We start from the raw sequence: 72089 nt of genomic DNA, 5'->3' as shown, positions 1-72089 counted from the left end.
TATAAATAATTTAAAATAATTTATGCTTTACTTTAAATATGCTATAATTTAAATTTAAAATAACATTACCTATCATTATTGCCCTTCCTTTTGGATCAATAGCTAAATATTGTCCAGGAACAATTCGCCTACATCCACTCTTGCCAAAAGTCTCTTGGTGCACTTTATCCAAGATATTTTTAGAGGGTAAATATTCCAAAATCACAATTCTCCCAGAATCAGAACCAACCACAATATAATCTAAACAATATTAAAGATTAAATAATATAATTAAATTATTATTCTATGGTAATAAATTAAATACTATAAGTGAAGGAATTAAAAATATATTGAATTATTATAACAGAGAATAAATAGAAAAAAATATATTTTACATAATACTATACCTTTAGTGCCTCCGGATTGTCTAAAACTCATTAATGCTCGAACTATTCCAAAAACTTCAACAGTCAATAATGTGTGAACTTTACCAGTATTTGTATCTGGCCTCATCAGTTCTAGAGATTTACCACGTGATACTAATATCTCTTGTACTTTTCCACCACTGAAATTTCCATGTATAGCGTGCGTTATGCCACTACCACGTTGCAATGTCATATTATACAAATACATGATGTATTAAAGTTTAATAACCTAAATTAAAATAAACATATTAGGTATACACAAAACATATTTAGGTACATAATATTAGTTCAAACATTTTGTTGTTATACAATTTTGCAAAAATTATATTATAGAAAATATTATCTAAGAAGTAATATGCCAATAATTTTATAATAGTGATGTAGTGACCACTACATCTTTAATAAGAGGTGAATAGGAAGGTATATTTTCGTAAATAGATAGTACAGAATTTAATAGATAATATTCAAGGTGAGTGGTCATTTTTTATTTTGCCCATTATACATAGTATTAACTATATTTTCTTAGAAATTAGAGATACAAAGTGCTATTACAATTGAAAACAAAAAAATAATCAGTTTCTTTGCATGGATAACCTAAGACGAGATAAATTAACTATAAAGAATAAAAATTGGACAAGTATTTGAATTGGGAAAATAAAATATAAACAATAGACTTATCCGGAATATTAAAAATACATGGTTATAAAACCATTGCCGGTGTAAAGTCAACAAATTAATCGACAACCTAACCTATAAAAAAAAAAATAAACGGTCGAAAATACAACTTTTATCGGCCAACAAAAGAAAAACTAGAAACGTGAAACATTGAATTATTAGTTATAAGTCATTAGGTATTGAGTATAGTTTTAAACGGATTTCTCATACGATAGACAAAATTATTGCAATCCATATATAATAATTCATTCATTACCTGTAACCGATAATCCCGTAGTACACTTCACACGATATTCGCGGGCCAAGACAATTCAGTCAAACCAGACAATGGTATTTTTAGAACATTTCAAAACCGTTCAATCAGACGGAAAAAATAAACCGAACGAAAATAACGTGGAATTTAATTATTGAATCCAAAGATGGTCATCATAAACAAACAGTTCGCCATTTTCTTCGAGCTCTGGACGAATGATAGCAAGCAACGGCTTACGGAAAACGCAGTAGTACGTTAACACATATGTGCATTGGTCGTATGACGCGTGTGTGTGTGTTAATATGGGTATAGGAGTACAGTGGTGTCAGTGTGTAAGAATAATATTTTGCATGCGTGTGTCTGGAATATGGTACACATGGCTTGCTAGGTGGGACCATTACTATGATGTGCCGAGTTAGGAACGTGACAGTAGTGCCCGATTTGAAACATGAAAAATTTAATTCACATTCAATGGCCACCGTCTCGTTTTTCAATTTAAATATATGGGTTATTCACACAGACATTATGTAAAATAACATTTATAAATATTAAATTTTAATAAATAAATCATGTTTTTATTTTTATGTGTCAGTGATTATTCGCAGGAACGGATTGAAATTTCGGACCAGCCCATAAAGTAAGAATGTATGACCAGCCCGGGAAAATACCATTTTACCGGCTCACTATTTGTTGGGTGATTGGGGGGGGGGAGCAACTGGCAAGTGTACAATATCTACTAAAATAGTATTTTTTTTTAGTTCTTTATAGGAATGGTAAATATTTATTAGCAAGACTCATTACTTATATCTCTAAAAAAGGTTATAATCGCTTAAATATGCTATAAAAAGTATTCATATAAGCGCTTAAATATGCACTAAAAATACTAAAATATGAAAAAAAAAAGTTTGTAAATAAAAATTATTATTTTATTATTATTATTTATTACATTATTTTATTATTTTAGATTCTATTATTAAAAAAAAAAAAATTTAGATACTGAATTCACAAAACAAACTTGTAAGTACATGGGTTTGATATGCACTACCACAGATACGAGATGTATTAGAAAAATTAGGAAAATCTAAATATTATACGGTTCTGGATTTAGCATCAGGTTTTCATCAAATACCTTTAAGTAAAGAATCTAGAGGTAAAAGTAGCTACACGCGATCTCGATGATGTCCCATGAAAGTGGGATGTATTTCGAAAATCAAGGATCATTGCGGCTGACAAATTCGGATTGGAAATTTTTAATATATATTAAATTAAATAACTTTAATTTAAAAACTATAAATACTATGGAATTTTATAATAAAACATAAGGGCTTTGTAATAAACTAACAAAAGCCTATAGCACGAAATTCGAAAACGATTGCAATAACTTCCGTTTAGTTTCTAACTCGCTGGAAAAAGAAATTTTTAGAAAACGATTTTTTATGTTGCAGTCAATTGACGATTCCGAAGTAAATCCAAGGATAAAAAGAGGTTTAATTAATATAGTAGGGAATATTCAGAAAACCCTAAGGTTAGGAACAACTGAGGTTCTTTGTGAGATAGAGTTATTCATAAAACCAACTAGTATGCTCAATTAGGTATTTAGACATAACGCGAAGTGTGTATTACAAGCTTAAATACGAGGTGTGTTCAATAAATACCCAGACTAAAATTATTGCAGAAAAATATTTAATGTTATCGATAATATTGTTACACCAAAATAAACTAGAGATAATGACCATTATTTCAATATATAATAATAATCATTATCTCAAATCAGTCATCGACAGTGCGCGTTCAAAGTTGGTCATTTCGTATAAAATCGCGATTTCACGATGGATAATATTTCGGAGCAACGCGCGTGTATTAAATTTTGTTTCAAAATTGGAAAAAATGCGACGGAAACTTTTGAATTGATAAAATTGGCTTTTGGAGATGTTGCACTAAGCCGTTGTGTTACTTTTGAGTGGTTCAAACGATTTAAAGAAGGTTGTATATCCATTGAAGATGACCATCGTCCTGGGCGTCCATCAACATCAAAAACAATTGATACCATTACTTTAGTTCGAGACAAAATTAGATACGACTGAAGATTAACTGTCAGAGAATTAGCCAATGGAATTGGCATATCAATTGATACTTGTCATTCGATTTTATCAGATGAATTGGGTATTAAAAGAGTGTCCGCAAAATTAGTGCTAGAGTCGTGGTTTTTGCACCATGACAATGCACCGGCGCATTCTGCACTTTCCGTACGTGAATTTTTGACATCTAAAAATATTTCAGTGGTACCTCACCCACCATATTCACCTGACTTAACTCCCTGTGGTTTTTTTTTGTTTCCGAGACTAAAAAGTACCCTCAAAGGCCACAGATTTGAAGACGTTAACGAAACTATTCGTAACGCGACACAAGAACTAAAGGCTATAACTATAGAAGAAATTCAAAGGTGTTTCAAAAAGTGGCAAGACCGTTGGGAGCACTGTATTGAAGCTAAAGGACACTATTTTGAAGGTGATCCATTTAAATAATTTGTAAGTTTGAAATATAATTTTTAATAATTTTAGTCTGGGTATTTATTGAATAAACCTCGTATAATAATACTTGGATATTTATTATAAAATCTATGGATAATTTGGTAATATCATGTGATGACAGAGACTAAACCATAAATACACAGGGATTAACAGGGATAGGAGCAATAACTTTAGCCGAAACATGCAGGGCACATACATCCCAGATGGTACTAATACCTAATAGGCATTTAAATTCATCTAATTATGTGGACTTTATTCCAGAGACGGAATTAGTAACAAATTTAACAATCCCCAATTTTATAAAGAAAAAATTAAAAAAGGTAATAACGCATAGTAAACCCATAATAAAATTAAATGATATGGGGGATTATTCAAAATCCATAAGTGAATTAGATTTAATGATAGAAGAGGAGACAAATCGAAATAAATTAGAAAACAAGAGTGATTTGCATACATATTAGTTCATAATTATAGTGGTAATAGCGATAACATACACAGGTGTAAAGATAATAAAAAAACAGAAAAATAAACGGACATTACATATTTTTAAGCACAGTATGGTACCTCGAAACTCACCAGACGTAGAAATTATTAATATGTAACCGTATATTCTAGCTATTAGATCGTGTCATGACGTGTGTAGTAGAATTAAAACTTGCGCCCCAGAAAATAAGGAACATTTTTGTAATAATTAAGTACTACATATTATATAATTGTATATCAGTATATTTTGTAAATATAGCAAACAGTGGTAGCAGGTATGGAGGTTTTTCCTGTCGTTAAATCCTCATTTTGTTGGGGAGGTGTTGTAAGTACATGGATTTGATATGCACGGCACGGATGGGCATTGTCTGATTTCACTGAGTCATCTGTAATTAGAAATTGAGGGCACACATCCTGCAAAGGTGTGTGCAATATTACTAATGTGTGATAATAAGTTGACGCATGATGCCACGTAGGGCAATTAAGACCATGGTCACACGTACTACCACCAGAACGAGGACAACTTTCTGTACATCCTATTACTGTTTGGTATATAAGTCAGAAGACGTAAGGACTTCTTCACTTGTATTCTGACACACACACTGTGCAAGTCGCCGGCAAGTCCTTAGTCTTCATTTACTCTCTATGTTAAAATATATGTATGTACTGTAATTGTGTAAATTAAATAACTTTACTTATACATCTAGACTCTTATTTAATCAACCTTTAAACGACCACCTCCACATATGTGTTGACAAGTTACCCGGTTCACAACAAACTGGCATGAAAACAGTACGAAAAATCGGAAACGATTGCATAAATGTATCGACATATTAAACATTGATATTATTGATATATCGGATTTTCGAGGAATGGCGGTGGGGGCAATCCCCCTCCCCTAGAATTTTTAGACCAAGACAATTTTTATATAAGTAATGGGTATTTTATTAAGAAACAAAAATTATGATTTATTTTATAGTATTACTACATTTGAAAACGTTTCAAATTTTACACTAATTTAATTAACGCAAAACGCTAAATATTTCATAACGTTTTAATTGTCAATAACCAGTGGTTGAATTGGAAAAAAAAATAAAAGTGGACTCTAAATGTAGCTGAACAATTAGCGTTCCAAAGCAAATTAATCTAAAAAAAACCGTGAGGGACTTTGTCCCCCCCACCACCTAAATGCATCTACAATATAAATAATTAAATATATCTAATGATTAACACAGATATCTATAACAAATAATAAACAATACTAATAGGTATTTATTTGTATTAATTCTATCAACACAGCAACACGTCTAGCAAATTTAAAATCTAAAATGTAAATATATAGCCACATGATAAAATTAATTAATCAATTAACTTTCAATTTAAAATAATTCATGTATTTTACTGTTGCCTACAAAAAGTAAATATTAAATTTATAGATTATAAATGTTACTCTTTTATTAGTATATTAATTTTTTTTTGTCATTATTAATTTTAATATTTGAAGTTTAATATTAGTAAAATAATTTATTTCATCCCGTCACATTATTTTTAGGAATAAGATTTGCTGAAAGTTAAATAATAATTATTTTTATCATAGTTATGTATATGTATTGCTTTAAAATGTATGACCAAAAAAAATTTAAGGCACTTTTAACTGTATTTATTAACTTTTTTTTTTAGGTAGGTACTAGGTACTTAAGTAAAAAGGGCTAATAACTTTTTTTGGAAAATCAAGTTTTTTTTATAAATTTTATCAAATTACAAAAAAATAAAAATTGCCGGGACTGACGTTCATTGATAATCAGATTGTACATCAGTTTTTCTAATAAATTTTATTTCTACTTACTTATGTTTTGTATATCTATTTTTTTTTTTTTTAAGGTGGGATTTATGAGGGTGGATTATCAAAAAAAAAATAAAAGTACACCGGTAACAGGAATCTGCGCATGCCTATGATTTATTATTAAATTAAAGTGTTTTAATTACCTTGGTTATTGTTTTTCTTTTTATTGAAAAAGTCCGATATGGACAATTTTTGACGTTTATTCATGTTTATTTGTTTATTGCTGACGTGACATGTAGGACTGTAGGAGTGCGGTTGAGGTGTTTACTATTTTCAACAAAATTACAATTTATAAATTACATACGCTAACATAATACTGATTACTCATTCGTGGCGCACCTCGCTTCCAAATAAAATATAAATAATATTTAATTTTCCTTGAAAACGATCACCATTTGTTAATCGTCGATAACTAAAACAACGGACGGATTCTCAAAATACGGAGTCAATATATTATTATTGTCAATGGTTTACTATAGATCGTTATCGTCGGTACACCCAGGGAAGTTTTCGTAATAGTTATATTTTTAGCAATTTAGCAGTTTATACCACGAATTAATACGCAGTGAAAACACTTGAAACGTGTTACATAAATTATATAACATTATTATATATTTTATTATTGCGTTCCTAATATACATATGTGCTAATAATAATGAACAGATTACGAACTAATACCAAAAATTAAATAAAATATTAATCGTTTCCAATTTTTTTTCATATTTATTTAATTTTTCTTAGAAACAAATTCATATTCATATAATTGTTGAAGGACGCTGCGTCCCCTGCGTTCCTTGATGAATTAAATTAAGGGGTACGCTATAATATGAAGAAAAATGAAGAGTAGCTCAGACCCTCTGCGTCACCCCCCCCCAATTCAACCACTGTCAATAACGGTAAATAATATATATTATTTTGATTGAAAACCCAGTCCAAAAAGTGAAAAATTAGATAAAACATAAGCGAAACTTTCAAAACACAGATAGGTGTTAAAATAGAACTAAACAAAAGACCATTCTAAGTGGATTCGGTATTAGATTAAAAAAAAAAAAAAAAACCCACAAATATTAAAGATTCACCTGATATAAATATTACCAAAAATTTTACTTGTAAATTTAGAGCCTGAATTAAAGAAAAAATTTGAGTCACTCCCTCTAGAAGTAAGTCTAAATACGCCTCTAGCTGGAATCGCCATGAAATTCATGCATATGCTCTTGATCAAATTAATACTGATTTTGATTGCTTTCTAAACAATATTTCGGTGGTGTTGGACAGTTATTTGATCAAAATCTAACCGTAGGCGATGTTGGTGTGATTGTCAACGACCGTAATGAGACCGCATTTTACATGATAACGAAGAAATTTAGTGGCGGTAAATCAACAATGCAAACGTTATTAGTAGCCCTAAAGTCTCCATTGATGAAAATGAAAGCGATGAATTTAACCAAATTGGGGATCCTAAAAATCGGGTGCAGGTTGGACGGTCTAGATTGGACGCAGGTTAAAAAGCTTATTGCAAGTATCTTCGCTGAATCCCGGATAAGTATAACCATTTGCAACCCATCTGAAGTGAATGTTGGCATAGGCACAATTAGAGTAAAAAAATTGGAGGGCTTCAGCCCCTCACAAAAATTTTTCAATCACTACCTCTCAGAAGCTTTTTTTCCACCCTTTACCATCTATAAAAAATGTACTTATTGGAAGGCAAGTAAAATTTAAAAATAAATAATAAAACAATAATTCGCTTTTAAGTATAGATAACAGATTTAATATAGTTTTTATATTCTTATTTTTCTATTTTTTTTAGCAAATGTATTTAAAATAATTTCGGTGTCAACAATAATATCTCTCTCATTATTAAGTATTGCAAGTTTCAAAAACCGTTCCTGTGACATAGTTGACCTGAGATAATAATTAATTCTTCTTATTGCAGAAAAAGACCGTTCGCAAGTAGCCGAACTGACCGGAAGCCAATTAAATTATTTTAAAAAGATTTGAAAACGTATCTTTAGATATATTTTCTTTGATAGTTAAATAATTAGGAACTCCAATTTTCGATTTGTTTAGCTTTTGCGATGACCATAAATAAATCTCAAGGCCAAACAATGTCTATTCGCGGTTTGGATTTGGAAAACACATGTTTCTCACATGGACAGCTATTTGTTGCCTGCTCACGTGTAGGAAAACCATCAAATCTCTTCGTGTTAGCCAAAGACAGGTTAACCAGGAATGTTGTACACAAAGTAGTACTTAGATAATTTTTAGTTTTAATAATTTAATTTATTTTTGTATGTTTTTAATGTATATAGTATATTTTGTAAGTAGGTCACTAATTATAAACAATAATTTAATATAAGATGAATAAAATGTAAATTCAGAAAATATATATGTTGGTTTGTGCTTAATTTCAACATTTAGATACTTTACCTATTACTTTTAAATTTTCTCATACATAATAACACTAATACATGGCCTACGAAAATGCCAAAAAACCAACTAATACGTGGGCAACGCCGTGTCGGGACAGTTAGTAATAGACATATTATTTAAGACCATGATTATAATATTGTAACTAAAAAAAGAATAACAAAAATTTATTTTATTCGTTTTTTCAGTAGTAATCACATATTTTTTTTTATCTATCAATATAATAATATAAAGTTCTGTATGGTTTTTGGGGGGGCTTTGATGTTTTTGAGGGGGCTTAGCCCCTCCAGCCCCCCCTAATTGCGCCTATGAGTGTTGGAAATTACAAAATATTTCGAAAACTATTATTTTATTCTTTAACTTTTTTAAAATATTCAATCACATACCGCCGCCAAAGATGAAATAATTTATTATACCGAAAGATTTATTAAAAATAGAAGCGAAGAGCGATATATTGGTGTTCGTCGACTTGGAACAGTCAAAAAATAATAATTGGACGAATGATCTGGTGGATATAATGAATGCTCAATGTCCATCGTTCAAAGAAAAGTAATTACATTAAAATTTTACTTACACTGTTGTACTGAAACGTATGAAGGCCTATTTTAATAACACTAATAATACCATTTGTAAAATGTATAATTGTATAATTTATAGTTCGTTTGATGTATTAATAAGATGCTAAATGATTCAAAATTGTAAAAGCATTTAAAAATTTGGAAGGTTATTTACAGAAATGTCTGTAAAGAATCATATTTGTTTTTTCTGTCCATAGATTATTGAGAGTTATCGGATATAACTTATTGTGTCCCGGAGATGTAACCACTTATTTGATAAAGAAAGAAAGAATTAATTGCCTGTTTACTAGTCAAACGGCATATTATATTTCACTGTAAAAAGGCTTTATCAACATTAAAAAAAGTATCAGAAGTTATATGAGTTTTGCTTTCCAGAGTGGACCTAAAAAACCTGCCGACAACTTTAAGTTCATATAGGTGTCAATATTACGTTCCATTATTTACAGTTCAGAGTTATGGTTATGCGGTGATACGGATCAAACTAAAGATAAAGAAATATACGAAAATTATTGTAGAAATGTATTCAATGAAGCTAAACTTGCAAATCGACCAACAACGAACAGCAACAGACCAAAAATTGGTGGTCTAAAACAGTTTAATGCTTCGTTAAATAATCGAAGGTGGAATAATACTCCAACCAAAAAGAATAAGCATAGAAAATAGGTAATTTTTATAAATAAACAATACGTAAAATTACATCCAAAGATAGAATACTATTTTATAAGATGTGAAAGCAAAATGTTAATCATGATAAACATAATTTTAACCGTCTGAACCAAAGTGCACAATTTGATAAAATTGATGCGTTTCATATTAAATTATAATGCCTACTTAGAATCCGACAGCAATATCATGATTTATTTACACTGATCTTTTTCCAATCAATACAAGATACAATTTTTCTATTTAATAAAATAGTTCAACTCTAAATAATAATTATGTCATTATCAATTATAAATTCGACAATACTCAAGTACTAATTATTGAATAATAAATTTGATTTTAATAACCATGTATCATACTAATAATAAATATTTATATTATAGGGTACAGTTGGATGTCTGCGTCTAATAATTAGTAATCTAAAATTTATACAAAACAATTGCAACTCAATACCTTCAAGGTTGACTTACACCGGACGAAAATGTTCTAAACTTCGTTACGCCCAAAGGCCAACACAGCAAGTGTATACGGCCATGTAATAAAATCATAAATAATTCCCATCTTCCATTCATAATAATTAATAATGTATACAAATAAATCGTAATTATTCATAAATAATAAATACTATTTAAAATGATTTTAAAACCATCAATTTGCAAGTATAGTAATATAAATGAGATTTCTTATTAAGTTATTTATTTAATTATTTTATATTGAATGATAATATTGAAAAATACGAGTAAATATTAATTATTAGTTACACACTTTGTGAATTATCTAGATCAGTGGTGGCCAAACTACGGCCCGCCATCATTTAATATCTGGCCCGCGAAAGTCTTCTATGTTATAGAACTTATTTGTATAGCTGTAATATTTTGCATTTACGTAAAAAAAATTTAGAATCCATTTTTTTATGGCCCACGATAAAAAAAAAGTTGTTTTTTATAGCCGAGGAAAACAAAGTTTGGCCACCACTGATCTAGATGGCTATAATTTTTATCTAGATAATTTAAGCTATTCCGCAACACTGCACACGAATACGTACAATATAGAAGTATAAGTGTTTAAACTCTAAAATGCATACTGTGACAAATTTGAAGATTAGTTACCTACCATTTTTTAATTGTGTGGGTAGAACATTTTTTAATTAGATGAGTCTCAGCAATGTATTTCATAACAGAAAGTTCAACTATATCTGTCTCTGAAGGTATTAGTAATAGCTTATCACCAAGGCTGTGAATTTAATGCACTAAAAAACTATTAAATATATATGTATATATGCACTAAAATCTGACAAAATATACTCCCAAAAACTATTAAAATATGATTTTTTTTATAAGAACAAAATATATTATTATTACATATACATTTTGTAGTATTGTTTATTTTAAATGTTTATATATATTAAGGGTACATAAATTTTTATAGATGTATTTATGATTTAATTTAATACATAAAAAAAATGTTTTATCACTTGAATAATACTTAAATAAACAAACAGAAATAAGTTATTGGAAATATAAGATTTTTACTATTTACCTTGTGTTTAGAAATATAAAAAAAACCAATATGTATTTTTATCAAATTACAATAATTACATCAAAATATACTAAGACTTTTAATTTAATAATTATGTAATTGTTACATTCTATTACATACTTGCCGGCAGGATTATTCAAAATAAAAAACTGTAAAAACGGTTTACAGGTATAACATAATTATTTACCCAAAATAAGATAGTTAAAATTTAAATTGAAGAATTTATTCTTAAAAACTAAGTTTAGTTCCCCTTCCTCTGCCCTTAGCGCTAGTATAATTTTTAGGAACTCTACCAGCACGACCTCTTCCTCCCCTACTTCTAGTACTAGATGTTTTTGTAGATGATAGAAGAATTTTTTGTTCATCATCTGATTCAGACTTTTTGGATTCATTATCAGAATTATGTTGAGTTTCATTTGATTGAGTAGTGGTAACAGTTTTTATTTGGGAACTCAATACTTTACGGATCTATAATAAACATAAAAATAGCATAAAATACTGTTAAATACACTATTTCTTTTGAGAATATTAGTATAATACATCACAAGCTTCATCTGTAGATTTTTTAATTTGAACATTATGATAACTAGTAATATACTCCGATATATTTTCTTCACAGACATCATCATGTTTAGTCACATAATCATATACTTTTTTCATTTGATGTCTGAAATTATTATAATAGCATATTAGAATATAAAAAAAATATATATTTTATTTATATCGCTTAAATTCCACCCTATGCAGCTGGTAATAGAATAATGACAACTTGTATAAGATTTTTGAATTCTTTTATTCGAAAAATAGAATTATATAAAAAGTACTGGTCACCTTAGTTAATGATTGAAAATTATAAATTAATTCAAAATCCAGTACGATATACATCAAATATAAAAAAAAAAACAATCATGACCTTTTTGATATTTTCAATAATTAAACTAAAATCCAAAAAATAAAAAACAGCATAACTCTAGGACTGAGTTATAATTAAAATATTATACAGATTCAAGTTTAAATTCAAATTTTCATACATCATTTTGAAAATTTTATCTATTTAATTGGTAAAGTAGTGATCTAGAAATTCAAATAAATATTAAAAAATATTTTTATAAGTTTTCTATAGTTGAGATTCTGAGTAGAGCAAGGCATATATTAATTTTACAATGATAGAGAGGGGTATCATTAATTTGAAAATTTATATGAATGGTATAATTATGAGTATTTTTAGTATTGATAAAATAATTTTCACTTTTATAAAAATTTAAAATTATATAATAGTAAATTTTTTTTACAAATTTCAACTTCATAAATGTATTAATTCTTTAAAATTTAAACATATCCAATTTAAATGTAACCCATATTAGTACTCCATTTTTATGTTTTATGTGCTTAACATTTTAAGTTTTAATTGAATAATCCAATAGAATTCAAATTTTACCTAAATTAAACAATATATTTAATTATAATCAAATTGGTATATAAATGTAAAGTTAAAATTTAAAGTAGATGTTTTCAAATATTTTTCTACTCTTATATAATTCAATTTAGTGGATAAATACTTACTTTACAACAGTATCTATGGCCTCTGGAAATGATTTATTTACAACCCAATCAATTGCTTCAGCCATACCATTAACAGATAATAGTTCTAATTGTTTGTCCACGTCAGAAGTAGTTCTAAAATATTGATCTACAATATGTTCAATTTTTTCCGTCTAAATTTTAATAGTAATTAATTTAATTGGTATACAATAACAAAAATGTATATGATTAATACTTCTTCATCATTCACAATATTTTCAAGAACATCATCATCAATACACCTAGGTTTTTTTTCAATATTTTTCTTCTCCATTCTTAATAATATCATATTATTTGAATTAGCAACACGGTCTTGATATTCTTGACCAAACTGAATACCATTAAAATGTTGAGTTTCACTAGTATATTCAATTCTCAATCTTATTAACGGCAATATTGGTTGTTTGGGATGACCTAAATATAATTGATAAATATTTTTAAAATTAATCTGTTTTATTATTTGAAATATTAGGTCATAAATGACAATACACTTAATATGTAAAATATTAGATTAGAGTAATATATTTTATTATAATTTTAAGAAAAATTAAATCAAAAATAAATTATTAAGTATAAAGTTATAATACATAAAGTTTTCTTTTCAATTAATTTAAATCTTATAATTAGAAAATCTATAAAACATATTTAGCATTGAAATATTTAATAATAATGAAAAATTATAAAGGATATACCACTACGTTTGAGACTTAAATCCAGTAAGATATTTTCAATTTTTTGTCTTATAAATTCCTGAGTTTTTTTTGAAGTACTAACATCTTCATCACACTCTGACAGTTTTATTGTTTCAAAATGCATCTGTCTAACAGTTTTCAGTTCTAATGGTTCCATATTAAATGTAAGATCTTTGATAGTTAGTAGCCCAACATATTTACTACCAGATTCTCCTTCACACATAGATGTTGCTACTGTACTGCCTGATAATGAAATAATTAAAATTAATTTATAATACTAATACTTAAAAGATTCATAAAATATAAACAACTTTTAGTTTATTAGTTTTACCTGGTTGGCTAATATAACCAGATCGACTTTGAACTGGATCAATCAAACACTTGTGTTCATGTCCCCAGATAGTCAATTTAATGAAGTCCGGAATAACATTTTCAGATAAATGTTTGGTACCTGGTCGCTTTTCGCGATTTTGATGACATACAAATATGTTGAACCACTTATCTGCATTTTCTTGTGGACAATACATCCGTACTTTTCTATCTCTAAAAAGCCTCTCCAATCTTTCATCACGGATATGACTCAAACCATAAAGAGCAATTTTATTTGATCCTTTTTGTAAAAGTATAGGAGCTATTTTAAGTTCTTGAAGATTAGTTTGTTTTCCAAAATAATTAATTAAACCTACTGAACTTAAAAGGTCCATACAAGATATTTCTCTATAACCTAAAAAAAAATTGTTAGTTATCATCTCGGTTATCATACATTTTGAAATAATTGAAAATATGAAAATAAAATACTTTACCACATGGATCATCATGATTTCCATGAATTGAGAAAACAGGAATAGAAACATTTAAGTTTTGATCTTCAAAATTGACTATAGGATGATTACAATGTTTAAATATTTCAGCTTGATCACTTACAAATTCCATATTTATAGGTCTATATTATGTAAATATAAAAATAAATAAAATTAATAACCAAGTTCACTAATGGGCAAAAAACTGAATTGGTTAGTAATTTTTCCAATTACAATTCATCTGATAGCAAATAATCATTTATTTGAAGTTTGTAGGTTTATTCATTAAATAAGTTGGTTTTTATATAATTACTAGGGCCTAGAATTATATGCACTAAAACATACAAAATATGCAAACAAAAATGCATGTTTATTATTTATTAAATTTATTTAATTTTAAAATGTATATAATTCATTAAACAATTGATATTCAACAAAAAATATACTTTAAAATATATCAACTGTGTTTTATATATTTTATTGAACTGTAAGTTGTATTGAAATTAAATTTTATTTAATTTTATTTAACACTCACTCATCTAAATAAAAGTCACAAACGAAAATCAATTTAAACAAATCAAGCGGATTTTTATAATATTTTTAAAGTTATCTGGAGAGTTACTATCGTATTGGTACTTTTAGCAAATTTTATCTTAGCTTATTATAACACAAAAATCAAATTATATAACTGCACGATTCATGGAATTTATGATGGACATGCATCAAGTAATAAATAATAATATTAATAACTTCGTAATATTTTTTTTCTATATATAGATTATATTTCAGAAAATCCTAAAATATGAATAATAATTTGAAATGTTCCAAATATGCAAAAAATAAGCCAAATTTAATTTAGCATACCAACACGTAAGACTAAGATTTAAATTTCTGTCTTGTTACCTTTTTCTATAATCTTCTCTTTTAATTTAATGTATAAAAATATGCAAATGCATACAATTCCTAGCCCTAATAATTACTATAATAAGTGAGTTATTTGAAATCAAGTATCTCATATTAGAAACATTGAATAGACTTGAATATAATTTTTATAACCATAATTTCTCATTATCACTCGTGCATGGTAAATTATTTTATACTTAATAGTTAATAGTTGTATTCTATAACTTATTGTTTTTAAATTCATTTAGCATACAGTTTGATACTAAATAATTATTTTAAAAATATAATTGTTTAATATTGTATAAATCATCTAAAGGAGGTAACTTTTATAGTTTGAGTATTTTTATAATACTTACTTGTCACCCAAACAATAAGTACGTAGCAGTGAAATACATCGTTCTATACATGTTACTGAAGGTTGGTTAACATGAAATAAATCACCAGCTAACAAGATAAAATCAACATTATGTTTAACTGCTAACTGTAATACCTCTTCAAATGTATTGAATGTATCATCAGCTAAGGCAAAAACATAAAATATTTTATATTATTGCTATTTTTAATATTGGACTATATAATAATAATATAATAATGTATAATATAATACTAAATACTATAACTTATTTGTATGACAAATATAAAATATTGAAAAAAAAATTAATTCCATATAAGTAATAACAGTGAAATTTTAATATGCAGTTGTACAGCTATGATTTTACAAAACATCAAAGCCAAGTATAATTAATGACTCTTAATTTAATAATTTTAATATAAATCAGAGGTTCTTAATCTGTGGTCCGCAGCCCTCTAGGGGTCTGCGACACTCATGTTGGAGGTCCACAGCAGCCCTAACACATAACATTCATCAATGCACGACATGAGTACATTATTATAATATTGTTGGATTAATATTATTAATTTTTTTCATATATTTTTTATTATATAATAGATAAATTTTATCATTATAGGATGTTATAAAACTTATGTCTCAACCATCGCATTAAGGTAATAAAAATTAAATTTTAAGAATACTAAAAAAAATAAATTAAAACTAAAATAATTAAATTTAAGTCAACTAAAAAATTAAGTGAAATAAAAATAATTATAAATTTGTATGTTTTGTAAAAAAAAATGTATGCGAAAAATAAATTAGAAAGGGAGTCCGTAATTTCTAAAAATCTTTTATCAGGGGTACGTGATCTATAAAAGGTTAAGAACTGCTGATATAAATTGCAACTTTCTAAATAAGGTTGATTTTACTACCTATATACACCTAAATATTATTAATATATAAGCATAAATATAGTGTTATCAAATATTGTGAATTCTTTTCAATAGCCATTGTTATTATTATTATTATTATTCTAATAAAGGAATAACTCCATAATTTTTTACCTCTAATTAAATTTTTTTCTTCAAAACCTAAATGTATATCTGTTGCAACAAGAATTTTGAAATTCTCAGAATCGTCCATTGCCAATGCCTTACTACACATTTAGTGATTCCAATAGAACTATCAATAATACTTAGAAATGAGAACACAATAAAAAATCGCCGAATCAAAATATGTGTTTAAACTGAAATAAAATCAAAATAATTTTTTTTTTAAATAAAATAAAAATTAAAATTAACACAAATGTTTATAAAAACATATTAGGGGATAAATACTTATCATTAATAATTCTTACCCTTTCACTTGATTATAAAAATAAAGTGATTCTATTAAATAAATATGAAATTATAAAATGGTTAGTTCCGCAGTTTCCTTTAAATATATATTTTAATATTACGGACCTAACCTTAATAAGATAGAAGATTTTTCTTTAACAATAGTGGCGGGAATAATGATATTGTGATACAGAAACCATCAAAATAATATCATAACAAAAAATATGATACAACGATAAGACTCAAATAAATTAAACAAATGTGTTTCTCAAATTATATGTTCTGTAATTTGTACCACAAACTATGAGCATTAATTAAATATATATTTGTATATTTTTTAATCAATATTGTACTGTAAAAATGGGCAACATTTTTTAAACTCCGAATTATCGATACATCGACATATTAAACATTGATATTATCGATATATCGGATTTTCGTGGAATGGCGGTGGAGGCAATCCCCCTCCCCTAGAATTCTTAGACCAAGACAATTTTTATATAAGTAATGGGTATTTTATTAAGAAACAAAAATTATGATTTATTTTATAGTATTACTACAATTGAAAACGTTTCAAATTTTACACTAATTTAATTAACGCAAAACGCTTAATTTTTCATAATGTTTTAACTGTCAATAACGGTATATAATATATATTATTTTGATTGAAAACCCAGTCCATACTTAGTGAAAAATTAGATAAAACATAAGCGAAACTTTCAAAACACAGATAGGTGTTAAAATAGAACTAAACAAAAGACCATTCTAAGTGGATTCGATATTAGATTAAAAAAAAAAAAAAAAAACCCACAAATATTAAGGATTCACCTGATATAAATATTACCAAAAATTTTACTTATAAATTTTGAACCTGAATTAAAGAAAAAATTTGAGTCGTCCCCCACTAGAAGTAAGTTTAAATACGCCCCTGATTCTTTATGGATACTTATGCACAAAGTAAAAATCATTATATTTTTAGACTACTCTCTTCCAGCCCATATTTTTCATAAAAATTCGTACTACACATTTCTTAATGTACAGTTATATGATATAGAGCTCTCCCAGTGGCGTATTTTCAATTTTTTCTGGGGGGTCTACAGTTTATAATATAAATAATATAAATTAATTTTATTAATACAAACTATATATTATATTGTAATAGTTACGTCCTTATGTAGTTTTTGGAGGAAGTTGAACTAAATATATAATGTAATAATCGTATAGTCTTATGTAATATTATACATATGTACCTATATATTGTATTTAGCATTATATATTATAAAGTAGGTGTTATTGTAAAATAAATTCCAGTTGTCTCGATTTTTTGGCCAACTCCTCTATCACTTCATTAACAGTAATTTCAACTTCCCTGTGAATGTTTAACATAGCCAATTCTGCAAATGTGTAAGAATTTTAGTTTATTTTTTATTTTTTGGATAAGTTCTGGGGGGGTCCAGTACCCTTGGACCCCTCCCCCCGTAAATACGCCACTGAGCTCTCCTCTACTCCCTTCCATGTGATTATAATTAGGATGAAAAGGGGCATTCTGGGTATACTTCCCTTTAAAAGATATATTATAGTGTCTTATCGAGGATCATGTTTTCAACATAAATATCTATGGTTTAAAAATATTTTTGGTTCAGTCACTCATGACTTTAGATAGAACTGCGACCGTCCATTATTACTTTTACGGGTTCTATCTACAAACCGTGCTGTAAACATAATTATACATAATTCATATTATGTATGATAATATTTAACAAGACTAAAAAATTTAATCTAACTACACACTTCTTTTTGTATCTGAGTAAACTAAAACTACTGAAGAACTACAAATACATGCATAAAAAAAAAGTTCATGGGGGGATATGACACCTTCATCCCACCCCTGGATGTGATCAGGGGCGTATTTTAGGGGGGTGAAAGGGGCGATAGCCCCTTTAATAAATATTTAAGAAATCAATTATATGAATATGTGAGATACACATTACAATTTTTTTTAATGTGGATCATTTTATAATGAATCAAATTACGCGTGACTGTGAATACTGAATTGGGTTTTTTGTCGGGTCTATACTTAGTGGAAAATCAAATAAAACACAAGTGTATCTTTCAAAACACTGACAGGTGTTAAAAAAAAAACTATACAAAAATCGATTCTAAGTGGATCCGACATTAGATTAAAAAAAAAAAAACATAAATATTAAGGATTCGCCCAATTTAAATATTACCAAAATTTGACTTGAACATTTTGAGCCTGAATTAAAGAAAAAATTTGAGTCGCCCCCCTTAGAAGTAAGGATAAATACGCCCCTGAACATGATAGAGTATTTATTATTTATAGGGTGTTTAAGGAATGAAGTGTCTCACGGGTTACTGATAAGTTCATCTTTAAGGTAATGGAAGATCCACGTAGGGAGCCAAGAGGCCTGGGCCCCTCCTGACTGAAATATATTTGATCTATTATATTACTATACAGATTCGTCATTTCGGGAGGTGAGGATGTGCAATTTTACTCCTTACTTTTAAAATACTTCTAATCAGCCGTCCTCCCTTCTGAAATAATTTTGTAAATAACCAATCGCTTAACAATGTGATTTAAGAGAAATATCCTTGAGGTAGCGTAATGTCACACAAAGGAAACTTTTTTCGTTCATCGTATCAGTCGATACATCAAATGTTAGACTCTCGTGTAATGTAAGGAGGTTACACTATTTATCTATATATAATCATATTGTGTAATTTGTGAAATTCCCCACCACACACAAACTATTTGACTCGAAAGAAATATTGTTCGATGCCATTCGAGTACTTTTGAACCGATATGGCGATAAATGATTCAATGGCAATACTTTTTTTTATCGATATGAGTAAAGTATCAAAACCATGGTATCTGTAGTATCGCAACGTCCCTAATCATACCAGTGGCGGCTCGTGGATCGAACGAGCGGTGAGGCAGATATTTTTAAAATGTATAAAATATCTCACTTGTGAAAGTAATACCAAGATTCCTTAAAAATCGAGAACATAACTTTGCATTTGAATATATAATATTTAAATTATTTAATGTTATGCAATCATATCCCAGATTCCACAAATCGCGAGAACTGCACAAATAAATCACCTGCCTATTTCAGGCTCAAACAGAATAAATATAGGCTATTTAAATAAAATTTTAATTGCAGTAACTACAAAACTAATGATCTGCACCAGTTTTCATTAGCATAGAATTTATTTTTCCCATATCTTACTTTTATATCAAAAGATTTTTTACTGATTTACTTAAAACATGATTCTTCATTCATTATACATGAATGCAAAATTTTTCATATAATTTTTAATAGTCTACGTATTGTAAAAAGTATTTAATTAAAAATAACTTTAATATATAATATATTAATACCAAATTTAAATATTATTTCCTTAATAAGAATTATTAATATTACATATAGTTCTTATAAAGCTGATAAATTGCATACATGAAATGTTTTAGTACCAATGTTGTACTCTTTTATACTGGTTACTATATTATATGCATTGTTAAAAAATATACGTTTGTAGTTGGAATTAGGATCACATGTTAAGTAATAATGTGAAGAAATAATAATTTAATATTTTATGGTTGATAAGTTAGATCATAAATATGATATCTTCTAATACTGAAAAGAACATAAATTATATTATTTCAAATATGTAACTATGTGCAATACATTTATACTAACTATAACATTTTAAAATAAATATAATAAAAAATTATATAGATAAATTGTAATAAACAAATTATTTTATAATCCCATATTAAATAATAAAAAAAATTACAAGCAGCTTAATCAAAACACAATTTTTAGAAAAATAAAAAAAAAATATTCCAAAAATTGTATAGTAATTTACTTACATAGATAATTAAATTAATAAATAAATTTGTAATTGAAATAATTGTTAAAATATTATTCTATAATTAGAAGATTTTAAGACAGTAAAATTTGTATAATTTCCATTTTAAATAATAAACAATCAATTGAACACTAATTATCATAGATTAACGATAAAATTAAATTTCTAAATACTCAATCAAAAATAAATATATCAGAATTTTATTTGTTTCATCCCTTCATCCCAATCCAATTGTCAAGAAACTGATTTATTAATCACCAATCTTCGTCCAGTGTCGTGTCCAGATGTTTTTTCCACCCAATTGGAAAATTCTGTATTAAGCCAATCTAATGATAAATTATCCAAATGATTGTCAAAATCTATCAAATTATTGTATAACTGTTGTTGTAATACAGCAGATGCCGCAGCTAAAGTAACATTTTCTATTTGGATACTAAATAGTTAATATAAAAAAATAATTAGTTTAAACATTTTATTTTAAAATTTTCATATCACTTATCATACTTGGAGTTGTTTAAACTTTTCCATTTTCCATCATCTTGTGTGTGTACTATTAAAGCACTTTCTTTTTGATTTAATTCCATAAGTCGATTGTTGATCTAAAAAATGTAATTTAAATATCTATCATGAAAAAAATATTTTATTTTTTTTTTTAATAAACTAACCACAACCATACAGACATCTGTCTCATGTTCAGCTATCTTGTCCATAATTTTATGAGCGGGTTTATCATAACTATAATCATAATTATATATAATATTACATATTTATAAGCTAAAATTGGATAGTGATGAAACTGAATAACTAAAATAAGTATAATAAGTATACTGCTTGTTTATGAATATAGGGAAAATATATATTTTTTTAATTTAATCAAATTTGTATGATTTGGGTACCAAAATACAAACTTTAGGAATAAAAAATTAAAATAAATGTTTTATTATTATTTTTTGTTGATTTAAAAATTGTAAAGAAATCAATGTTAATATTTCAAGCTTATTTATATTCATACCACTTTTTAGTACATACATTCATTGAAGAAATTCTTAACTAATTACCTAAGTTATTGTAGATTTTATAAATTATTATGTGGCCAAATGGTTGGGAGAAAAAGAAAAGGAAGTTAATTATTTTACCACTAACATAATCAATGAGAATATTAAAACTTATACGTTTACCTTAAATCGTCTAATGTCTCATTGGCTAAATAGTAACCAGCAATGTACATGTTGCATGTACTAGCTGATTGATCAATTTGCATCAAAGCAATCTCAGACATCGGTGAAACATGGAGACATTGATGGAATAATGGAACAGTATCAACAATTACCAACTTATCACCTTTATTAAGTGTATCAGCGATTAACAGGCCATTTACCTCACAGTGAGGATATTTGGCAGCATGTGCGACCATCTTACAATACGCCAATGTTGAAAAAGAAACTTTCGTCATTATGTTTCACTAGAATAATATTACCTATTTAAAGAAATGTATATACAAATATTTAATGGTTTTAATTAGTCAAGAGCAAGTTTTCTTTGAGAAAATGTTTTTAAACATTATTATGGCAATTAAAATTACAACTTACAATAATATAGAAGCAGTCAGTTAGTACTCAGCATTCAATATTCACTACTCAATACCCAGTAATCACTAGTCAATAGTTCACTCCTTTCAGAACAATACGATCATAGACACATAAAACTGTGAATATGATAAGTAAATTATTCAATGATGATTATTGATTGGGTATGATATCAATTGTACGTTTATCTTTATCATAATATGAGAGTTATCTTGGATGTTGGTGACGTTACCATTTACCATGGTCTTAGAAGAGAGACAGATAGACTTAATATACTCTGTGGATAGATAGTCTTCTAAGTGTTGCCTGACAACAATAATGACCGCTGAAGCGCTAGTTGTGCGTTCGCCTAACGAGCTCTCAAATATCAATGGAAATACGACTCACAAACCACGGGAATAGAATGCATATATATAATTGTCTATGATCGGACCGATCATAGACAATTATATATGCGACTAATTCATTGTTCAATAATTTAATGTTTTAAATTTTTATTATTTTAGATTTTCAGGTTCATTGTTTACTTCTCACGTGTTTTTTTCTTTTTATTGCTATACCACTTTACGTCTTTACCCAACAATCAACATGCCTGAGCATCGGTGTATTGTTCCTGCATGCACATCGGGATATGATTCTTACGTTGACAAATATCATTTTTTTACGGTCCCTAAAGATGATACTAGACTTGCCCAATGGACAAAAGCTATACCCAGAAAGGATTTTATAATAAAACCCAAACAAGTAGTTTGTGAGTTGCATTTTCGAGAAGCTGACATAATAAGGAAAAAAATTATGACTGATACTAGTGGCAAAGTCCTTACTGAGATGAATAATTAATAAGTATCTTAATATATTTTATTTTTATGAATAAATTTAGAAATGGGATTCAGTTATTGATTGAATTATTTTTTCATAACAGTTAGTTATAATAGTTATGTATTACAAGATTATGGTAATGGTGGTACAGCTTGTAACAAAGACCAACTACTAAAAACTTTTTTAATATATAATATTTATTGTTACGTGCCAACCGTTTGATCCGTTAATTCAGTTCAACGTTTCAGTCAACGCTTGATTGGAAGTGTAGTCAGGAATAATTAAGACTTTTTTAAAATAATTAAATTTATTTAACTCGTAAAATTATCTTAACTACAATTTTGTAAATATTCTTGGTAGAAATTATCTAAGTCCTAACAATTGTAACTTATAAAAATGATAGAAATATTTCTAAGTTCAGACCATAACATACACTGACGTGAAGGTGTTCAGTGCAGCATAGCCAAAACTCGTCTGATTTGCCCTTGTTTCCGGGTCCGTTTTATATCTGGTATCTGTATGTGTGTGTGTAAATCTCAAGTGTGTGTGCGTAAATGAGAACGATAATAAAATAAGATAATTTCCTATTAATTATGAGTGTGTGTGTGTGCGTTATCTCCGGACCGTGACATAATTATTGACAAATGCCCAGGATGTGGTTTTTGATTAGCTATTTATTTTAATTTCCCATAAGAACGTTTATGTGAACCCTTTCATTTGTCCACGCTTGTGATTTCGATATTCTAATTTCTTATTATAATCTCTAGTGTAATAACCACATGAGTACAATAATCTCATCCCCGGTTATTGTCTTATTGTGTGAATACACAGGACGCGACTCTCCCCGTGTTGTATTTTATTGTGTGACTATGCAGGACGTGACATTATGGAAAGTTTTTACTACACACCAGTAGCGCAATCAGGAAATTTTCATGAGGGTGTCTGACAAAATAAATCATCTTAATTTATAATATATATATATATATCTAAAATATGATATTAATTTACTATTATACATGCCAAGAGGAGGGGGGGTCCAGACCTGGAGTCCACCCCTGGTTGCGCCACTGCTACACACACGCACATATATATATAGACATTTTTTAGTAGCTGAAGACCCTATTCATTATCTTACATTTTTGTTTGTTGTAGGGATTGTATAAAATACCTAGACTACACAAAGAAGCAGTCCCTTGTATTTTTCCAAACTGTCCAAAATATCTGACTAAACAACTGAAACTAAGAAAAGCACCTACACTACGAAACAGTCCAATAAAAAGGAAATTAATAACTGTTGATACTTTAAATCCATCAAATGAAATTATAGATCTGCCTGAATACATTGAATGTTTTGATAACAACAAACCTAACACACAAAATGAAGTCCCAAAACTCTTATATTGATCCAGTTGGAAATCTTCGACACGTTATGTGCAAATTTATTTTAGAAGAAAAAGATATATGCCAGTACTGTACATGTTCTATGCGAAGTTTAAATCCAAAAATACCAAAACAACTTCTGAAAGAATTAATACTACCCTTAGTCGAAGAAAACAATCACAAATAAAACGATTACAAATGAAGTATAAATTAGTCAGGCAGAAGAAAATTTGAGCTGAAACACTGAACAAAAAACTAAAAAATTATATTTCTTATCTACACGACAAAATGTCAGCACTCTCTTCAATAAACCTTGAATATAGATTAGACAAAAATGTACCATTTAATCAGCGTATTTCCTAAACCAAAATTATTTCTGCTTCAAATGTTAAAAATAAAAAAGGTCTAAGATACTCTGGAAATTGGAGTTTATTATGTATGTTGTTCCACATACAGTCTCCTTGTGGATATACATTTTTATTAAATAATGACATTTTACCACTTCCTTGTGTAAGAACAATACGAAGGTAATTAATTCAAATCCGAAACTTTCTTATCGGGTCTATGGTTTCAATTTTTTATTTTTATATTCTATAATACTTGTATTATTTTCGGACACCTTTCATGTGTTGACACTAAATGTGGTTTTGATCCTAAGTTTTTGGAACTATTTGCTCTTCACCTTGCTCAGAAGGATACTTTGAAGCGTCACAGAATTTTAATTTTTGATGAAATGTCTACCCGCGAAAGCGTATCTGTAAATTCTAAAAACCTTACCTATACTGGTACATGAAAATAAATTTAGTTTTTATATTAAGTGTTTATGTTTTTATTTTTTGCATTCATATTTTAAAATTTTATAGGACTCATTGATTTTGGTGAAGATGGTGATAGTGGAAAATCATTTAATGACAAGGCTAAGCATGGACTTGTGTTTATGTTTGTGCCCCTAGCTGATAATTATGAACAACCAGTTGCGGTATTTGTATCAAAAGGTCCAACAAAAGGTTTGGTCATCGCTCAATTGATACTAAAAGCAATAACTCTGCTTAAGAATGCTGGAGCTTTCATACATGGAATAGTATGCGATGGAGCTGCACCAAACCAGAAATTTTGGACTGAAATGGGCAAAAGTGGAAAATATAATGAAGTGAAAAATTGGTTTGAACACCCAATTGATTCCAATCGAAAAATTTTTATCTTCTCAGATACACCTCATTTATTTAAGAACATCAGGAATAGACTTTATAATAAGAAAGAACTTAAGGTTATTGAAATACTTTAACAATATATAGTTATGTTTATATATATATATTATAATAAATCATATATTATGTACTATATATTAGATTTCTCAAAATGAACCATTAATTAAATGGAACCATTTTCAAATTGTTTATGATCAAGATAAGCTGAATAATGGAGAATTAAGAGTTTGTCCAAAAATTTCAGCTTCCCATTTGACTCTGAATAGTTCAGCCAAAATGAGAGTTAGGTTGGCTGTACAGGTAACCTCGTTGTTTATACTCTTGACTAGGGAGCTCAAGACTATACTATTATTTATACTTATTATTATTAATATTATTTATGATATAGGTTCTTAGTAATTCAATGGCAAAGGCCTTGAAGTTCTATCGTCCATATTGCTCTCAACTGAAAGATTCTTCTACAACAGAAGAATTTTGTTAAAAATTAATGAAACATTTGATGCTTTATCGTGACTAGTCAATAAAGCAAATGTGTTACTGAAATACCATCTATTCTTTAGAGAACCCCACCTATGTGCCTATATTATCCACTAAAATATTTGTTATAAATTCTGTATTATATAAATTATAAATATAATAATTTCTGTATTGTTGAAATTGTATTCTGAAAATAGTGACTAATTGATTAAATAGAAATCTTGCACTTTTAATTTAACTTTAAAGCAATAATACAATATATAACAATATACCTAGGTACTTGAAATACTTAATTATTTTGACCAGTGGCAGTCTTTTAGTTTTTCTCGTTGACTATAAATTATTTTAACCAATACTACCATAGAAAATCACACAAAAATAATGTTACATTACAGAGATCTTTCTATAACTTCCATAAACATTTAAAAAAATAAAATATAGTGAAGAAACATGCTCATGTTAAGTAAATCATTTGGAACATAAATGAATGAAATAAAATTATATAAGTATACGGTTGAAAAAAGGAAAAACAGAGATCTTTCCATAAACAACTAATAGTTATAACATAACTGACATATTATACTCCTTTAAGTATTCAAATAATCAGTAATCACAATTCACTCAATTCTGTCAAACATTTGTTTGCAAGTTAGCTGCAGCTGGTTGTTAATAATAATAATTATATTAAATAGGTAATAATAATTTTAAAAATTGACTTTAAGTGCTTTAATATATAAATAATTACTTTTGGTAACAACACTAAAAATAAGTGACTTTAAGTTGAAAAAGTGACTGGTTCTTAACTTTGAATATTTTATATTTTTTAGTCAATTCGCATTGGCTTTATAATCAAAACGAAAGGGCGAACCTACTACTAGCGCTCAGTGGCGATTTTATTTAATGATGTGACAGGAAGAATTCACATTGCTTATCAAGTGACCAGTCCTTATTAGTTATATGTTCGTGGTCATAATAAATAATACTATTCATAATGATAACAACGTTCTGTTCTTGACGCATGGTTTGAATAAGTTCCAATGAACCGGTAGATCGTGATTAGAGTTAAATTATAATTTATACATAGTGTACACTTATGTTTATTGTATTATTCGATTAAAAATGAATAATCCAATAATTATGAATAAGTATTCCATTGAAAGGGTGAGTCTTAATATTTTGTTATTTAGTTATGAAATACTGCAATTTATATTGTATTTATATTGACCTATGAAATTTAATTTTTGATTATATTTTTTGTAGACTTTAGGCAACGAGGTTAAACCTTATAACTATGATGAATTTGTAAAAGTGAGTAATCTAATTCTGTATATACATAGTATTATATGAATTTAGGACATTTGACACCGAATATAAATGCATATAATAAAATACAGTATAATAATTAATAATCATATTACATATATAAATACATTTTATATTTACATTATAAATTATATTCAAATTTAATGTTTAATTTCATATGATCATATGATATGTTTTTTAAAAAACTAATAATTTCAGTATTTGTGTTGAAGCAAGAAGTTTTACACATATTTTTAAGCTTTTCATTATTTATAAAGTCTATCAACCATTTATTTTTGAAAAATATAAATGTGATTTTTAATAATTAATTTATTATTAATTATTTCAATTTCATCTCTTAAATCTGAGTTCATATTGAATGAATAACTTTTAAATTAAACCTACAGACTACAAAGTACAGGCAACTAATAGCTATAGACTAGGTAGTAGCATTGATTAAATATATAAATGTTTATTTAATCAATAGTAGTAGGTACCTACTCGCAGTTATTGCAATCGCTCGGTGTCAATTGTTCGTGTTCTTAAAATATTGGGTGCAGAAAGTCCGATATCGACAAAACCTCTGGATGTCAATTGTCTGAATACCGTATTATATACATAAATAATCTAAACTTTAAATATTATTTTATAGAATTTCAAGGTAAACATAATCAATCTTTCAGAAACTGATATGGAGTTTGATCTCATAGGTGTTGATGTAGCTTTAGCTAATAGTTTAAGAAGAGTTATCATATCTGAGGTTGGTAATTTTATATAAAATATGTCTTTTTTTTGTAATTAATTATATATAGTTAATAGACAAAATTAATTAAAAAAATAAATCTAGTTGATTGGAAAAGGAAATTATTAAAATAATAAGAATAGTGGAAAATAAAGAGAGAATGGAATAGACATTAAAAGTAAAGTTGCAAAAGATTATTAAAGCCAAGAAAATTTTATATTGCTAGATTCAAAAAGTACAAAAAAGAAAAAGTGAAGTATATTGTAAATGGTCTTAGTTGTATGTAGTGTTAAGAGAAGAATTGTTAAGAGATAATTTGTTTGAGGAGGAAGAAATTATTTTTACTAAATTTAGGTTATAAAACGAGAGATTGAATGAAAAAAGAAAATAGTTCTATACTTGATGAAAAAATTAAGATGTGTTGAATTTCAGTTGTATGTCCAGTTCATGTGTCCTATGCCTTAGATAGATTGAATAATATTGCTGTCTTGCTTGGTATTTTCATTAACATTTTATTTTTTTACTATTTTCCAATAAAAAAACAAATTTCAGCATCTCAGAAAATCTTATGATTTCTTAAAGATTCCTAATTATGAGACTTTTGATTTAAAATAAATAACTGCATGAAACTGTTTTATGTTATTTTTAGGTGCCCAGTATGGCAATTGAAAAAGTTCATATATATCAGAATACTTCTTATGTGCTTGATGAAATACTTGCTCATAGATTGGGCTTAATTCCATTAAAAGCCGATCCTAGACAGTTTAAAATGAAAGAAGATGGTAAGTTTAAATTAAATTCTAGAATTATATTTAATTAATATAGTTGTATAGTATAAAAGTTTTAATATTTTTTCAGAAAATTCTGAACCTAATGAACATGACAGTCTAGTTTATGACATGAAAATTAAATGTACAAAAAAAGATTTAGACGCATTAGCACATAAACAATATATAAGTTTTCCAGGTATGATTTTGTTTTTAAGTAATATTTTAATTTATATTAATGATGAACAACTTACATTCATAGTTTACTCAAAACATATAAAATGGTCTCCTTTGGGTAATCAAAAAGATATTTTTACGGAAAAAAGTGTTGGCATGATCAATGATGATATTCTAATTGCCAAATTAAGACCAGGACAAGAAATTGAGCTTAAAATGTATGCAGTCAAAGGAATACCAAAAGACCATGCCAAATTTCAAAGTGTTTGTAAGTGTTAATTATGTGAAATATTTTTTAATAAAAATGTAACTCAACAATTAAAAAATAAATAATTGAAATCTTATCAAAGAAAATCTTCCAAATGTTTAATTAAGATATTATAACAAAATGTTTATCATTCATACCTAAATTATCTAAAAAAATAAACCATAACATTAGTGAGATGTATTTATCAATTTTTTCAATAAAATAAATTTCATATTAGCAAATAACCTTTAATTTAATTAATTTAATAATCACAGTCAACACTATTATTATAACTTTATAGTATCTAGTATCTTTAAGTATCTAGTTTATGTTTCACTGTAGTATTTTTAGAGAAAAAACTGATATTACCTAATCAAAAATTTGGATAGTTACACACTTTTTTTTTTTTTGTGTTTTGCAAATTTTAGGCACAGCTTGGTACAGAATGATGCCAAATATTAAATTACTTGATGACATAAAAGGAAATGATGCATTATTACTACAATCATGCTTTCCTAAAGGTGTTATTGGATTGAAATCTTATAAAGGTATGTTATTGTTGAATATGTTGAATACTTATTTTCAATTTAAATTTTCTTTTAAAATTATTTAATGATTATTTTCAGGAGTTCTTGTTGCACATGTTGAAGATTGTCGAAAAGAGAACAGTTCTAGAAACGTTTTTCGATATAAACAATTTGACAATAAAATTTTACTATCCAAAATTCCTGATCATTTTATATGTAAGTAAACTAGTAAAATAACAATAATTTTTAAATTGTTCTAAACAGCAAAAAGACGATTTAACTAAATCCTAGGTCATTGAATAAAACCCATATGAGATCCGATTTTGTACTTAATTCAATATATTCTATTATGAAGTTCATTATATTTTAACTCCTTTATTATTTTTATTGGTCAATAATTGTACATAATTATTTTCTTGAATATCTAAATGTAATTAAACAGTATAGGAGGGGGGGGGGGAGATAAAATGTTTATATTTTTTCATTGGTTTTAATATTTGAAGTAAATTAACTATGTAGTAGTTAAATGTATATATAAAATGTAGGTACAGAAATTGAAAAATATGCGATAACTGTGAAATCTATATTAAAGTACATACAGAATATCAATTACAGTTATTGATAATTACAACTTTTTATCCTGTAATAAATATTTAATTTGCAATAAAAAATTATTGAGGTCATTAAGAGGGTGTAACACCAAAAGTGAAACGTATACAACTACCAGACCAAATGAATGCAATGTTAGATACTAACATAGCATGCAAAACACCTATTATTTGTAGTCTCAGTGACCGTGGCCCTGTCCGACAAGTGCTATAAGTTATAGTTGGGGAGCTCAAATAATATTTCATGATTGTCATTTACTGTATACACAACAAATAAATATGAAATAAATAAATAATCCAATAATATAGTTTAGACAATATAACTCATTCACTCATGGAATACAATCAAAATCTGTTGAGTATTTTGGGAGTCTATTGAGGACAAACAGTCAAATATGGGATTTTTATATATATAAAATATATATTTGAAGATTATAGTAAATGTATAAAATTTATTTAAATAAAAATGAATTTTAAAGTTGTCTTAACACCGTTGAAAAACTTAAAAATAAAAATGAATTCATAATTATTAAATAAATAAATTTATATTTTGTAGAATTAAATGTATTATATATAAAATAGTATAAGAATTATATCAGTTTGTTGATATGAACTACTATCATTTATATTTATTTGTAATCATTAATTATATACTGTTTTTATTTATTTTTAGTTACAATTGAATCAATTGGAGCAATGGAACCAAGTTCAATTTTTTTCGAAGCTATTAACATAATAATTAAAAAAGTGAATAATGCTTTAGAAATTGCTCTAAATCAAACTGAAGTTTAACATTATAATTGTAATTTTTATGTTAATTTTATACAATATGTATCTAGTTAATAATTAATAAATAATAATTATAATTATTTATTTTAAGTTAATTTAACATGAGCAATATTGATGATACCAAATTTATACATGAAATACCATTTTTTGAAGATGTGTAATAAATGAATAGATAATTGCTTGTTATTTTTTCAATTATAGTTGAATTTGAATAATACTGGTATGAAGACTTTATGAAATAATCTTTTTTGTTTAGAGTTAATATTTTGAATTTATAAATTAATTTGGTATCATACATTCAATTAATTAGAAATAAAGTCATTAGTTCTATGATAAAACATCATAAGTTTATGCAGAAAAAATAAAACTACATAAAAAATTTTATGATGCAGTTGAAGGCATAAATTTACTTTAACTATACCAAGAATTTTTGATCTTTTTTTTTTTGGTAAAATTTATTTCATGTTTTAATAACAATGGTGCAAAACATTAGTTTTTGAGTTATAACATTTTTGAATTTGTGGTTTTTTTTTTTTTAAGTTTTCTATGATTATTAATTACAATAATTTTTAAGCACATAACCGAGTGGATATTTTCCCGGGCTATGGGTTCAATTCTATCTATATTCTCAAGAATTTTTTTTTAATTTTTACATATCATTGAATTTAACATATTGCATTATTGTTTTTACTTGTTCAAATTTGAAATAAATGTTATTCTTTACATTTTGGATTTCGGACCTATTGATAATTCAAAATACATGCACTAAAAGCTAAAATTTGAAAATTTTACTTTGTGTACTTCAAAATCTTCCAATATTTCACAATTCAAATTTCAGTACAATTTGGTAGAAGAATTATTAATGAAATAATGATCATACAGTACAATAAAGCTAGTGAATACACAAAAATCTCAACAAATGAATTGGGTTAATGAAACTTAAATTAAATTGTTTAAACTAGTAATATAATTGAACAGCTAAGGTTGCACAATACAAAAATGTATAGAATACTAGCCAATTGGATTTAAAACTTTTTTTGGAATAATAATAAGAAATTAAATACCAATCGATTATTTAGATATATAAATACATAATGTATACAGGTACCTCTATATATATATATATATATATACTGTATGGTAAATTAAAGCATCAATCATGATTTAAGGTTAATGTAATTAAATAATCAAAATACATTGTATACATGTTTACAAGTACAGAATGATAATTGAAAAAGAAATTTTTTTTTTAAATTTATGGAGTATAAGAAGTGCTTCGTCTAGTAGCTGGTGGTGATGCAGATTCAGGCGATCTACTTCTAGCTGATCCTGGTGTATGGCTTCTACTTTTACTTTCGGATCGTGATTTATGATCAATTGACATACTTCTTCTACTTCTGTCTACTGACAAACTCCTTTTTCTGCTCGCTGACTCACTTCTTTTTCTACTGTCAGAAGTACTTCTCTTACTTCTAACTGGTGATCTGGATACAGATCTAGCAGGAGATTGTGGACTTCTAGATGGCGGTGTTCTAGTGACTCTTCTAGCGGGAGGTGATCTTGGGGATGGAGATCTTCGTATGGGTGAACGTGTCCGCCTGTGTCTTTTTTCAGTGGGTGTTCGTGATTTATGACGACTAGCACTATGTTTTCTTGTACGTCTTGGTGATGAATTTGATTTCCTACTACGTTTTTTAGGTGTTCGACTTCTACGAGGTGACCTGCTAACACGTTTATGAGCCGGAGTTCTTGTTCTAGATCTTTTTGGAGACAACGTTCGTCTAATATGACTAGACGAACGGCTCTTTATTGGTTCAGAAGTTTTTCCTCTACCAGACGAACTACTTCTTCTAGGTGATTTACTAGATGATCTTGGACTTCTAGAATTACTTCTTGGTGGAGTAGCTGACCTAGATTTTTCTTTATCAGGTGTAGCAGATTTATTTTTTTTTTCAACTTCAGGTATTATAGATGGAGTATTATCTTTTTTTTTATCTTTATCTTTACGTTTATCAGATTTTTCTTCTTTTCTTTTAGAAGAATATTTTTTATCTTTTTTATGACTTCTGGATCTTGAGCGACGTCTAGATTTAGACCTTGATCTTCGTTTATCTCTAGACGTTTTACGTTTTCTGTCCCTAGATCTTGATTTTTTCCTGGATCGTGATCTTTTTCTATCTCTAGAACGTCTATCCCTACTCCTATATCTTTTCCTTGACCTAGAACGACGTCTAGAACGTGATCTTGATCGTCTTCTTCGAGAACGTGAATGTCCTCTACGTGACCTAGATGATGATCTACGACGACTTCGGCCATGTGATCTAGATCGTGAACGACGATGAGAATGACTATGCTTTTTGTCTTTAGATAAAATACCAATGACTGGATCAATGGCTGCAGAAATTAAACTTTGGGCTTCTTTAACTCGTGTCATGGCTTCTTCAATTTCTCTTTGAGCTGCTTCATTACTTTTAGCCATTGGTTTAGCAATTGCTTGAGTAGCATGTGTTACTTGGACTGCACGAGAACCTAATTGTACTCCATTAAGTTTTAATCCAGATATAATACTAGCTTGATCAGAATATTCAACAAGAGCATAACGAGTGATGTCATTTTCTCTACTGCACCACCTGATATATTTGACATCACCAGCTTTTTGAAAAAAATTTATTAATTCATCATCAGTCACATTTTCATCCACATTAATAGCTACTAAGGTACGCCTAATTTCCTCAATTCTTCTAGCATCATAGGTGATTGGCAGCTGTGGGTATGGTGGCAAGCCATTGGATGCCAAAACTGGATCATTAGTTGCAATAACTTGATTGGGAGGGATACCTTCAATTTGGTTAACAACATGAGCTGGCAACTTGGGATCAGAGGGGTATAATCCAGGTACAATATTAGCTTGATTGGCAATGTCCAGTGCTCTATATTCGTCGGGTATGTCACCAACTGAAGACTGATATGGGGTGACAATCAAAGCACGATCAATGAATACTGTGTTTGTTAGATGTTGTGCAACAGCCACGCATAGGGAGTCAAAATATTTGACGTAACATATACGAGACTGAACGGGAACAGACACATCGCGTATTTGTGGATACAATCTGATGTCTTCGATCTTGCCAATACATCCAAATAACGTTTGCATTTGATCCTTAGTTGCCTGTGGAGCGATGTTTGTTACCTGAATCACTTTAGTAGAAGGCACAGCAGATGTGTCCGTGCTTGCCGTCATAGTGCGGTCTCGTGCAACTGTCAACTGGTATCGGAAGAAATATATTCAACGGCTACATCGGTTTACAACGACAAAATGTCATTTACTTAATTTATTTATTCGTACGGTAATCGGCTAATTTAGCAATGATCGTAATTCATAGTATTCGTACTTAATGGTGTTTAAACGTAAAAGACAAACAGCCGAACCGTGGTGTGTTAATGGAACGCCTATGTTGTCACAAAAACAGTGCTGACAACATCGACAACCACATAAAAATTATAAAATAAACAAATCATAACCATTTTTTTTTTAAATTATTATTTTTATTGTTTGCTTCTCTAATTAATTAATAATTAAATATCAAACGTTAAATTATTTCAGAGATCAATTGGGAACAAGTATATACCGTAAAACCGGTAAAATGTCAGTCATGAAAAAATGTCGATCAAAAATATAAATTATTATAATCGCAAATCCGGTGGTTACTAACACTGTTAATACGCCGGTCCACTGAATTAATATTATTTCTGTCTTGTCATTTTCTGCTGCCGAAACCTCTGCAGATTATTAAATACTGGATCGTGGTATTACGTAGATTTTCTCATTATCATTTAAGTTTATTATAGAATACTAGTGGAATATTGGCCATACAGTTGTAATTCTGGTGCATGTTTTCAACCCTAGGTAAGTACAACTGAAGAAATTGCAGTCTTGTTACTTTTATGATATATATCTATATATTATATATCTTATATCTCAGAGCAGATATCAATGGCAAAAATTAAACTACTGGTGTACACGGCAGTGTTACTGTTACATTTAGCATTTGGTGAAGACCAAGGAGCGGTGAGCTACAATTTCTCTTAGAAATTATATAATTTTTCTTTATTTATATACCTGTGCTTTATTTGCCTATCAATAGAGTGACGTGACTGTTGAAACAGTGCCTTATATCAGCCCATCACCAAGTAAAGTAGGCGTGTACTTGGCTGAACATTTTGACGATTCTTCGTTGTTGGGTAAAAAATGGATCATATCTAATTCAAAAAAACCGGATGTCGATGAAGAATTGTCTCAGTATGATGGTAAATGATTCATAGTAACTCATTTGTTACAATGAATAATTTAATACATTTTTTTCTATGCCCACACCTAAAAGATTAATATAAATATATATTTATATTAGCATTTTTACATAAGAGTAAATATGTTATTGGTAGTAAATTAGTGACATTTTAAAAACTATTTATATAGATTTATACTCAATATATTTTATAATTTGAATTATTTGATAATAAGATTTTTTTTTTTAATTACTTATTTTAAAATAAAATAATCGTTATTTCATAATTATGATTCTTAAATGGATAAAAAAAAATAATTTCATATTAAATATTTTATTAAAATTTTCTATGGATTTTATACTTACGTCAATTTAGAGCAATTATACAATAAATATATGAAAATGCTTATTTTTAATAATCATTCTAAATTCTGAATAATTCATCAAAAAATACTATGTATATTTTCTTTGTGTACTTTTATTATATATTATTTAAATTTTAATACCTATATGTTTCCGATTTTCTATAAAGATTTTATTTATTTTTGTCATGTTAAATTTTAGTTTGAAGTGTTATGCTTTTATAGAAACGTCATAGACTTGAATATTTTCCTGATCATTGTATGTATTTAAACTAAATATTAAAACAATTAATTATTAATAACTCATACTTTGATTTTAATAGAATGTAAAAATAATGTTTATTTGATAAAGGATTTCTGTATTTTACCATATTTCTTTTACTTTTCAAATTCTCATAGTTAGAATTTGTTGCATTTAAAATCAATTAAGTTTTAGTGTTATCATCTAAATCGTTTAAATAGTAAAACTATTGAGCATCATCATTTATTGAATATCATTTATAATGTAAATTAATCTTAATTAAAATATTGTTATTTGTTAAATTGTTATCATTAATTAGTAATAGAGTGTAGTAAAAGCTTAGTTTCTATATCGATAACCTGATAATTATTTAGTCTTTAACTTATTTTGTTAGGTTTTTCAAATATCTACATTTCTTTAAAATATTTATACGAACATTTCATCTTAAATAATTCTAGAGTAGAGCATACATTTAATTATAAATATTAAAAAATAAAAGAATAATTCAGAATATTAAAATGCATTTTAACAATTATGATTTTAAACATTTTAAATACAAAATTCTATTACTACTTATAAATAATAATAAAATATTGTTTCAATTCAGAGGTTCCCAACCTTTTTTGACTCATAGCACCCTTTATTATTTTTTAAAAATTTGGAGGCACCCTATAGCCTATGCCCTATATTCTATAGTTTATACTGAATATGCAATACTAATATATTGTATATTTATATTTATATTTTGTAACTTTGGTTTTATTTAGCATTATTAAACAATAAAGATAAGTCACAAGTATTTCACCGTAAATAACTTTAAAGCAGTTCACATCAAATAGATAGCAATCGAGCCAGTATGAAAATTAAAATAGATTGAACATCGCAGTATTACTATGTAAAAATTATGTGTTAATAATGAATTCGTTAAATTATAATGTATATACCTAATTAATTATACTATAGGTTTTATACTATAGACATAAAGTAAAGTATAGTCTGTTTTATTACTCACAGAGCTATATTTTTCATGAAGGCGTTTAAAAATAAATATATATTTCAAATATTTTTGCGGCACCCTAAATTTTATCTCGTGGTTCCCTGGTTAGGAACCTCTAAATTAATTAATATATTTTGTAATTTTCAGAAAATATCCTAGTCTAAAAATTATGCTAACATTTAAAACTATATTCAAATTATTAAAATTATATATAGACATAACTTGAATTAAAATTTCTAGTTATATAAAAAAGTTATTTATTTTATTCATTAAAATATTTACAATCAATATAATTGTAACATCATTTTCGGTTTTTTTTTTTATTAATATTTGAAAAATGACTTAAAAATTGCAAAATAATCTATTTTTATTTCATATTCAAATTTATTTAATGAGGAATTAAATTAGCTTTGATGCTGATAAGTTTTAACTAATTATTTTACATAATAAATTCCTTGCTTGCCTCAGAATCTAAAATAAAGGTTGAACTAGAATATGTATGTATAAAAAAAATTAATTATTATTATTTCTTATGATTCATTCATCAAAACTAACATTTTTTTTTCTATTGTGAATTCATATATATTTATTATTTACATTCATATTTAGATTTTTACCGTGTAAGTTATAAAATGTAAGAATAAAAAATATTTTGATAAAATAAATATTATGAATAACTTATTTCCTTTCTTTATGGGTTGTTCAATATTATTTAGTTACGATTTTAGTTTATTTTTATTATTTATTTGTTGTATGTTAATATGTTATAATTTAACCACCGCTCTAAGTTTTTATATCTTTTTATTTTTGGTGGCTTGTAATAAGAAGTCCAAAAAATTTTATATTTTTTTAATATACTGATTAATTTAATTCTTACAAATTATAGTACAATAATAGTTTATGTTATTAGGTAAATGGAGTATTGAAGAATTAGAAAGATTCCCACTAAAAAGAGATAAAGGTCTAGTTTTAGTATCAGAAAGTCGTCATGCTGCTATTTCTTCCAAACTCGATAAGCCATTTAAGTTTGACAGTGAAAAAACTTTAGTAATTCAGTATGAAGTAGCATTCCAAAAGCCTCATACTTGTGGCGGAGCGTATTTGAAATTGCTTACTGAAGGTCCTGCTATTAATGATTTAACTCAGTTCAACGATAAAACTCCATATTCTATTATGTTTGGTCCAGATAAATGTGGACCAACTTCCAAAGTACATTTTATTATAAGACATAAAAATCCAAAGAACAATTCAATCACTGAAAAACATTGTTTGAAATTAAAAACCGAAGAAACAATATTCAGTGATCATCAGCCTCATTTGTTTACTTTAGTCATTAAACCTGACAATTCTTATTCATTTTTCCTAGACCAAGAAGTAAGTTATTCACGTTTATCTGTATTATTTATTATTATAGAATTTTTTTTTTTATTTTTTTTTTTATTCATAGTTGCAATATGAAGGGGATTTATTATCTGATGATGATTTTAGTCCACCAATAAATCCACCAAAAGAAATAGTTGATAAAAATGATGTAAAGCCTGAAGATTGGGATGAAAGAGCAAAAATCCCTGATGAGAATGCTGTTAAACCAGAAGATTGGGATGAAAGTGAACCTGAAAATATACCCGATGAATCTTCTTCGATGCCAGAAGATTGGTTAGAAAATGAACCTACTCATGTACCTGATTCAGCAGCAGTTAAACCTACCGATTGGTAATATTGGTAATACTCCTCATAATATTTTAATATATAATAATAAATTTAAATTTAGGGATAATGATATGGATGGAGAATGGGAACCGCCTTTGATTAATAATCCAAAATGTGAAGATCGTTCAGGATGTGGACCTTGGTCTAGACCATTAATGAAAAATCCCAAGTACAAAGGCAAATGGAAGCAGCCATTAATAGACAATCCAAACTATCGTGGCAAATGGACTCCTCGGCTCATACACAATCCTGATTACTATTATGATAAAACTCCACTTAAGTCTTCACCTATTGTAAGTATTTGTAATATTATTTATTTCACTTTGAAATCTAAATAGATATGTGACTTATTTGAAATTTTCCATTATTCAAATGGTATACTAAATTAAGGTTTCTGTTTTTCAGAAATGTATCAAATAGAGATTTCTCTGTGTACTTTTTTTGTTGCTATTAATCTATACAATAACTTAAATGGAAAATGAATATGTCAATGTTTTAATGCCTTAAAATTATTAATTTGTTTTACTTGTAATTTATATTTTATTTTCTACTGACAATGCTATGTATTCTAAAAGGTTTTTCAATATTTTATTTTTTATGAAATTGCCTAAAGTACTATTTTTATGTGCTTATTGTTTTATACAATTAATGCAAAATAATTTTGTTCATTTAGTTTTTCAGCTGATCACTAATATATTTTTTAAATATTAAAATATGTTCATGGGACTTAACCATGTTCTAAAATTGTAAATATTATTATTAATTACCTTTAATGATACTGAAATTATGGTTTTTTATCATTTGTTTTTGTTTTAGAACATTTTATACTTTTTTTACTCTTCGTGTTTCTACATATTGATTACAAAATTTATAAATTCTATGTTATTATTTCCCATATTTATTTAGAATTTTATTTTTTATAGGGTGCTGTTGGTTTTGAATTATGGTCTATTTCAGATAAAATTTATTTTGATAATATTATAATAACTGATGATGAATCACATGCTGAAAAATGGTCAGAAAATACATGGTCATTGAAAAAGAAAAATTTATCACACGAATCGGTAAAATATATAAATATATATATTTATTTTTTTTTTAAACTAATTTATAATATCTTGTACTTTAAATTCATATCGATGGTAAAAAGAATAAATATATATCTGCATAATTATAGGGTACACTTTGGGGCAAAGTTCTCAAGAATCTGAATTATAAACCAGGATTATGGTTATGCTATATAATTTATTGTTCTATACCTGTGATAATTTATTTATCATATTTGACACAAAGATATTTTAAGGTAGTAACCAAATAATGATTGGCTGTACCTTATTATCTTTGAAGTATTCGATTTTGTATTCATTTTATTGCATTTATAATATAGTTTTTGTTTATGTATACATTCCTATTGTTGTATCTTTTTTTTATTATTGGATTTTACATTTGTATATTTTTATCAGGAAAGTGTATTTGGAGCTGTAATTAGATACACCAATGAAAACCCATGGTTATGGGCTGTATATGTAGTTGTTATTGCTGTAACTGTTGTACTTGTAGTTATATCCTGCTGCACCTCATCTAAAGTAATTTTTATTCCACAATTTCTATTATTACTTTATAATCATATATTTTATTTTTGTATACATTGTTTTTGTTATTGCTAACAGGAAAAACCTGTAGATGAATCAAGAAAAAAAACTGATGAACCAGTACCAGATGTAGAAGAAGCTTCTGATGAAGAACCAACAGCAGATACTAAAGATGAAGAAGTTGATGGTAAAAGTGCTGATGACGAGGAAGAAAATGTAAGTACTTTTTTAAAATATTATTGTTTTATAATATAAAACATAAAATTTATGATTTAAATAAATTGAAAATATTAAAATATTACTGTGTATATTATTATTAAGGTTGATGCAGAGGCTGATCAAGTTAGTGAAGATCAAGTGCCATCCTCTCCGAGAAAGCGCAGAACAAGAAAAGACTGAATCTTCTTGTGAATTCTTCTTTCCCTGGTAGCATCTTTTGTTGTATTCCTACACTTGTGTATTTTGTTTTTATTATTATAATTTTTTTTTTTTTTTTTTTTAAACGTATTAGTCATGATAATTTGAAAACCAAAAAAAAAAAAAAAAATTATACTCAAATATTTATTATACAGGTCTCTTAATAATTTTATACCAGCATTGTCATAAATGCAACAAACAATTATTGAATTATTATATTTTAAAACACTTTTGGATAGACTTGTGCATTAATTTAATTAATTGCTTTCGTATTTAAGTATAATTTGTTTTATACTATATATATTATAATATATAAAAATTTAATGTGTCTGATTTTAATATTTAATCTTAAATGTGTTAAATAAATCGGTTTGATTGAAAATATTATTATTATTATAAAAAAAACTCATCCTTTAGCACATACACATTCACAACCCTATGCTTTATTATTAATCTGAACTGTTACATTTTATGAGACCAATATGATGTGTGATTGTTATAATGTTACTATGTTGTGCAGTGTACCTTCACTTGACCTTAGTCTTCTGTAGTGGTATTACATATTTTATTAGTTTTGATTATACCAAACTATTTATTTTATCTATTTTAAGTATAAATAATTTACAATTAGTGCTACAGCATTTATATATATATTAATTTGTAAATATAAAAATAAAGGTGATGACGGACCTGATACAAAATAAATAACAAGCATATGGAAAATAACTGTTAACTTATTTAATATGTCAAGAAATTAGTGGACAATATAATAGCTATTAGAATGTCTGTCACCAACCGATTTTGAATACTATTTGTACTATTTTATAATAATAATTTATAATTTTTATATTTTGGTACTTAATAAATTTGATTGGTCCAAAAAATCATTTTTTTTGAAGCATGACTATGTCTTCAAATGTTGCGTTATTGCGTCCACACTATTCGTAAACCCACCTTGCAATATCTTTTGTTCGATTAAAATGTTAAAAACTTGTGGGACGCAACATAATTTTATTGCATATTAACTAGTGTTTTACTTAACTATTATTAACTATAATTTTACAATTACATAAATTAAATTAAAAAATTTATAAAGAAACTAGGTTGGCCACTACTATAATAATTAAAGATTAACTTTCATGTAATTGGAGTCAATATGACTCATTTAATGCAAGACTTGTTATATTTTATAAGAAAAATTAACCACATTTTGCAATCTTCATTTATTTAATAACTGTAAGATATTTTACTGAGCCTACACAATGATATTTTTTTGAAGAAATCTTAATTAAAACATTTTTTTTCCTAGAATAATTTTGATTTTAATTAATGACATTTAAGTGGTAAACAAAATTAATTTTTAATGAGTAGAATATCTTTACTTTGTATAATTCTAATATTTATTTATGACAACCGATGGTTAATAAATCTTATTGCAAACTTTTAATTATAATAGAAACAGATACATTTTCTTATCTATTTAATTGTCACAAATTTTTTCATTGCCTCATTATGTATAGCATTAAATATCATAATCACTATTAGTTTATGATAGCTAAAACGGTCAACAATAAAAAATTATCTTACTAAAACAGAGCAAACAATCTGTGCTACCATTGCATGTAGATAATTTAAACAAATTATGACATGTTTGTTATTAATAAAATATATGGTATGTTTAGTACATATCTAATAGAGGACTGTATAGTCTTTGTCATAGAAGATTCTTCAAATTTTGATGCATTATTGACTATATTCAACTCATATTTTATTAACATTTATACTTGATTTGAAAAAAAAATATCAAGACAACATAGTATGACAAAATTATAAGACTATTTGTTTTACTTTATTTAATGTTTATTTTCAATTAAATAAAAATTAAAACAGAAACACCTGTAAATTTTGTATGTCTGGACTTGTATCCAAATATTTGTCATTTCAATGATAAATTATCCAAAAATTGTTTTAAAAGTTGTTCCAGTATAACCAACATTAGATGTACTTTGGTCTGAAAATGTTATGTATAACCTAAAAAAAAATAAAGAAAAATTAATATATTATAATAATAATAATAATTATTATTATTATTATTATTATTATTATTATTATTATCAATTCTCCAACAAACAATATATACAAGTTAAATTACTAAATAATAAATTTTTGTTGGATCAACTCCAAAGCCAAAGGCTGTGCTGGAGATGAAAGTTCATGCAATTACAATATTAAATGAAAATATCAAGAACATAACATAAGAGAAAAATAAACAAAAAAAATAAATAATAAATAAGAAAGTAATAGTGAAGTTACCTGCTTTATAATTATTTAAAATAAAATATAAATATATTAGTATTTAGTAAGTAGATTATCTAAGAATATAAGACAAGAAATTATTTCAACAAACCTATCTCCTGGAATGCCTAGCTCTTTTTCTAAAAGTGGATACAAAACAGCAGCATGTTTCTTATTTTCTTCAACGCCTAGGCAACCAATGCTCATTAACAAAGCAGTACCGCATGGTTTATCATTTCCACCCCAAACCATCAATTGATCAGGTACAACAGTCACAACTACATACTGAAAAGTTAAATGATTAAGTTAGATGATAAATGATAAGTTTTTCGCTGAGAAAACAATAGTAATTTATTTCATATATCCAGATCAAAATACGTACGGACTCCGGTTTGCCGAGAGTTGAAGCCACAGCTTTGGAAAGTTTTTTCAGTAATTCGGGAGTAACTTTTGATTTTGGAACATTGGTTTCCAATCGAAAATGAGGCATATTGTAGAGTAATATTAAATCTAGAACTTACGGATAAACGTCTATTAACCTTCTCAGAGAGACAGTGTTAATATCAATTTTAATTCCGTGGTCCTCCTATCAGCCAATCAAAATATTTACTGACATTTGACTATCACAATTTACAACTCGGTGATTTAACCTCCATGACCGTAGATAAAATAGCGTCCATGACTCCAACAATCCAATGATAAAATGTCGGTTATAGTTTATGTACATATATATGTATCATATATTCAGGGCCGGATTTAAGATTGTGGGGGCCCCAGGGCCCACATAAGATTGAAATATAAGAAAATCTATTATTGTACTAGTGATAAGCTTGATACCCCGACGGCCCACCGACCGACGACGCGCTCCGACGACCGGTTGCACGTGTCCGACGACAACGCCGAGAGAGGGGGAAATGGAAGCTCGGCGCTCGCTAAGTCGTTAGTCTCGTCAGAGTATAGTTGAGTAATTATGTTTATAATTAAGTATTAATGGTAGAAAATTATCAATACCAATCTAGTGATTCGTTTTTTTACACACTAATAGCACCACTTGTCAAACTTCAAGAAATACATTTTTTTGCAATTTACTAGAAAAATTAAAAAAAAAAAAATAACCATTTTGTGGAGGTCTCTTATTAATTGAATCTTGTGGGGATCCCGTGGGTTCCCTCCCTAAATCTGGCCCTGCATATATTTATATATATATTATGTACATTTTAAATATGTAAATATTCTTAGGTTATATTTCTAATAAATAATGATAATGTGGCTTTAGTAATTTTTGTATTGGTATTTAATGCGTTAGCGGTGTATTTATTTGCGGGACTATTCATTATGGGTTGAGATAAGATATGAACTTCCATCGGCTAGGCCGGGGAGTTCGTTGCGATAAGGTAATTAACTGGCAATGCACGGAGAAACTGTTATTATAATAATATAATTAATATTACCAGATTTTTCCAGAACGGAGGCTGGAGAATGTCTGACAGAGTAATATGAAGCCAGATTGAGCAGTTAATCTTCACTCCGTATCGAATGATATTAAACGCGGTGTATTAAGACACAATACGAATTACATTGATATACTATTAGTAGAGAATATGATATACGTCATATCTCTAAGGGTCCGAACGCACTGCGGTATTTTCGCCGTCGGGTCCGAACGGTTTTTACGTTCACACCAAACTACTATATTTAGACGGACTGCACCGCACTCGACGGTTTCGCCGTTCTCCGCCGTCGGTTGCCGCAACATGCTGCGGTTTGACGGCGCTGCCGTTGTACCGTTCGTAAAGTAAACACATTGTTTCGATAGAAAGGAACCCACTGTCACTATAGTCAACGGTTAATTTTGTAATTTTTCGTATACTTATATTTTTTTTCTAATTCACCAAATGCTTCTGCGACAGCAATCACTTTAAATAAATTGTCATAATCATCTAACTCCATTCTAAATAAATTTAATTTAATATAATAAGTAGGACTATGCATTAAATTAACTAATAATTTAATTTATAACTTACATGTATTTAGGTGTTTGTGTACAAATCGTGGTAGGTAGGTATAAAAAATTTAAATTTACAGTATTAGATATAGTGAAATATAGTAAATAAAGTAGATCACAGACCATAGTAGTTGGTTAACCAACCACTGTACTATCAACTATCAATATTCAGTTTTCTTATGGAAATTAGAAATTGATATTTAGCCAGTTTAGGCGGGAAAATTGAGTGATAGCACTTATTGTATTAGCGGTAAAAAATCGCAGTGCGATGCGGGTCGTAAAATCAGCGAACGGTAAAACCGTTCGGACCCGACGGCGAAAATACCGCAGTGCGTTCGGACCCTAACGCTGTGTCCAACGTGAACGCGGTGAACGCGAATTTGTGACTAAACCATATTCAGATATTTTTTACTTTTTTTTACCTGCAGTGTATTTTGAAGTGAGTTGTGCAAAGGTTATGCGGTATATTTTACACGTTTATGTTCTATTCTTTTAAAAACAAAAACTAAAAAATGTCTTTTAGTCTTGAAAAACAATTGTTAATACCTATTGAAAAGTGCTGAAGTGAAATATTTAATATACTTTGTATTACATTTATTCCAAAGAACACATTCATTTTTTGTACCTCAGATATAATGAGCTCCATATTGATCATACAACAATATCTAATATATAAATATATAATACTATTATAGTTAAAATACTATATATTATAATTTAATAATATATATTACCCGTTTATCTATTCGTATCATAAAATAGTCGTATAAAAATTTTTAAAAAATCATTTATAATAATAAATCGTAAATTTTAATAGAAATATTTTGACGTCTGTTCGCTTTAACGCGTGACCAAAAACAAAACAATTTGATTTTCAAACCGTGCGGCGAACGCAAACGAATTAATTCGTTCGCGTCACCCGCGTTTATCGCGTACGTTGGACAATCTAATCTATATTTATATGTTTGATAATTTTATTCGCCGCGTCGCCCGCATCACAACGCCTTCGTTGCCGCGTTCGCCGCGTTCACATTGGACACAGCGCAACGCTGCACGCAAGCGAATACGAAATTCATAAATTAATAAAAAATGGAATAGATTAATGTGTATTGTCACTAATAATTACCATATATTAAATATACATATTTTTATACAGTGAAGTATAATTAAATTTTGTATGGTGGAGATCATTTACAAACAAATCATTACCTATTCTTATTTTATCATTATTTTTTTACGTTTCTAACGCCCTCACACTAAGAACATTATTTTATAACATTTGAAAGCCTTGGGGGGGGGATCTGACCCCACATCCGGGGGGGACGCCATGTTTACCCTAACTTATGTCCAAAATAATTTTTATTAAAATTTGGATTTTAATTTACGTCAATATTATGACGAATATTACGATGTATAATAACAAAACTATTTTTGGTATTTGTTTATTAAGACGTTGAGTTCCGCTAGTATTATCATTAGGGCTCTGGACTTCTAGGAGTTTGCATGTTTTTAAATAATTATCAAAAACATAGCTAAGTAATATAGACATTTTTTTCATAGAAATACAAGTTTATATTTAAAATTCGTAGCTGCATATTTTTCATACTTAACCATTTTTAATTTATAAATGCATATTATGCATATATATTATAAATATTCTGGAACGCAAACGATCTAGTTAAACAAAAAAAATGAATTAAAAACTCTTATTACTTAAAAAAATATAGACATGATTTTAATCAGTGAATCTCACGTAACTCCATCTTCCACATTTCGAATTCCTGGTTATAACAACGCATCACTATGATCATCCAGATGGAACAGCCCACGCAGGATCTGCTATCAAAATTTAATTTAATATAAATTACACAACTCTCCCTCTTTTTCGAACTTTTTTCCTTTAAGCCACTAACATTTCATCATTGCTAAATCACATCCCATCACAATCTCCACAGTATACTGTCCTCCTAGTCAAGCTAAAGGTGCGGCCCCACTGGAAGCGATTCTGAATTTTTGCGTTTCGAGCGTTTCTGCGATTTTACACGCGCGATGTCCACTAGCGATTTTGATGGGGACAATTTAGCGATTTTACATGCGTTTCTACAATTTTACGTCACGCGTGTTCGTTTTATTTTTCATTAGTTTATTCGATCCTCAACCAAGATGACGTCCAGAAAAATGTTGCTGGCTGAATGTGCTGCTTTAATTGACATTAAATTAAATTATCATCCATGTCGAGATCTTTTCCAACGTTGGACCAACATTTTTGGATCTTAGTCTTATTACTGTAGTCTGGGTGTCTAGGATTCCAAATAGCTTCCTGTACGAAGACAGCGGCAGCTATTTGTTCGGACACAACCGACGCAGAAGACATTTTGACAGCGATTAATCGCCGAATATCAAACTATTTTGTTCTTTCAGCGATTACCGCCCGTATAAAGCTACACGCGACACGCGCTCAGTGGGCCCACTATATATGGGTTACATACTTTTGTTAAAATCGCTAAAACGCAAATCGCTTCCAGTGGGGCCGCACCTTAATAAAATAACTAGTAGTGGTATATTCGTAATTTTTTTCTAAGGTATACGCTCAGCACATAAGCTTTTATTGGTGGGAGGGGGGGCCAAACCCCTTAAAAAAATGTTCTACCTACCTAAACTCAAAATTACATGATATGATGGGGACGTGGGATATACCCCCACCAGACTTTTTCCTAAGAGGTTAGGGGTGTACAAAAATTCAACAAAAGTATTTTGGAAGGATTTGAAGTGAGCGCACGCCCCTTAGTCCCCTTGGATCCATGCTATGGAAGTATACATTTTAAACTTATCTTTAATTAAATCATAGGTATATATCATATATGAAACATAATATTTATGTTAATATTTATTTTCATGTAACCTAATGTTTTGTTAGGTGTATTAACATTTTAGTATTAATTTAAAATAATTTGCACAAACATGCGACGAATAAATACTAAGTGACAAACTGACAAAAATATAATAATTAATTATCAAAATCTATCTAAAACATCGTAGACAGATCAGTTGATATTGTAATAAATTTATAAACATAACTTTTTGACTGTTGATCTATTTTTAACAATTATAATATTCGCTCGACAATACAATATCGCACGCGTCCACCGGTATTAAATTCTAATGTATGTAGACGCTCGGCAGTTTCCGACCGTTTTCGCAAATACCCGAAGTCGGGGAAAATTTAATCGAAGTTTATGGGGGCACGAGGCTATTTTTGGATAGTGGCAATAGTATATAATAATAATAATAATAATAAATTCTATACTGTTGTTATATAATGTATGTCTTATGGTGATGAAAAATTAGAAGCTTGCATATACCCATTATGTACGAATGACAAATCCCTGAGAAACACCTTTTTATCAGGTGGAGATTTCAACTCAAAATACATAAGTTGGAGCTCTATATTAACTTACCCAAGAGGTCACTCTCTGTACAACTCTCTCATCAGTAATCTATAACACTTATTCCCTACCGGCCAACTTACAGACCTTCCTACTTTAACAGAACCTCTGATCTCCTAGATTTCTTCGTACGCATTCTACCAAACCATACCAATCTTCATATAGAAAATTCATTCGACCTCTCTTCGGATCATACACCAATTCTGCTCACTCTCAACAATCAAATTACCCATCCAAAAAAATTTCTGACTCTCACTCCAGGTAAAACAAACTGGGAATTTTTTTCGGATTTTATTGAAAAAAACATATCCCTTGAAATGTCTTTAAAAACAGCCAATAAGATAGACTCTGCTGTTTCGGTCTTCACCACTATTAAAAAAACGCCACCCTTGATTCTTCAACACCTCTGCCCTACACTTCCAATAAAAATAGTCTCCCTGAGCATATCTCTCATTAGATATAATAATTATTTACGCATTATAAATAATATATTTATACATGTAAACGTATACATTTGTACGTTTCATATAATACTCAGTGCCGGAGCAATCGTAGGGGCGAGTGGGGCACGTGTCCCGGGCCCCACGATTTTGGGGCCCTGATATTTATAGTGCTCCCACCTGAATGAAACCAAAAAAACATAAATTAAGTTAATTTTTGATCATGAGTCTTGGTATACCCAACATATACTATAATACTAACAACAAAAAATATATTACCCAAAATACCCATGTATCACATTAAATTTAATAAAAATTATATTATATAGGTACATTCCAGGCTTAAACCTAGATCAATTCATGATGAAGCAAAATGTATTATAAACGCTTTCACAGCCATCTTACCTAAAATAACAACAAAGTCTGGCAGTCCTTTCCATACCAGGCAATATAGACGTTTAAAACGAAAATAGTGCTATGACCTTATCTCATTTTAGCTTATTTTATCCTCTCTAATCAAAATCAACACAATCACAAATATAATTTAAAAAAAAATTCTTCACATGTATGGGTTTTATTAATGGATGACTGCTTGATTATGTTAACCTTATGTAATCTTATTACTAATTTTGTAATTTATTTGAAGAAAATGTATAATATGCTATGTAATTCATTTAGATTGTATAATACAAATAAAGAAAAAAAATAATATTTTACTACTGTTTAAAGTTAAATCAGTTTTTATATTTTACAATTAAAAATCGATATTAAATACAAAAATTCTACGAGAAAAAAATTAGAAATATAATAGTTCAATACAATATGTAATATACAAATATGCAGTTTTATAATAAAAAAAAAATAATAATAATATTTCATAATTATAATCTGTAACATTGATATGTTATAAGTTAAATTCATCCAATAGACTAAAGTTGTCACGGACAAATAATAAAAATAAAAACAAAAATAAATTGAATATTTATTTCTGAGTAAATGTTATTATATAATATATAATTATAAATATATTAACAGTTCATATTAATGAATAATGTGGACGTTAAAAAAAAACAAAAAACCATAACAATGACACACCAATGATGCAACCCTAAGTAAATAAAATCCAAGTACTAATTATGGTTATTAGTTGTTTTAATAAAGAAATCGCTATAAATGTTATTAAAACAAAATTTGAGTCAACTCATTTCTTTTTAGTAGGCATCATTTTTGGCTGTTGTTTAATAGGTTTTGAATTTTCTGGAGTTATTTGAGGTCTTAAGCTGAGTAATGGAGGTGTCTGAGGATTTCGAAATGGTGATTGTCGAGAAGAACAGTTTAGGTTTGCATGGTTTTGATTAAAAAACCGATTAAGACCCTGAGGTGTAATATTATGTAAATTATACTGTTGATGCATATTACTTAAAATATTTTGATACAACTGCTGAGTGTAATTCTGTAATTCTTCATTATTCTGTAAATTTTTTAAGTTAACGTTAATCGAAGGGATAGAATTTTTTGAAGATTGATTTTCTGCAGAAGAATTTAAAAACTCTAATGTTTTTGATTTCAATTGATTGTTATCAATTGCATTTGTTTGATGAGTTTTCATATGAACATTATTGATTTGAGAGTTAATTACAAAACCTTTGGAACCAGGATAATACAAATTTTTAGTTTTTTTCAGAGTTTTTTTCTTTTGATTTTTATTTTTAATTGTCTTATCAACATCTTCATTAGGCAGCAAATCAGATTCACTTTGACTATTTAAACATGTTAATTTAGTAGGTAAAATATTGATTAACCCGTTTTTCATCAATGGATCAACTTCTTTTATCACTATATTACATGTTTCAATAATCACAGGTAACATTTTAAAATAAAACAACATATCCTCAGAAGAAGTTTTATTTGAATTAGTAGCTAATCTTATTTCATTACAAATAAGTTCAGCTAAATTAAACTTCTTTGCACAGAATGTTGAACAATGTTGCTGAAAAATTAAAATAGTTATAAAAATGTTATAAATAAATATTTAAATATGAATGATGAATGTAGTTTTTTTTTAAAAAGAATATTAATACCAATACAGAAGTTAAAAAAGTTGGTAAAAACATACTAATTTATAAATTTATAATCATAATAGCATTTATAAATAAAACTATATAATGCATTGAGTAGTTTTTAATCATTGAGAATTTGAAAACATAGATAACATAAAAAAAGAAATATATGTAAAGTATACAAATTATATCAAACAAAAAGATTTTTAAAATCATTTTAAAGAAAATACTTACTGTAATTAAATCATTGTTTACAATATCTGGATGTTCAATTAATTTTACAAATTGTTCAATACCAGCTTTTAAGTTATTTTTAAATAATATAGTATATGAACATATTTCAGCTATAATTTTTAATTTTTCATATCCATCAAATTTATCTAGTAAATCGGTAAGATAAGGAAGAAGATCTTCACCATTTTTATGTTTTATAATAATGGATTTTAATTCTTTATTTAAAAAAGAATTATCATTTTTGACTAATGCTTTTTTCTTCATTTCATTAGTAGAAACTTTGTTCTTTTTTGACTAAAATATTGAAGTAATTATAAGCTATATATTATATATTAAAAATATATATTTATAAAAAATACATAAATTACAAAATCTTACTAATTTGTTATAAACTTTAACGACTATTTCAATAGCTTTTAAAACACTTCCATCATTTGGTGCCATATTTAGAGCTTTAGTCAAATACTTCTTTCCCAAATTTAAATCACGTACCATAAATGGAAGAGTTATTAAAGTTCTAGCACAATTAATAACAATATGAGGGTCTTTTGGACCCATATAAATTATGGTTCTAAAATGATATAAAAGTATTTGTATATTAATACGAGAGAAAATATATTAAATTTAATATTAATATAATTAACTTTGTTTCTCATACTTGATCATTTTAACAATTGATTTATTATCCAACAAATATTTTTGAATCACAGATTTATCATTTTTATTCTTATTGCTATGAAAATTCCAAATAATGGAATCTCTTTTTAATATCATTTTTTTATATTCAAACACAATATTTTTTCCTCCAGACAGCTCAATAGCTTGCTGAATTGCATTTATTTCATTTTCTGATGGAGAAGACTTAAAGGACTGTGAAAATATCCTTTGAGCAGTCAATGCAAGTGAATAAATATAAAACCAATGAGAAGTACTTGGATTCAAATCACACGCTTTTTTGGCACACTCACAAGCTTTTTTGTAATGACTAGCATCTCCATCATACTTAGTTAATATAGCCGCACGTATAGCATGCACAGTAGCTCTTGATTTTGGATCCAAACTGGCAAATGGAACAATATCGTGTATGAACTAGATAAAAATAAAAATATAATCAATTTTCGTATTTTTTAAATGAACCAAGATAAAATTCAAAATGATTTAAAAACTGTAGAGGCAACCAATTTTATTTGAAGAAATTTTTTTTTTTAAATTTATATCTTCTATTTATACTTAGTAATTTATCTATTTTTTAACATATTATGTAGGAAAATATTGTTTGAATAATAAAAAAGGTTTTTAAAAAACATTGCCCCGCTTACATAGAAAACACTAAGATTTCCCAATAACACCCTAAAAAATGTATGGTATCTCAAATGAAAAGAAAAAATATCAATAATGTAATCAATATTTATTTTAAAAAGTAAAAATAATATTTTTCTTCACTATTAAATTCCTGAGAAATTAAATTCAAAGTTTCATCATTAATATAAGTTAAGTATTAATTTTAAGTTCTGAACTAATCATTCATTTTGTTTATTACAAGTACAATAATAATAGTTTGAAATAATATTAATTTTTTTTTTTTCTGAGCTTTTACAGGCCCTTAAGGCCCTTCGCCGCAACAACATATTGTTTCCATTTTCCTCTATCATTTGCACATTCTTCTGCGTTTCTTATGTTCAGGAGTTTCAAGTCTTCCTTTACTCTATCCACCCATCTTTGTCTGGGGCGTCCTCGAGGTCTCTTAGTGTCGGGTTTCCATTTAGTTATTGAACCAATCATTCCCTCTGACCTCCATACATGTCCTGCCCAACTTATCCTCGTTACCCTTCAGGGACCCAACAATTGTAGGTTCCTTGTATAGATCATACAATTCCCTGTTGCCTCTCACCACATATTCTCCATCGTTATTTCTCTTTGGACCGAAGATTTTCCTTAATATTATTCTTTCAAAAAATCCTAACTTTCCTTCATCCGATTTTGTCGTGGCCCATGTACTACATGCATACAGGGCAACCGGTTTGACTACGACTTTATATAACGTTATTTTAGAATTTATTGATAGTAGTCTTGATTTGAAAAGTGGCATTAGACTATAGTAGCATCTATTTGCTGCTGTAATTCGTTTTTTAACTTCTTCGTGGCTATTAGCACTTTCATTGACCTCTGTGCCCAGATATTTGAAGCTCTGTACCCTTTCAAATTTGTAATCATCAACTTTTATTAATTTTATTATTATATTAATTTTTACTGAAGGCAATAATCTTTAATCATAAAATTGTTCAGAATAAAAGATAAAAATGCAAAACACAAATTTGGAATATTTAAAGTAGGTTATAAATATGAATAAATTAATAATTACCAATTTACTTTCCTCAATCGAATTTGTAGCAAATAATATATGAATAAAAGTAGCTTTCAGTACATGTAAAAGGCCAGAATTAATGGATAAATAAAAGACATCAGTACTTTTATCATCCAATTCTTCAAGCCATTTTCCAATTTCTGATATTTTTATTAATGCTAAATTAGATTTTCCCAAACGAAACATTTCATAACCAATTATTAAATTACCAATAAACCTATATACATATAAATTAACGAACAAAGTAGGTATACTAAAAATACATATTATATTTCATACTAACCTTTCAAATAAAAATTCTTGAGAAGATATATCCAAGTTATATTCACCATATTCATTTTGTAACCGTGAAATTTTGTGATTTTGCTTCAAATTCCATGTAAATGGACATTGAAGACTATTAATTTGGTTTATTAGTTTTTTGTCATCGAAATTTTCAATTTGGGCAACCTCTGGTTTATTATTACCATCAAAACTAATATCATTCTTAGAGTCATCAAAATTGTCAACAGAATCATTATCATTTAAATATTCTAGATGAATATTATCAAAAGACAACTCAATAGACTCAAGAGAATTATCTTTTGATTTGGAACTATTATCATCATCGTTTAAAGTATCATTTACTTCACACAAATCAGTAAGTAGATTCTCTACGTTTTGTCTAGTTTTCATAACTGTTTCTGGATCTAATTTATTATTTTCCATTTTAGATTTATTAAAAAGCGATTTGTATATTGTGGCAAACATTTTGAACGCTTAATAAATAAAACCTATTTACAAGGATTGATGATGTAAATATAAATATTAAGAATTACATTCTCTTGTATAACTTACAAATGTACTTGAAATCGTTATAATTATGATATGATGATAATCAGCCGTCTGCCCTGCCTCAATATTTTCTTTATAGTCAATTTTTTTTTAAATTCTTAATAAAATTTAAAAGATTAACTATTTATTATGTAAGAAAACTAAAAATAGTTTAATAACAATAATTTATATTAAAAAAAAAGAAATACTTATAAATCTTTGTTTAGACTCAGTATTTTACAATATATTTAGGAATACAGTTTAGCAACGTGTCAACAATGACCACATAAAATTCAACTGTTATCGAAACTCCGTTTATAGGGAATTACGATCAACTGTGGGATCGGAAATGTTTGAGAGGGGATTTAACAACAGTTTAAATCTTCAGTATATTATCAAAATATCACGCGTATCACCACAGACAACATGAAAATTGTTCATATAGTCTGGGATACGATGTAGATAAATGTAGTTAAAGTTTTATGGAATATGGAATTGACTGATACACTATATTATCAATTTTCTTATAGGACCATCCAATTCAAAAAAAATCAATAATTGTTTTATTACCATAATAAATAGAATATTCGTTCGTTAGCACGGTGATTTCTTACATTGTCCGTGACGTCACGGATTCGTTTGCCGCGCAGCGAAATATTTATCCGTTTCAATGCTGTAAACGTGTGTATTATTGTTTTGATGATCGTGACATTGTGTTTGGTGTACCTGTAGATATTTGACGTCCATGATTTATTTGATAAAACTGGCATACTAAGTAATTATTTTTTTAGATTTATTGTTTGTTTTTAGAACAATTTGATGACGCGTAATGTTTAGTATGTCTTCGGCTAAAACGATTTTTTTAAACAAATCTCTCTTTTATACTCATTTTCCGATCGTAAATATGTAACTTTTTCAAATTCGACACAACTAACACACTCAACATCGTTATTAAAAATGCAATGTTTTTCGTACATTTTTTAATTATTTATGTTGGATACTTTTTATCGTCCATTAACATCCATTTCTAAAAATGAATTATTTAAATATTGTAGTTGGATATCTGTTCCCAGATCATTTATTGTTGATTAAAAATGATATGATTGAAGAGTCATTAAAAAAATTATTACGAAAAGCTGTGTGAATATTCGTAAAAACAAATTTTATGCAAACTAGTACTTATATTAAATAGGTGCACAAATTAAAATATTGACTTTATTTTACCTAATGTTCAGTCTTAAGATAGGATAACCATACGTCCAGATTTCGTCCGGACAGTCCGGATTTGAAAAATGTCCAGATTTTACAAAGATAATCGATTATCATGGTTATAATGATACAAAATGTTATATCAGGTGACAGATTTTCGTGCTCACTCTGTATAAATGTACAATATGTAAATTTTTTTTTTTTATACATCATATTTGTATTGTTTTAACATATTTAACCTAATAACTCTTATGTAGACATTTTGTTCATAGATCTAAGTAAAACTGTATTAATTAAATAACAATATTGTTTATTTTAAATTTTTACCCCCCCCCCCCCTCCTCCGTGAAACGAAACTGATGTCTGGATTTGGTCTGAAATTATTATGGTAACCCTAGTCTTAAGAGGACGTCACACCCGCATGTGTTGACATACGTACAACATAGCAAATTTGCGTTCAGTGATTCAAATGTAGTAAAGTTAGCTTTAATATCAGAGTAAACTAACCTATAATTAAACTTAATATTATATATATTAAGTTATAAAAGATATTTTAATTTTTAAGCGTGTTATGAGTATGTAAAATATAACATTTAAAAAAATATAACTCGCTAAAAAATTTAAATATCAAAAAAATTCGACCAAAAAAACAGATAACATTCTTCCCTTGAAGTTTGATTATAGGTCAGTTTACTCTAATATTAAAGCTAACACCACTACATTTGAATCACTGAACGCAAATTTGCTATGTTGTACGTATGTCAAATGGAGACAACACATGCGGGTGTAACGGCCTCTTAAATTTACAAGCACGAAGTTAAATCAAACATTTAAACGAAAATAGCACAAATTTATAAAATAAAAACTAATATTTTCGACATATATATTGTTCAGTATAGAGGAAAAATTACTTAGTATTGCTTGCTTTTTGAAGAAACCTAGGATTGTAATTAAAGCTCACGAAAGATAAGTTATGATGCGTTTATATTGGTATATGTTGGCTTGGGCATAGAAGATCGATAGGACCGGTATTAGGAGAAGGAGATGGGGGGGTTGCATAGAATGACCTGTTTATACAGTCGGCAATGGTGGTTTTTAAGAAGCTACAAGAGGGAGGGGGCGAAAATATTTTGCATATACCCACAATTTGCATACATATACCATTTATTTTTTCCTATTGCTTGATACATGAGAAGTCATTTTAAGTTCTATAAACTTTATACCACAATGGCATAACATAAAAATATCAATAAAAAAATTAAAACAAAAATTATTTTTTATTCAAACTTAATTAACAGTCAAATTTCTATAGGAGCAAACATTTTTGTAAACAGTAAACGGTTTTGACATAAAATTATTGATAAAACGATTTTTAGTAAACTGTTTTCTCGTTCATATTTTTTAGTTTTTACACGGAGGGGGCGGTCCACCTATCCCCCCGTAAAACCGTCACTGATAGTCTGCAATCATCAACAAATTAAGTAATATTATTATTGTAGAATTTTATTTTAGAAAGTAGTAGCCAAATTTATATATTTATAATCCCCCCTCCTATTAATATTTTCTAGTGCCAGTCCTGACGAAGACCGATACCCGAACCACGTCCATGTCACCGGCCCCCCCACCACAAAAACTTTAAAAAAATTTTATTTAAATATTTTGTACGTAATTTGTATGAATTTATACGACAGTTTTCAGAATTTGTACGACGTTGTTATTTGACTTATATCAAAAATACTGAAGAGGGGCCAGAGACATATGTCTCCGGCCCCCCTAACATAAATAAATTAGTATTATTTTTTTGAATTTAGTAAAACTCAAGAACTCAATTTGTATGAATTTGTACGATCATTTCCGGAATTTTTACTTCTCCCCCTCTCCTGAAATATGCGAAAAACCCTGTTTCCCGTGTCCCCCGCCCCCCCAAATTTGAAATCTAAACTTTTTCTTCCGCAAACCTTTTACACATAATTTGTATGAATTTGTACGACCGTTTTTAGAATTTGTACGCCACCCCTTCTCCTGTAATATGTGAAAAACCTTTTTTCCCGTGTCCCCCGTCCCCCTAAATATGAAATCTAAAATTTTTCTCCCACAAACCTTTTACGCATAATTTGTATGAATTTTTATGATCGTTTCCGGAATTTGTACGGCATCTATTTACCCGAAAAACTCAATTTTCTATGTGCGGTGCGGGGGAAACGTTTCTCCAGCCTCGTCCACGTGGAAAAATAATTTTTTCCAAAAATGTTCTACATCAATATTTAGTACGTGATATACATGCATTTGTACGACCGTTTTTAGAATTTGTACACCACCCCTTCTCCTGTAATATGTGAAAACCCCTTTTTCTCGTGTCCCCCGCCTCCCTAAATTTGAAATCTAAACTTTTTCTTCCACAAACCTTTTACACATAATTTGTATGAATTTGTACGACCGTTTCCGGAATTTTTACTTCACCCCCTTTCCTGAAATATACAAAAAACCCTGTTTCCCGTGTCCCCCGCCCCCCAAATTTGAAATCTAAACTTTTTCTTTCGCAAACCTTTTACACATAATTTGTATAGATTTCATAATACAGGGAACTTAAATAAAATTAATTTCAAATATTTTTTCGTTATCGGTTTCATTACTTTGGTTATTATTAATTTAAAAGAATTTTACACAATATTTACGAAAAAAAAAAAATTATCCTTGATTCATACAATATATAGCTTAAATATTATTACAATTAAATGTTCTAATAATGTACCTTAACATTTTCTGTTTTTATACTAAGATTAAATAAGCCAATGTTTAATAATAAAATTTAATTGGAAAATATACACAATTATATCACAGAATATTCTGTGTTTTTTTTTCTATTTTTTGTGCATTATTTAGACTAATATTAGGCATTGTGACTTGTAATGTTTTACTCTTCAATAAACTGTTCTGACGTTTATTGAATTTCTTATTTCCTGCGTTTTCGTTTTTGAAATCTAAATTAACTGTGTTTTTATATTTATTCTCAAATTTTGTTTGGTAAAAATGTTATCGCTAAATTCTAAGATGAAAGGACGAAAGCCAGCAGTTCATCCTGATTTAGTTATAGAAGCTGTTCTTCATTTCAAAGACAGAATAATTACTGAAGATAATGGCGAAAAAAGTTAGTGAATAGTTTACTTTGACTTTTAATAATTATGTATATTTTTAATTTGAATTAATTATCTATTTAGAATTTTAGTATTGCGAGTTAAATTTACTCATAACAAACTACTCTGTTTAACACCATGTTATTATTAATCACAAAGCTGATCGTTTCGTTCATGATTTGATTTATCTGTTTTATATAAATATTAATATGAAATAATTGCCTTACATATAGTAGTGTATTTTAAAAATTGACAGAAAAACGTTAAATGTATAATAAAATAAATAGTTATATTTAATTAAAAGATATAATAATATAATATATAATAATATATATAATAGATTAAAAGTGTTTTCAATTGACAGACCCAGGTATTCTTACATTATTTTATGAATCTCCTTAAATTTATATTTACACAAAGTAGTTTATAGAATTTCGAAATACATCATAAATTAATTTTTGAATATATGTTTTTTACTCAATTACATAATTATTAATTATTGAAGATTTCCGTCTTAAAACCTTTGCAGTGATATTGCAGAGGGGTTTTAAATTATCATAAAAGAAAAAGCCAGCCCAGAAATTCAATTGGTCATTATTCTGCCTATTGTAAAAGAGAATAACGTAATTGGGAACTGTATGATGACCTAAAAAAAAAAACCAAAAGATATTAAAGAAAATATGATGGTTGCATGTGAAGTGTTGTACACCATATTAGTCTTTGTTTTATTTATGATTTTAATATAATTATTTTCAAATGATTATACTTAAAGTGTATATTTTACCATTAAAAGTTAGCTTTTTTTATTCTGAAAATAAAAAAGGTTAAAGTACATTATTAGAACATTTAATTGTAATAATATAAAAGCTATATATTGCATGTACCGAGGATAATTTTTTTTTTTTTTCATAAATATTATGTAAAATTCTTTTAAATTAATAAAACCGATAACGAAAAAATATTTGAAATTAATTTTATTTAAGTTACCTGTATTATAAAATGTATACAAATTATGTGTAAAAGGTTTGTGGAATAAGAAGTTTAAGTTTAAAAGTTAGGGGAACGGAGAACACAGGGAAAAGTGTTTTTCGCATATAACAGAAGAGGAGGTGGCGTACAAAATCTAGAAACGGTTAACCAAATGCATGTATATCACGTATTAAATATTGATGTAGAACATTTTTGGAAAAAATTATTTTTCCACGTGGGCGAGGCTGGAGAAATGTTTTCCCCGCACCGCACATAGAAAATTGAGTTTTTCGGGTAAATAAATGCCGTACAAATTTCGGAAACGGTCGTACAAATTCATACAAATTGAGTTCTTGAGTTTTACTAAATTCAAAAAAATAATACTAATTTATTTATGTTAGGGGGGCCGGAGACATATGTCTCTGGCCCTTCTTCAGTATTTTTGATATAAGTCAAATAACAACGTCGTACAAATTCTGAAAACTGTCATATAAATTCATACAAATTACGTAAAAAATATTTGAATACAATTTTTTTAAAGTTTTTGTGGTGGGGGGAGGCGGTGACATGGACGTACCCGAACCTAAGGTTTTTGCAATATTTTGAGCATACTTCAAATGTCCCATAAAACTCTGAATAAGTACATTTGATCTGGATTTGATTATGCATTTGATGGGTTGTCGATGAAAATTAATATAATATTAGATGCTATGATTGTAAATAAATTAAATTGTCTTGCATAACAGGGTCATATTTAGGCTGCAACATATGGGGTTGCATCACAACAGGGCCCTCACCACACATCATACAATAATAACACAAAAAGCTTAGTCTAATAATTAAATAATATTATTATCCTTGAACTATTTTTCAGTTTCTAAAATTAGTTTAATAAAATAAAATACATAATATAAAATATCGTTATTTTTTTATACCCACTTATACTCGTACTAAAAACATATAATAATGGAAATTTCTCATGACTTAGGAGATTAAATAGGAAATTAACTGATTCAATCCAAGTCTCTTTATCGAGAGTTTATAAAATATGATGATAAAAAAAATGATATAGTTATAACTCTGGAAAAATGGATGTACCACCTTCTCTTTGAAAAAAACCGTCAAATATTATTTTCCTAATATCGAGGTAGTTTTAGGAATCTACTTGTCACTTAGAGGCATGGATTAACATATAAGCAAAATAGGCATTTGCCTAGAGCGCCAAGAATTGTAAGTAGAGGGGGCGCAAAGCGTAGCGTGTCGTCCCTATTTTAATTTCTTGAGATTAAAATTAAAATTGTTTTGGGTTTATACAAATTGATAAAAAGATATTTTTGACCAGTGGCGCAACTAGAGGTGAAGTTTGGGGGTTGTGACCCCACTTGAATTTGTCTGCAGTTTTTACAAATTCTACGTAGGAAAAAAAGTGGTTTATCTTAAAGACACGAAATGATTGATATGAAATACCTGCATGAATATTATTTGTATTTATTCGTATACCAATCTTGGTTGTGCTACTGTTTTTAACCATGAATCATAATTGTGAAATCGAAATCAAAATCGTGTCATAAACAGCTATAATGAAATAAGATAGTAATTTCTAAGAATATCTTAATCCATGTCACGGTTTTAAAAGATATTATCACAAATTATATACAACAATATATAACAATATAAATATTTATGTTTTATATAATCTATGATAATATAGTATTATGAGGCATGAGCGTCAACGCTAGGTTAAAAACATATGGTTATATTCCAATATTGTACCAAGGTCATATTTTTTATGATATAAAAGAAACTTGTCATAAATTAGCTCAAAAATTTCCAAATGATTTAGAAAATGCCATAATATATGATAGAATAAAGGCTCAAAATATTAGCTTTACTTATCATTAAGCGTGATATTTTAAGACAAATAAATCATGAAGATATTATAAGTAGTTTCATAAATACTAGTACAAAGCAAAGACGTAAACCAATCAGTATAAACCTTGAACCTAGTCATTATTAAGCTATATAATATATTATGTTGTTACTTGTTCATTTAATTACTACCATTGCAAATGAAAATAAATATAATTGAATATCTTAACTAAAAACATTATAACATTTATTGAAATGTTAATTTGTGGTAAAAATGAAACTTCTGAAACCTAAATATAATAAAAATCAACATGAAAAAACGGACAATTTTTAAAATGTAAAACTATTTTTGAAAATATAAATTTTAGTCAATTTCACCCAACAAATAAAGTGAAGTTACATAGAGTTACATGAAAAAACTGTATTGTACAAACAATAGAAACATAGTATTATAAAACAAAATTTTACTCGGTTATTTAGTTAGGTAATTAATAAATATTATTATATTAGGTATGCCCAAGGGTTACAACTCGTTTGCGCATATTTACATTTTTTACAACTCATTTGTGCACAATTTGTGAACAATAGGAACCTTTTTTTCGAAGAAATTTATCCACGTATAGAGTGTACATAACCTGTGTACCTACCTCCAAATTTCGAATTGGTTATAAGCCGGGCTGAGTACCAAAAAAGTGTTAAATATGCATGCATTTATGTACTAAAAATAGGCAAATAGGCTTGGAAATATAGAAAAAAACCTGCAAATGCATTAAATTCACAGCCCTGGTCATCAGCGATGGTGGAACATTATTATACTCTACAACATTTTCCTTCACCCTTTATAAGGCTTAGGACTTTCTATCTAAAAGTATATTGTGTTCTAGACTGGCGGGTTTAAAAATGTTGTTTGAGTTATTTAATTTAGCATTCCTTAGCAAGCCATCGTTATTTACAATTTGTTCGATTAAAAATAATTTTATTTACAATTACAATAATTTGTTAACAATTAAGTCCTTAAAATAATTTTGAGTACATGCTGATTATAATATATTGGTACGCATTTGCATTAAATATGTTAAATTGTCAACTTTTTTAGATTTATAATCAGAGTATATTTTTCCATATAATTTTGTTTTTTTAATTTCTTTTCTACGGGTAATTTTTTTTATTTTTTTTTTTTAGTGAATTAATTTTTAAATCAGTATCGACTTGAATTTCCATAAGTATTTGAATAATTTGGTGAATATGTGGGTGGGGGGTATAAAATTGACTATTGAAATGTATGTGAAAGATTTCAGCTCCATTCGTTGTTCTTGGGTTATTGTCTGGTTCACTAGCCCATAATTCTGGCTCAAAATCAGCATCAACATCAATATAATTTTTTAATATATAGTCTGGAAAATCCATACTAATGTTACATGGAGCTATTGAAATTATTTCAGTAAATGCGTCCGAAACGTCATTAGGGTCTAAATAAGGTAAACCGAAAAAATATTTAAGCCACCTTCCAACTTCAGAATTATTTTTTGAGTATTCTTTAAAAAAACTTTTATTTTTCTGCAAAGGCCTGAACCAAATTTGTTCTAATTGGAATTTACAGCAAACTATTTTACACTGCGGAAAACTCTGAAGAAGAGCATTGTGTGCAGCTTTTTCAAAATCTGCATGAAATATTCTTACACTTAAGTGTTTTCCTACTAACTGCATTGCCAAGTTCATTATGGTTTTCCACATAGACACATATGTTGATGCATGTTTATTTTTTAAAAAACAGTATACTAGGTACTGGTAAATAATAATAATTTGTATAAGCATGAATTGTATACAATTGCATGAAATGTTTTGGTGTATACGTAAAAGTTCCATCACCAAACACGTGTTCATTATTACAAAGCACTTCCAAGTTATTTTTACAAGTAAATAAAATAACAGAATTATCATAGCTTGAAAAACAAAATTGATTACCTTTATACAACAACGTTTGTTTCATTTCTAAAAGTTGATTTAAAGACTCTTCATAGTTTGATGGTAGCGTGGGAAAGTGTTTTTTTCGTACATCATATATTGAACGACGTATCAGCTTCAAATCACTATGTTCCATGTTCTCAGCAACATCACTATTTTTTAACTCTTGGCGTATTAATTTGTTTGGACGAGTATATAGATCATTTTCTGCCTTTCTTTTCAATGAGCTCCTTACAATTTCTCTAGATATAATTTGATCTGAATATACCTCATGGTTATGCTTCGAACTTTTAGATTTATCAACAATTTGGTCACTATTATTGCTTACAATTACACTAGCATTACAAAGTTTATTAGTGCACCGAAAATTGAAATTTCCATTTTTTAATTTCCTATACTCTCGAAATTTAAAATTATTCAACACTATACAACGTTTTTTTCTCCGTGTTAAACAAATAACGTCCATCGTTATTTCGCTGAAATCGGAGAATAAACGAAAATGTACAACAGATTTGTTATAACTTATAAGACTTATCAGTTATCATCGGAAACATTCAACAAAAATAGTGTTAGATTAGAAATAAAGTAATAAAGATTAAAACTTGTCCCACACGACTTATGCACTTAGTGAACACAGAAATCACTATTATAAAGTCCCTATTACTGATAGATGACAACTAATGGGAAACCATGATTGAAAATAATCGTTATACTTTAAGACATTCTGTATACCCAAAACCGTACCTACAAGCAGGTTTCCATTGTTCACAATTTTGTGCGCAAACGAGTTGTCATAAATGTAATAAATATATTAATATGTGCGCAAACGAGTCTCAACCATGTCCAAGTTGTGTAAAAAGCAGGATTGGAAACATAGGCGTGCGCGAACTTTGTCCGCAGGGGGGGCCTTAAAAAAGTGAATCAAAGATTCTTGTACTAAATACTACTAGTATAATTAAATATTTTAAATTTTATAAATTATTTATTTAATTCAATATGCAAATATAAAAATTAATACTATTTAAACTTATACAATTTATATCTAAGAAATCCTTATTTACATATTATTATACTATTTACAACTCCATCCTTCTGTCCACGGGAGTAAGGTTTTTGAATGTATCAACTACATCTTCAATGTTTATATTATATGCAAGTTCTGATTAGTCTGATTAAAAACTAATAACTAGGCTTAGGGACTTCTAGAATTTGTATACTTTTTTTAATTCTCGTTAAATGTAGCAGAGTGCGAAATAAATTCGTTTCTCGGTGCCATGATATCAGATCCAAAATTTGAATGTGCATATTTTTACATATTTGATAGATTTTGCTGAAGAGTACATATTTTAAAATTGTTGTGCTTATTTTGCATATTTTGACAAATTTTTCAAATTTCAAATTAAAAATTATATATACATATAACTATATATACGATCGAAAAAAAAAATGTACTAAAAGGACATAATACTTTCAGTAATATGCTATATGCAAATTACCTCTTATATCTGGTTAAAATTTTTGTGTAAGTATAAATAATACTATAAACCCGTATCGATCGTATAATCCGCTGGATGTCGACCGAATGTTGATAAAGTATATAACATTATTGTAAATAATCAGTCCTAGCAATTGGCCATCAAAAATGTTTACACGTGTATTTACGCCTCCAAGAATCTAGTTTCGCCACTGTGTACTAACATATAATTATCCGACTACTCTAATGCAATTGTGTTCCTAAACATCTCACAAGCATTCGATCGAGTATGGTATGACAGTCTGTTGTATAAACTTAAGAAATTCATTCCTATCACCAGTGGCGTATTTGGGGGGGGGGGGGCAATCCCCCTCCCTCCCACCGAGAATTTTTAGACCAAGAAAATTTTTATATATGTAATGGGTATTTTATTAAGAAACAAAAATTATAATTTATTTTATGGTATTACTACATTTGAAAATGTTTCAAATTTTACATTAATTTAAATAACGCAAAACGCTAAATTTTTCATAACGTTTTAATTGACAATAACGGTAAACGGAAAATTTTTTAAACGTTTAAATTTGTATAACGTTTAAACGCTTAAATTGAATAACGTTTAAATTATTTATAATGAAAAATTAGATAAAACACAAGCGAAACTTTCAAAACACAGATAGATGTTAAAAAAGAACTACACAAAAGACCATTCTAAGAAGATCCAGCATTAGATAAAAAAAAAAAAAAACCACAAATATTAAGGATTCACCTGATATAAATATTACCAAAAATTTTATTTGAAAATTTTGAACCTGAATTAAAGAAAAAATTTGAGTCGCCCCCTCCCTAGAAGTAAGTCTAAATACGTCCCTGCCTACCACTTCCTACTTACTCATCAAATCCTATCTTACAGATCCTAATTTCCAAGTTTGATACAATTCTTCTTTATCTGAAATAGCTACTATAAATACTGGTGTGCCTCAAGAGGTAATCGGTCAAAATATCCAAGAACAAAATATCCTCGGACAAAATATCCAAATTTATCCGTTTTTCTAAAAATTAGTATCAAATTATTTAATTGACTTGTTAGTAGCAATAATATCACAGTTATTATCGATTATGACCGTTATGGGTATTGTTAAATTGAGATATCATTCCGTTTTGACTTCTGGTTTTTACTGTTGGGTTTGATAAATTGCCCAGTAGTAGTAAATTGAACAAATATTTAAACGGTAATAAGTCGCAAACGGATTACTGAAATTATAACAACATTTTTATATCCAAGCAATTTTAACGTTTATCGCATATTCTTATTGTGTCTAGCTTGATTCAGATTATATATAACTAGTAAAAAAAAAAATTAAAAAAATATTTAATGAAAGTTTAAACTGAACGCCGATTGGTAACAAAATATTTTCTGTGTATATTTAAACATTTAATAAGATCATACTTCAGGTTAGAATAGGTTAACCTCATCTGACTTACTCAAAACTGTTATAGCTATTATATTAATATAGGGGTGAATCTAAAGAAATTATAAAAAAAAGTTAAATTATGGTGGGCAGAGGGGAGAAAGTTACATTTACGGTGCATGGGCCAGTTTAATCCATACTTCCCAGGCCAAAAAAATTAGCCAATCCGCTTCTGATTGTACATCTCTGCACACATGCATAATGGCATAGTACATACCTCAATTATAAATTTTGATACCAAGACCAAAAGACTAAAAAATGAAGTCAATAGTTTGTATACAACACGAGTTTACTATAAACAATTTAAACTGCAAATAATAATTAACACACATTACAAAAATTAGTCGCTTCAAATCTTCATATTTCCTTATGGTTTGAATTAAAAAAATACTTTCTGTATTTTGTAAAGTTTTACTCAGAAGTCAAATATACACATTGTATTTTACAATGAACAATAATTCAAATAATTTGTAATTTCTAAAAATAAAATTTATTTAAGATTAAAAATAAAATTAAGCACAATTTGTTATCATCTAAAATATATTTTTTTTTATACAATTTTTATTTGATAATAAACAAATTTTAAAAATATAAACTTTACCACATGGTTAGTTTAACATAACTTAACATAATTTACAACAATAAATACAATTTATATAACATAAGTAATAATAAACACACTTAACTACCTAAAAAATTGTAAAATAATTAAACAAAAGGTAAAATTATACCACATATTTTTAATTCATTAGAGTATGAGTTTGTTTGATTTATATTTCAATAAATGTAATTGTATCTTGGTATTTATAATTGCTGAAATTGTTTTGATTATTATTTTTGAATTCATCAAGAGCTATAGCAGCATCATCACTTACAGTTATTATTTAAAGGAAAAAAGTCATTTTTTTTTTACAAAGTGAGACAAAATATTGTCACAAAACCTAAACATTATTAGTATTTTTTTGGTATACTCATACTAATTTCGATATTCATAGTTTAATGTTGAAAATTTGTACAATATATACTTTTAATTATTAAAATTATAATTATTATATTTTACATTAAAAACATTTTTTGGAATATTTCATAGCTTACAAAATGGGTACAAGTAAAATATTTATAAAATTAACTTAACTACATTATTAATAAATAATAATAAAATATTGTTTTGTCATCAGTTAGTGGTATATCAATAAAGTGGCTCACTTTTAAGTTATAATTTTTTATTTTTAATAATGTACATTATGATTTATAATATATATTTAAATATACCAAAATATTTAACTAAACATATTTAGTAATGGTTTAGTTGTATTGATTATACATAGTAGTAAATATAATTCTTACAATAAAATTATCTACTGATTATAATATTTATTGAAAAGGACATTATTTAACAAACAATAAATGGTCCCTCTATCTTCCTAGTATGTCTTTATCTTTTTAATAAACATAATTCTTGCTAAAGATACATTTTTATGTTAAATATTTAACCTATAGGTTAATATTTAAGGTATTTTATATATTTTAATTTGAAGGTAAATTGTTTGCCACATACGAATTATGAGTATAAGTTATTGCAGTACTTGATACAGCTATTTCTTTTGCAAGTTTATCAGCTTTGTCATTGCCTTCAATCATTTTATGACTAGGAATCCAGACAAAATGTATTACATTTTGTTTTAACTGGTGAGCATGTATTAAGCATAAGATACTATTAATTACATCAGAATTTATATTTTTGTTTTGAATACACATAATGGTACTTAATGAATCACTAAGAATAATATACTCATTCATATTTTCAGTTAAGGCATAGTCAAGGGCTCTCAAAATAGCTACTGCTTCAGCTTCAGATGACGAGTATTCTGATGACAGTTTATAGCTATAACAATTCTTAATAGATACAATAGCAATTCCAACATTATTTTGAATCCTTGATGCATCAGTATAAATTCTAAAGCCATTAGGATGTTTGTTTAATATAATTTGGAGATTGTATTTATATATTTCTGGAGAAGTATGGCTTCTAGGAAATACTGTTAAACTGGTGTCTATGTCTGTTAATATGATTTTGGATGTAGTTGAACTATTCAATTCAATTATTGATTGAAAAAATAAATTAATTTTATATTCAATTACTGATGAAGATGGTAAACATTCATAGTGTCCAAAATAATTAAATGTAGTATTCAAATATTGAAATTCGTTAGACAAATTATATGATTGTTGTGAATCAGCAGCTACTTTATTTTTAGATTCTTCAGATTTACAATATTTTTTTAATCCTACTTGCATTTGAAAATTACTTTTAATATTATCTTTTATTATATTTTTATTTTTAATGACCAATTTCTTATTTTTATAACCAATAAGATCAACTCTCATACATGGATTAAAAACTCTCATTTTTAAATTATATATTACTTTCATTTCAATAAATACTTTATAGTAAAATAAAATATCCTCAGAAGAAATATCTCTTGAATTTGATATAGTTAATATGATCTCAATCCATATCAATTCTGCTAAATTAAATATCTTTGAGTTGTCAATGAATATTGAGTTGTGGTACTGAAAATTGTTTAATAAAAAATAATATTAATATGGATATTAAAAATTACAACTTTATAAAATGTTGATGTACTTTTCAAGCCAATTTCTTGCTTACTAAAAGGAAAACTGGTAAGTAATGGAAAAGTTTTTAAAATATATAATAATAATTATAAAACTAGATATTATTATATTAAAGCAATCTATAAACAACAAAATATACAGTGTTCTGCTCACTACAGTTTTATATCATTATTGCCAGTAAATGTTCAAATAATTATTTAATTATATTCAAAAGTGTTGAACATGCAATCAATTTTTTTTACACGTTTTTTTTTTTTTTTTAAGATATATCATATACAGTTTCTTATTTATATTAATAAATTGCAAGAATACATACTGTTATAGAAATCATAATAAAAACAAATTAAGTAAGAATTAATAGTTTTCTTTTAATGATGTCTTAAATCTAAATGTAGTTCAGTCAATTTAATTTTTTAAAATAATAAATCAAAATATAATAAGCAGTTAACTAGTGAAAATTATTTTATAGTTTATGAAAATAGTACAATTCCATTAATAGATAAATATCAATACTTAATTATTGAATTAACTCTATTAGATTATTATTACTTATTAGCAGGGCTCGGAAGTTGATGACCTTGAAAACATTACAAAATTACATAAAAAAAGATGCAAATATGACATAAAAATGTCATTAAAAAATGACCTAAAAATATTACAAATAATTGCATCATACAATTAGAGTGTATTTGATGATATCAAAAGTAAATGAACAACGATTATCTGTTTATAAATATTTATATTTGGAAAAACTTCTTTCCACGTCCACTGAAGTGATTGGGAGGCACAACCGAGTACTGACATATATTTTAATTTTCTTCATCTCGAAAATATTACAAAAAAAAAATTAAATTTAGATATAATAGGTATTATTCACTATAAAATGATGAGTCAAAGAATGTAATTGGTGAAATAAAATCGGACAAGTCTTAAGTTTTCAGCATAATGGTTTACAAGAAACGATAACTAGTGAACTAGTGTGAAATCAGTAAAAATGAATAAAAATGTCAAAAGATGACTTAAAAAGTAATTAACACCAAAAAATGCAAAATAAATATTAATTATTTGGATTCACATGATAATGAAATACATTTGTGGTCAGAAGAGCATTGTTTAAAGTTTCAAAAAAAAATTCAAAATGAATCAACTTCCGAGCCCAACTTATTAGTATAGTAAATTAACTCAAAAACTATAAATTCATTTTCACTAATCAACTACAATTGTCTTTCTTATACAAATTATCTTTAGCAAATAATGTACAATGTAAACTGATAATTATATTTAAAATATTTTTAATAACAAATCAAAAAAATAAATAAATAAATAAAATAATATGTACATTAGTTACATTTTAATAAGAAAAATTCAGGAAACACTTACTTTAATGTAATTTTTAATGGGTAAGTTTGGTTCCTTAATCAACATTAAGAAGAGTTCAATACCAAATCTGAAGTTGTTTCTGAATAGAACAGTATATGAACAAATGTCTACGATAATTTTCCATTTATCATGTTTAAATTTTAAAATTAAATCATTTAAATCAGGTAGTACATCTTCACCATTTTTATGTCTCTTCACTAAAGTCTCCATTATGGTTTTTAAACTTAAATCTGCATAATTTGTATTCTATTAAAATTAAAATTAAAAATTAGGAACAAACTATAATGTAGATATCTCTATAAAGTAATGGGCTTAACACATCTCATGTTGCTGAAGATGACACATAGTCATTTACCGTCATATGACCATTTAATATAACAAATAGAAACATATGAACAACAATGAACATGGGTCGTCATTGGCTAAACTTGCCTAAAGTAGAATGTCAACTATGGGTCATAATCAGTATTGAATGTGTTAAATAACTTTTAAAATACATTTAAAAATTTTTAAATAAACTTTGATATTAAAATCATGTTGTTTCTTTTAAATAATTAAATTTAAGATACTAGAAAATTGAAAATTGTATTTTATTAAGTTTTCAGTGTCTCGTAAGTATAAGTTAAAGAAAGGTAAGAGTAATAAATTCAAATTTAATTATTTAATTTAAATAGGTTTTATGTAGAGTTATTGAGTTTAAAATGTAAGTTAATAAAAATATAGTATGTACCAAAGTAATACATAATTTTATAACTTCTACATAGTTATTTTTAATATATTTTAAATTAAACACAATGAATAATGATTACTGTTAAAAAAATACCATGATCTTTGGAAAAATTAATTTTGGATTTATAACTCATTCCTTTAAAATAAAATATAATCTTACAGTGTATTCAGAATAATTAATTGATTCAAAATCTGATATTTGAAATTCATTTTTCACAACTTCATTTAAAGTAATTAAAACAAATGAATCAACAGAAGTATTTATTTTGTCTGAAGTCATCACTGCTCTTTTAACAGTCTCAATAATTTTAGTATTAAGACTCAGCTTTTTTCTAAATAAAAACTGTCTCTTTGTCAATACACATGCATGTATATGCCACCAATGAGAAGTATTAGGATCCAAGTTACATGCTATTTGAGCATAT

General features: G+C 27.4%; 11 protein-coding genes across 17 annotated transcripts in view; 3 read left to right on the top strand and 8 right to left on the bottom strand.

The window, feature by feature from the left end:
• The window catches only part of LOC112690040 (splicing factor 3B subunit 3), a 10852-nt gene extending 9236 nt beyond the window's left edge, over positions 1 to 1616 (bottom strand). For 3 of the 4 annotated variants that reach the window (XR_003149173.1, XM_025563934.1, XM_025563933.1), the window contains exons 1-3: positions 1336 to 1616; positions 387 to 633; positions 70 to 240 (exon numbers count right to left, since the gene is read on the bottom strand). Coding sequence is in view for 3 of the 4 variants with exons in the window: in XM_025563934.1 (XP_025419719.1) it covers positions 70 to 240; positions 387 to 612 (397 nt within the window). In the remaining variant the exon portion in view is untranslated. The remainder of the gene's footprint in view (positions 1 to 69; positions 241 to 386; positions 634 to 1335) is intronic. The other variant, XM_025563932.1, reaches the window with a different exon arrangement.
• Positions 1617 to 11478: 9862 nt separating this feature from the next.
• LOC112690072 (double-strand break repair protein MRE11) lies at positions 11479 to 17100 on the bottom strand. Its single transcript, XM_025563985.1, has 10 exons — positions 17061 to 17100; positions 16768 to 16949; positions 15729 to 15891; positions 14473 to 14612; positions 14001 to 14393; positions 13670 to 13912; positions 13174 to 13391; positions 12960 to 13111; positions 11937 to 12063; positions 11479 to 11864 (listed from the first exon to the last, which is right to left on the bottom strand). Exons 2-10 carry the CDS (start codon positions 16865 to 16867, stop codon positions 11625 to 11627), a joined length of 1776 nt encoding a protein of 591 aa, XP_025419770.1. The 5' UTR covers positions 16868 to 16949; positions 17061 to 17100; the 3' UTR covers positions 11479 to 11624.
• Positions 17101 to 21001: 3901 nt separating this feature from the next.
• On the bottom strand, positions 21002 to 22760 carry LOC112690073 (ER membrane protein complex subunit 8/9 homolog). Of its 2 annotated transcripts, none has more exons than XM_025563987.1 (5): positions 22524 to 22754; positions 22113 to 22411; positions 21600 to 21669; positions 21439 to 21533; positions 21002 to 21367 (listed from the first exon to the last, which is right to left on the bottom strand). In XM_025563987.1, the coding sequence occupies exons 2-5, from the start codon at positions 22385 to 22387 to the stop codon at positions 21169 to 21171; spliced, it is 639 nt and encodes a 212-aa protein (XP_025419772.1). In that variant the 5' UTR covers positions 22388 to 22411; positions 22524 to 22754; the 3' UTR covers positions 21002 to 21168. The 2 variants fall into 2 exon arrangements, with proteins under 2 accessions (XP_025419772.1, XP_025419771.1); XM_025563986.1 differs by having other exon boundaries at positions 21169 to 21367; positions 22113 to 22396; positions 22524 to 22760.
• A 326-nt stretch (positions 22761 to 23086) lies between these two features.
• LOC112690074 lies at positions 23087 to 23395 on the top strand. The gene has a single exon (XM_025563989.1). It carries the CDS (start codon positions 23109 to 23111, stop codon positions 23358 to 23360), a length of 252 nt encoding a protein of 83 aa, XP_025419774.1. The 5' UTR covers positions 23087 to 23108; the 3' UTR covers positions 23361 to 23395.
• Positions 23396 to 27326: 3931 nt separating this feature from the next.
• On the top strand, positions 27327 to 31589 carry LOC112690038 (DNA-directed RNA polymerases I and III subunit RPAC1). 2 transcript variants are annotated; one of them, XM_025563929.1, is made up of 9 exons: positions 27331 to 27565; positions 27665 to 27712; positions 28359 to 28466; positions 29098 to 29230; positions 29307 to 29414; positions 29478 to 29660; positions 30068 to 30187; positions 30266 to 30382; positions 31448 to 31588. In XM_025563929.1, the coding sequence occupies exons 1-9, from the start codon at positions 27524 to 27526 to the stop codon at positions 31564 to 31566; spliced, it is 978 nt and encodes a 325-aa protein (XP_025419714.1). In that variant the 5' UTR covers positions 27331 to 27523; the 3' UTR covers positions 31567 to 31588. The 2 variants fall into 2 exon arrangements, with proteins under 2 accessions (XP_025419713.1, XP_025419714.1); XM_025563928.1 differs by having other exon boundaries at positions 27327 to 27565; positions 29307 to 29660; positions 31448 to 31589.
• A 1082-nt stretch (positions 31590 to 32671) lies between these two features.
• Positions 32672 to 35000, bottom strand: LOC112690035 (serine/arginine-rich splicing factor 11). Its single transcript, XM_025563925.1, has one exon. The coding sequence runs from the start codon at positions 34802 to 34804 to the stop codon at positions 32819 to 32821; it is 1986 nt and encodes a 661-aa protein (XP_025419710.1). The 5' UTR covers positions 34805 to 35000; the 3' UTR covers positions 32672 to 32818.
• Positions 35001 to 35310: 310 nt separating this feature from the next.
• LOC112690036 (calnexin) lies at positions 35311 to 41243 on the top strand. Of its 2 annotated transcripts, none has more exons than XM_025563927.1 (10): positions 35311 to 35470; positions 35552 to 35632; positions 35709 to 35871; positions 38360 to 38823; positions 38897 to 39162; positions 39221 to 39452; positions 40083 to 40223; positions 40623 to 40745; positions 40830 to 40967; positions 41073 to 41243. In XM_025563927.1, the coding sequence occupies exons 2-10, from the start codon at positions 35558 to 35560 to the stop codon at positions 41148 to 41150; spliced, it is 1680 nt and encodes a 559-aa protein (XP_025419712.1). In that variant the 5' UTR covers positions 35311 to 35470; positions 35552 to 35557; the 3' UTR covers positions 41151 to 41243. The 2 variants fall into 2 exon arrangements, with proteins under 2 accessions (XP_025419712.1, XP_025419711.1); XM_025563926.1 differs by having other exon boundaries at positions 35547 to 35632.
• Positions 41244 to 42995: 1752 nt separating this feature from the next.
• LOC112690058 (macrophage migration inhibitory factor homolog) lies at positions 42996 to 44293 on the bottom strand. The gene is made up of 3 exons (XM_025563963.1): positions 43846 to 44293; positions 43576 to 43748; positions 42996 to 43199 (listed from the first exon to the last, which is right to left on the bottom strand). Exons 1-3 carry the CDS (start codon positions 43951 to 43953, stop codon positions 43121 to 43123), a joined length of 360 nt encoding a protein of 119 aa, XP_025419748.1. The 5' UTR covers positions 43954 to 44293; the 3' UTR covers positions 42996 to 43120.
• A 6088-nt stretch (positions 44294 to 50381) lies between these two features.
• LOC112690084 lies at positions 50382 to 55279 on the bottom strand. Its single transcript, XM_025564003.1, has 7 exons — positions 54851 to 55279; positions 54297 to 54786; positions 54011 to 54230; positions 52307 to 52737; positions 52027 to 52219; positions 51649 to 51942; positions 50382 to 51344 (listed from the first exon to the last, which is right to left on the bottom strand). Exons 2-7 carry the CDS (start codon positions 54761 to 54763, stop codon positions 50556 to 50558), a joined length of 2394 nt encoding a protein of 797 aa, XP_025419788.1. The 5' UTR covers positions 54764 to 54786; positions 54851 to 55279; the 3' UTR covers positions 50382 to 50555.
• A 7910-nt stretch (positions 55280 to 63189) lies between these two features.
• On the bottom strand, positions 63190 to 64443 carry LOC112690085 (the record flags this gene model as incomplete). The annotated part of the gene is made up of 1 exon (XM_025564004.1): positions 63190 to 64443. A coding segment is annotated over exon 1 (759 nt), but the record flags the coding sequence as incomplete, so codon positions are not given.
• Positions 64444 to 68112: 3669 nt separating this feature from the next.
• The window catches only part of LOC112690059, an 8637-nt gene continuing 4660 nt past the window's right edge, over positions 68113 to 72089 (bottom strand). Inside the window, exons 4-6 of the mRNA XM_025563964.1 lie at positions 71825 to 72089; positions 70936 to 71181; positions 68113 to 69492 (exon numbers count right to left, since the gene is read on the bottom strand). The exon at positions 71825 to 72089 is cut by the window's right edge and continues 113 nt beyond it. Coding sequence (XP_025419749.1) covers positions 68446 to 69492; positions 70936 to 71181; positions 71825 to 72089 — 1558 coding nt within the window. The 3' untranslated portion in view covers positions 68113 to 68445. The remainder of the gene's footprint in view (positions 69493 to 70935; positions 71182 to 71824) is intronic.

This window comes from Sipha flava, unplaced genomic scaffold, assembly GCF_003268045.1.
Source record: "Sipha flava isolate LNK unplaced genomic scaffold, YSA_version1 48_pilon_pilon, whole genome shotgun sequence".
NCBI lineage: Eukaryota > Metazoa > Arthropoda > Insecta > Hemiptera > Aphididae > Sipha > Sipha flava.
This window is presented reverse-complemented; position numbering and strand designations above follow the sequence as displayed.

What these genes read in the sequence shown, in the direction of transcription:
- LOC112690072 (XM_025563985.1), bottom strand. Translation starts at nt 16,867, where the DNA reads ATGTGTAGTAAGGCATTGGCAATGGACGATTCTGAGAATTTCAAAATT. An exon ending in ACTTATTGTTTGGGTGACAA is followed by an intron (nt 14,613 to 15,728) that starts GTAAGTATTATA and finishes TACATAATATAG; the next exon opens with ACCTATAAATATGGAATTTG. An exon ending in ATATTGTGAATGATGAAGAA is followed by an intron (nt 13,112 to 13,173) that starts GTATTAATCATA and finishes ATTAAAATTTAG; the next exon opens with ACGGAAAAAATTGAACATAT.
- LOC112690073 (XM_025563986.1), bottom strand. Translation starts at nt 22,387, where the DNA reads ATGACGAAAGTTTCTTTTTCAACATTGGCGTATTGTAAGATGGTCGCA. An exon ending in GAGACATTAGACGATTTAAG is followed by an intron (nt 21,670 to 22,112) that starts GTAAACGTATAA and finishes TTATGATTATAG; the next exon opens with TTATGATAAACCCGCTCATA. An exon ending in AAAAGTTTAAACAACTCCAA is followed by an intron (nt 21,368 to 21,438) that starts GTATGATAAGTG and finishes TTAACTATTTAG; the next exon opens with TATCCAAATAGAAAATGTTA.
- LOC112690074 (XM_025563989.1), top strand. Translation starts at nt 23,109, where the DNA reads ATGCCTGAGCATCGGTGTATTGTTCCTGCATGCACATCGGGATATGAT.
- LOC112690038 (XM_025563928.1), top strand. Translation starts at nt 27,524, where the DNA reads ATGAATAATCCAATAATTATGAATAAGTATTCCATTGAAAGG. An exon ending in GTTTAAAATGAAAGAAGATG is followed by an intron (nt 29,231 to 29,306) that starts GTAAGTTTAAAT and finishes ATATTTTTTCAG; the next exon opens with AAAATTCTGAACCTAATGAA. An exon ending in TGGATTGAAATCTTATAAAG is followed by an intron (nt 30,188 to 30,265) that starts GTATGTTATTGT and finishes GATTATTTTCAG; the next exon opens with GAGTTCTTGTTGCACATGTT.
- LOC112690035 (XM_025563925.1), bottom strand. Translation starts at nt 34,804, where the DNA reads ATGACGGCAAGCACGGACACATCTGCTGTGCCTTCTACTAAAGTGATT.
- LOC112690036 (XM_025563926.1), top strand. An exon ending in TTGGTGAAGACCAAGGAGCG is followed by an intron (nt 35,633 to 35,708) that starts GTGAGCTACAAT and finishes GCCTATCAATAG; the next exon opens with AGTGACGTGACTGTTGAAAC. An exon ending in CCTGCTGCACCTCATCTAAA is followed by an intron (nt 40,746 to 40,829) that starts GTAATTTTTATT and finishes TATTGCTAACAG; the next exon opens with GAAAAACCTGTAGATGAATC.
- LOC112690058 (XM_025563963.1), bottom strand. Translation starts at nt 43,953, where the DNA reads ATGCCTCATTTTCGATTGGAAACCAATGTTCCAAAATCAAAAGTTACT. An exon ending in CTCTCGGCAAACCGGAGTCC is followed by an intron (nt 43,749 to 43,845) that starts GTACGTATTTTG and finishes TTAACTTTTCAG; the next exon opens with TATGTAGTTGTGACTGTTGT. An exon ending in CTAGGCATTCCAGGAGATAG is followed by an intron (nt 43,200 to 43,575) that starts GTTTGTTGAAAT and finishes ATTTTTTTTTAG; the next exon opens with GTTATACATAACATTTTCAG.
- LOC112690084 (XM_025564003.1), bottom strand. Translation starts at nt 54,763, where the DNA reads ATGTTTGCCACAATATACAAATCGCTTTTTAATAAATCTAAAATGGAA. An exon ending in CGATTGAGGAAAGTAAATTG is followed by an intron (nt 52,738 to 54,010) that starts GTAATTATTAAT and finishes ATTTTTATCTAG; the next exon opens with TTCATACACGATATTGTTCC. An exon ending in TTAAAGTTTATAACAAATTA is followed by an intron (nt 51,943 to 52,026) that starts GTAAGATTTTGT and finishes TCAATATTTTAG; the next exon opens with TCAAAAAAGAACAAAGTTTC.